Below are 72089 nucleotides of genomic sequence, written 5' to 3' on the forward strand. Positions count from 1 at the left end.
GACTCAGAGATCGACTCACATGAGTGGGAATTTAATTCTATATATCTCAATACTTTAGATGAGGAAGATGCATCACCACCTCCACCTCGCAAAGAAATCCCTATTTACGGAGAAGTACAAATTAAAACCTCTTGGGTTCCTGAACAAGAAACACCTTCCACAGACCCTACGTCACATCCTACACCTGATTCTGATAGGGAGAGTACCATCAACGACCTTCACCACAATGTCTTAACCCTCACTGACACATCTTATGAACTTAACCTGATTGATGAGGTAATGCCCATTATCCAACCTGAACTCATCAAATGGAACCAATCTAATCCCCCATGCCTTGACCAATTCCAAAACGATGAGGCAATCATTGAATTTTTGGAACTACGGGATAACATACCAAGTGGGGATCACAAAGTTGGATTCACCATCAAACTTAATAGCGCCACATACTTTGGGACAAATGCCAAAGCTTTCAGCTACAAAAATATCACAATAAAACATGGATCTTCCAGTGAAAACCACACTGTGGCACTGTTTGATCCCAAAAAAGTAAAAAGAAAGAGTGCATCCAATGGTGAAAACCTCTTTGAGGCATCTACGGATGAAAGGTTTGACATCCTCCCCTCTAGTGCAAATCGGGAATGATCAACAATCCTCATCAAGGAAACAAAAGAATTCAATGTGGGGACCCTTGAGACTCCTCACCACATACATCTGGCATCTCTTTTAACTCCAGAGGAACAACCTAAGTTTGTCGAATTCTTCCAGAAGTGTCATATCAACTTTGCATGGTCATATGGAGACATGCTTGGTCTGGATCCTGATTTAGTCATGCATCACCTCACCGTAGCAGAAGGAGCTAAACCAGTAAAATAGAAGCTTCACAAGATGCACCCCCAGATTACGGTGCTAGTCAAAGCAGAACTTAAGAAACTCCTGGATGTTGGTTTTATTAGACCAATTTATTATGCAAATTGGATCTCCAACATTGTACCTATTGGCAAACCAAATGGGGGCATCCGTATCTGTATTGACTTCAGAGATCTAAACAAGGCATGTCCTAAAGATGACTTCCCCCTACCAAACATTGACATGATCATGAACCTAACAACAGGACATGCCATGCTTTCTCTTATGGATGGCTTTTCAGGGAACAACTAGATAAAGATCATACCAGAGGATCAACATAAGATGACCTTCACATGTCCATGAGGAACATCATGTTGGAATGTAATTCCTTTTGGTCTAAAAAATGCAGGGGTGACCTATCAAAGAGCCATGAAAACCATCTTTCATGATATGATGCATACCATAATGTAGGATTATGTTGATGACTTACTGGAAAAATCATTAACAAGAGAAGGTCATCTTGCAATATTAGAGAAAATCTTTGACAGACTAGAACACTATCATGTTCGACTCAATCCAAAAAAATGTGTCTTTGGAGTAACCTCAGGGAAGCTTCTAAGATACATTGTCTCAAGCAAAGGCATTGAGGTCGACCCAACAAAGGTCAAAGCAATAATGAACATGCCACCTCCAAGGAACATCAGTCAGCTAAGGACACTATAAGGGCGACTACAATCCATCTGAAGATTCATTGCACAACTAGCATATAAGTGTCATCCCTTTACACATCTATTACACAAAAACATCATCTTTCAATGGGATGCCAGATGCCAACAAGCATTCCAGATGCTTAAGGACTATCTCATGAATACACCATTGTTGATCCCACCAGATCCAAGTAGACCTCTATTGCTCTATATTTCAGCAACTAATACAACATTGGGAGTACTACTAGCACAACATAATGCAAAAGGGAAAGAGTGTGTTGTATACTAAATCTCTCTCACACTCATCGTCTATGAACTCAATTACACACCTATTGAGCGAGCTTGCCTAGCAGTAATCTTGGCAGCCACTAAACTGAGGCACTACCTATTAACACATAAAGTACAACTCATTGCTAAGATCGATCCACTAAAGTACCTACTCAACAAAGCAACATTGACAGGCCGCTTGGCCAAATGGGTGATGATTCTGAGTGAATTTGACATTGAGTATGTCGACCGTAAAGCTATCAAGGGCCAAGTTATTGCAGATCAGTTGGCTGATGCACACCTCATAAGTGATCATCCTCTTGTTTCCAATTTTCCAGATGAAGAAATCTTCATGATCACAACAACATAACCATGGAAACTATACTTTGACGGTTCATATACTAGGCATGGCTCAGGGGTAGGCATTTTGTTTATCACACCTCAAGGTGACAACATCCCGAAGTCTTATAGGCTAACTTTTCCATGTACAAACAACATAGCAGAATATGAGGCCCTGATCAGCGGACTCAGACTAGTCATACAATTTAAACTGAAAGAGCTACAGATATATGGCGACTCCCAACTAGTCATCCAACAAGTTATAGACGAATATCAGACCAAGGATGATAAACTCATGCCGTACAAGAAAATGGTGGACAATTTAAAGCATCATTTACGACTATCACCTTTGAACAGATACCTAGAGATTAGAATCAAGCTACTGATGCCATGGCTACCATTACATCTCTCCTAGATCTTCCATAGAATTCAACACACTACTATTTCTTGGCAGGACATCTTTGGATTCCCTCTTATGATATCCCTGAATCTGAAATGATATGTTGCCTTGCCATTTTTGAATCCCTATGGTACGGTGAGTTCTACACCTACTTCCACGATCACACACTTCCTCCTAGCCAATCAAATAACCAACGCAAAACCTTCATTCGCCAAACTGCTCGATACACCATCATTGTTGAAACCCTATACCGACGCAGTCTTGATGGTACTCTCCTTCGATGTCTAGAACAAGATGAGACAACAAAGGCCTTGGAAGAGGTACATGAAGGAATTTATGGGACTCACTCAAGTGGTCCTTCCTTAGCAAAGAAGATCATGCACGCTGGATACTATTGGCCATCCATGGAAAAAGACTCCTACTATTTTGTTAGAAAATGCAAGAAATGCCAAGTTCATGGAGACCTGATACATCCACCAGCACAAGAATTGCAACCAATCACAACACCATGGCCCTTTTGTCAATAGGGACTTGACCTTGTGGGTAAAATTCATCCATCTTCATCCAACGACCACAAATTCATTATTACCACCATCAAATACTTCACAAAGTGGATCAAAGTTGTTCCACTTACCCAAGTCATCGGCAAGTAGATCGCCTCATTCATCCTTAATTACATCATATGCCGGTATGGTGTACCCATGTCCATCATCATAGATAACATGCTTCCTTTCAAAAATCAGGATGTCCGTGAGCTCTGTGAGAAGTTTCACATCCAACACCGCTTTTCGACTCCCTATTACCCACAAGGAAATGGTCAGGCCGAAGCATCGAACAAGAACATATTGAGAATCCTCAAGAAGACATTCAATGATGTCGGCCATGATTGGCATGTTCAATTAAATCCAACACTATGGGCATATCAAACTAGCATTCGAACAACTACAGGCGCAACTCCCTACTCACTGGTCTATGGTGCAAAAGCCATCCTTCCTATCAAGGTTAAGATACCATCTCTACGGGTTTCCTTTCATAATTTGATAGATGATGAAGCATACCGAGTCTCCTATCTTGAAGACTTGGAACTACTTGATGAAAGGCAACAAGCTGCATACAACTACCTCAAAGCCTATCAACAACGCATGAGAAAAAGCTATAATCACCGGGTTAGACCTCGTACATTTGAGGTAGGTGATCTTGTTCTCAGAGAGAATCCTCGTAACCAACCAAACAAAGAACATATTGGAAAGTTTGAATCAAACTGGTTGGGTCCATATATTATCACTGCTATATTTGGGTTCGGGGCATATCAGTTGGCTACTTCAGAAGGAGAACCGCTAGCAGATCCGATCAACAACATGCACCTCAAATAGTTTCATACATAAGTTGTATAGAGCATCAGGCTCCAATACATATTAGAAAGAAAACCGAAAACATTTAGATAAATGTCTTGAAGAAAATACAAAAAAATCAAAATAGTAAAGAAAAATCATGCATCCAAACGGTGAACAACCACTCCGGTGGCACCTTGGGTAAGTACGATGGTGAAAACCTGGCAAACAAGCACCACTCATAAAGGCTATGGCTCCATTGTCTTTCAGACTTTTTTTGATCACATTCATTGCATCCACTCATCCATCAGTCAAACCATGGCTTTTTATTGATCTACAATCAAGGATAATACTTCATGCGTCTTGCATCTTGCTTTTTCATAGTCATATCTAAACTGGGGGCAATGCTCTTAACCTATTGATGGAAGTGGATTCTCCATTACTTGTGATTCATTAAATTCTTCATTCAAAAACAACTCACAAAATCCAAAAACATCCAAAACACCTCATAAAATCCAAAAACATCCAAAATTGTCTCACAAAATTAAAAAACATTCAAAAACAACGCAGAAAATCCAAAAACATCATAAAACATAAAAAATCAATCAACAACATGGCAACACATAAAAATACTTTGTACATACACATCACCACAGACATTAAACAAACATTTTGATCTACTCAAACGATGATCACTTATCAAATCAACCAAACAATCAACACAGGTACACAACTGTCTTAACAAGGATGCATCCTTCCTTACCAAAACAAAGACATGATAACATTTTCTTTGACAATAAAATTTTGTTTAAGCTATCAAGTACTTGGTCAGTTTGATAAAGTTATTTATTCATTTATATCAGGTTCCTATGCTAGTATGGGATATCTACAAGTGATTAGAGTAGCCATGATGGTTCCTAAGTATCGTTTTGTTTATTGTCTATGAATTGTTCCAATGAAGTTAGGGGACATGTACTAATGGAGTCTACGTGGGAAGTTCACTAAGCTATGTGATCCTATGCAAAAATATAGTGATGGATCACTATGGCTTGTTGACTACAGCGTATACCTCGACCGTCTGCACATGAACCAGAATGGAGGGTCCATATTCTTTATCTATGCTGCTTGCTTACAGGAACAATGCTCCAAACTTGGTTCCTACTGCCTAGTCTAAGATTGATACTACCATTTCTCAATGATGAACAAAATAAAGCACTATGGATCATCATTTCATCTCATCTGTTTATATTGTATTTCGTTTCATATCACCCATCCATTTGATCATTCATTATTCATATTTATGGTTTTGTATGCAAGTGTGAACAAGTTAAAATACGAGAAATTATTTAATATGAATTGGTCTTGGATACAAATCATGATGGAGTTCTTTGATACATCATCAGTGCATCATACAATTTCTCACCAACTTGCATTCATCTATCATGAACGCATGACATCATCATTCCATTGCATTTTAGCTACATTTAAATTCATCTAGTTCATTATCTTTTACTTACATGTAGGTTCATTACATCCATTTTAGATATTCATTTAAGTGCATTTAATATCATTTAGTCGCATTCATTATCATTTACTTACATTAGCATCCTTACATCATTTCATTGTTGCAAATAAAGGCATTTAGATTCATTTGTATAAATTTCCCATCATTTCATTTACTACCATTATTAGCCATTACCATACATTCATTTGGTCATCTAGGTACAATTAGATGTCTTTTAAATAATTCAAAATCATTCATCATCATTTAAGTTTGTTTACAATACATTCACCTAGATTCATTTAGTTGCATTCATTTGTATTTATCTATCTATTAGTTAAGTAAATTCATCTATCTATCCAGTATATTCTTATACTCATTCAGTTCATTCTCATCTTTAAAAGTTTCATCTGGATTCATTAAGATGCATTCATTATCCTTTTAATTGCATTAAGGTGTAGTTATTCATTATCCCTTAGTTGCATTATCATTTCACTTTCCTTTGTCACTTAGTCATATTTTAAGTCATTTAGAATCATAACATAAACATTTGTCTCAACATTTGTTTATTTCATTTTAAAGTGCATTCATTTAGAAGATCATCACATAAACATTTGAATCACCATTTGCTTATCCATTTTGCATTCATTTTTAATCATGTATAAGCATTTACATAAACCATTCGATTCATTACATTTCATCATATCAAACACAAGATGCATCTCATCATATCATCAACATAAACACAAAGTAATATCTATCTCATAGTCAACATCATTCATTCATCATTTTGCATACATCATCATCATGGCATTACATACATAAAGCATTACAACAACACATCATGCAAATATTAACCTACATCCACATGTTAGCATCACATTCATAAACATGCATATAGACATCATAAAATCATCATCACATGCATATAGAAATCATCTCATCAACATAAACATCTAGCAAGTAAAAAATCCATCTAAGTATAAATCATAATCATCATCCTGCATAAACCCATACATATCGTCAACATGCATATCATCACAAAATATGGGATCTCCTCATATATCACATCATATATCATCTTGCAAAAACATACATGTATCAGAGTACAGTGATGTCAAAAATATTGGCTACCAAGAGCCATCCAAGTCACAATCCAAAATGACAATGTAATAAAATACATAAATCTCTCTCAAATGGCACTCTGGCCAGATGCTGCACCCCCATCACTGCCTACTCCACCACTACTCGCTGCACCACCTACACTATCTCACCGTGGAGAACCCATAACACCACCACTGCTCTGCATCCTCTGAGACCGCTCTGATCTCGCCTGACATATCTATGAATAGCTTAGTGCTCCCTGACTGGATGACACCTCATGCTCATATAAACCTTGCCAATAATCTATCTCCGCCTAAGCCCGCCGCATCTCCCTCAACACCTCCCCAGTAGGACCCTATGCTCCTACCACAACTCATCCTCTATCCTGCAGCTCCCTCAATCTCTCCACTGCATCATATCTATCTCGCAGCACTATAGTCAACTCTGACTCCCATGCAAATAGCTGAACATCTCTAGCTGCAATCTCTGCCTCACAATCCTCCACTCGTGCCTCGACGGATGTAAGTCGAGTCTGCATATATACTAGCATATGCTTCCACAAATCTACTCCTCCCATCCCCATAGGATCCTCTCCTCCACCAGTAGCTCCCTCTCCCATATCCATAGGTGCCTCTCCCTCCCCCATATCCCTGCCACCTAATTTGACTCCTCCCTAAGTCAAAGGACCCTGTGACAGTCGCAATGGCTGCCCACCTCTCCCTCTCCGTTGCAACCGTCCTCATCCACCACCTCCACCTCCAAATCCACCCCCACCTCCAAATCCACCACCACCTCCCCCATCTCCCACACCACCTCCTCCTCCGTCACCTCTACCTCCTCCTCTTACTCCTTTGCCTCCTCTCCTCTGTCATTATGTCCTATCATCCTCAAATGATGGTACCAACTCAGCTGGATATGAAATGCATGGAATCAGATGTGCGGTACGATACTGCGTGTACTCCTCTGTCACTCCTGCATCCACAATCCCCGACCTCATATGCCATGGTCTCGCCTGTAAAGTCCAGAACTCGGCTAAGGCCTAATCATACGATAACACTGGCCCCCACTGGAATCTCTCCTGTACCTCCCGTGCATACTCCCTTGATCCACTCGGCCATCCCTGCCTCCGACTGAACTGCCTCATCACTCTGTCGGGTACCTATCTCTGAACATAGTAGGATGTCCTACCAATCAAATACCATGTTATAAATACATAAGGAAAAGCCTCTACATCATCATCCCAAGGCTCACACTCAATGTATGGCCTCCATATCACTGCATCCAAATCATCTAATGCCCACCGCCACCACTCCAACTTCCCCAAGTGGGGTTGACTCATCATACCTCCGTATATGTACATGTAGGGCTGGTCTACTGCCCTGAATCTCAGGCACCTCGGTCATGTCATTGACAGGTGCTCCCATGCCCAGATATTTAGCAAAGTAATGCCAACTCCCAACAATCTCATCTATTGGTAAACCACCTCATGAAGCTCCCTGTATAGGTGTGATAGCACAGATGGCCCCCATACATAGCGGGTCCCATCTGTCACCATGTGCTCAATCACCTGGCCTCAACCCATGACCAGTCCATGCAATTGTCGATTGGGGCATAACAAACCCCTGACGATGCCGGATAAAACCGGTGGTAATGGCTCATATAATGCCGCTATCTCCTCTTACACGATTGAGCCATCATGAATATCGACATCCTCATCAAATATTCATTATACCGCTACTATACCCAATCCTCAGTCATACATAACCAGATCCCCTCGGATAGGAATGTGCAAAATCCTCCACACATCCTCCAGTGTAATGGTCATCTCTCCCATCGATAAATGGAATATGCAGGTATCACTGTGCCACCGCTCCACTAATGCAGTCACTAGTCCATGATTCATCCGAATCACGGGCATGTACATCATGTCATATAGTCCAATAGACACTACACAATCAATCTCTGTCTCCATTAGCTGATCTTGCAGCTGCTGTGTAGCCGGATGCTGCTCCTGCATCTGAAGCACGGGAAGATCCTCCTACACACACATCAACATCATCATCAGTTGTTTTGTTTAAAACTTTCTTAAGTTTAAACCTAGACTATCAACAAATACTTTGATCAAGTATCTTCGTGTCTCAACAGGTAAGCGATCATGGCAAACCTAGACTACAACAAACATTTATCATAATGACTTGGTCTCAATGGGACTGCTATGATTCAAAACAACTTATCCATCCATCCACCCAACATTGACACTAGGAGAATTTTTTTTAACATTGGGGCATCAATTTTTTAGACAATAGCGCTATTTTACTAACAATTGTGCTAAAACAACTACACAATAACGCTAACAACCAATAGCGCTAAAACCACTGCACAACAACGTCATTCCAGGCCAACAACACTACAACATTGACTCAATCATGCTAAAAACTACACTAGCGCTAATACTACTACACGACTGCGGTAAACCTGATGATAGAGCTAAAACCACTATGCAATAGCGCTATAGTAGCACAAAGGCGCTATTTTAGGTGACAATAGCGCTAAAATGCTATTGTCTTGACTCAACTTGGAAGCTTGAAAAAACACATAAAAAATGCATGAAACACAAAAATTCAAATTGGTGTACTGTTGGTCCGTAGTCATCTGGCCGCTGGAATCGGCGAACCTACTCTAGCCGATGATTTGCTATCGGTACCGACATGCTGACTGCTACTCTCTCTTTCACAAAAGTCACTATCAAAGCTCTGAATTGCTGTGGAGATGGATGCAAATGACCTTGTTTTTACCCCTTCACCCCCATATATACCCTCAACCCTTCACCTAATTTTACCCCGCTCACCGCTGTGGTCCTCGTGAACTTCCAGCGCCTCCCATTTCTCTGTTTTATCTCCAATTTCTTCTATTCTTTCACCGTTATTACTATTTTCTTCTCTTCTACCTCCCCGCCCAATCTTGTTCTTTTTCAAGAGATCGCCTGATTTTTTGAAATTTTCCGGCCCATCTCTCGAAGGGGCATACCACCCATTAAATTAACATTTATGGGGCATATTTCTTCACACCTATTTTTCTTTCTTTGAAATGACGCGATAAGCCGCACCGTCTCAAAGAGGGGCAAATGTAGTCACATAAATATGTCCATTTAATTAAATGATTATTTACTATTTATTTGATTAATAAACCCACTAGCCAACAGTTAATTAAATTAACATTTAATTAATTCCTCCTCAACCATTCTCCTATTAATTAAATAAATTATTCAAGTTATTTGAATTAATTCATTAAACCAAATTCACAATCAATTAAATGAATAAATCCTATTTATTTAATTTAATTCCCTTTCCTCTTTTAAATAAATAAATAAAACATTTATTTAAATCATTAAAAATCCCCCCCACTTGCATTCTCCTACAAATGCAAGTTGCAACCACAATTGAAATAAACTAGTTTTATTTTAATTTAAATCCTATTTTCCCTCACCCACCAAACCCACTTGCAATCTTAAATCCCCTTCTAACCACTTTCTAATCATTCCTAATTAGCCTAATCCATCCCCTAAATATTGTTACATTCCTAAGCAACTTGGAGTCACTTCTCAAAGCCTTCAAAGTCTTTGAAAAGCATTTAATGCTTTACGTGTTCAACAAGCTAACCTCTAAAGTCTTCCAAACCACTAATGGCTCTTACATGACCATTAATGGCTCTTAAATAACCATTTATGGTTAAATCCACTTGCCCCCATGGTTAGAGACTTTCCCTCTAACTCAACCCTCATTTAACCCATGGGTCTCTTCAAGCATTTATTGCTTTGACCATGGTTATCCTCACTAACTCTTGCACAAGAGTTTATCCATTGGATAAAGACACTATTTATTGGATAATGGCTTTATTCTTTCAACTCAACATTAACCTTACCTCCCAAGTTAACCCTCAAGTCATGTCAAGCATTTAATGTTTATTCCCTCCCCTCTCAACCCATCTCTTATTGACATTTCTCATCCTGGAATTGGATTGAAAGCCCTCACATAGATCATAAAATCATCAATCTTGACCCTTGATTGAGATTACTCAATCTCAGCCCTCCATTGCTCCATTTTACCTATAAATAGAGCTCATTTCTTCATAATCTAGATCCTGAAATCTTGTATGCATCTAATTTATAGTGAATTTTAGAGAGCATTTAGCATAATCATCTATATTTGTCATTTTGGGCTAAAATTAATATTAGATAATTAGATAATATATCATTTTAGCTTGTTCACATTTGCATTCTCATAATCATCCATTCTATAATCTTGAACCTCCATAAGACATCCAAAATAGTGCAAAATGCTACTGAGAGCTACACTCATTTTGGAACTTGGAGAGGAGAGGAACAAGGGAGGAGAAGCTACAAGCATGGTGGAGGGCATTTGGAGATGTCTTGTTGCATTTCTTAGTTTCATTAAGCTTTCTATTTTGTGTGTAGTGTCTCTCTTGATATGCTTGCTTAAGATAGTGTTTGATTTGTGATTTTTAACACTAACACTTGTTTGTTGCTTGTTTGTTTGTGTTGTCTTGACAATATCCTAACCATTCCTTTTTGCAGAGCATCATTTTATAAGCAAACATGATGAAACATGGATGGAAGTTGTTACTCCTCAAACTTTTGGGATAACAGAGATGGGATATGAAGTTGATCTGAATATTCTTGAAGCATATGCTAAGACACTTCTTGATGCACCTAAGGAACCATCTGAAGAAATTTTTGGAAATGCTGAGACTATTGAAAGTGTTGTTTCGATGCAAAAGCAAAGAAAAAGGAGAGAAAAATTCATCAGAGATGCATCCAAGATGGCTAAGGAAGTAAAAGAAAATGTGATGAACATAAGCGGTATTTCAGCCAGTGAACTGGAAGGATTGGAACCAGTAGCCCATGTTTCACCGGTAGCCTAAGAAAAAAGCTAACTCCAAAGAAGAAACAAACTAAGGCACCAGATACCCTTACACTAGAGGAATTAATGAATGAAATAACACAAGAAGGTAATCTTAGTAATGTAAATAAATATTATCATTCCTTCAAGGATTTTGACAAGGAGACTATAGAGGCTAGTATTATTTTGCATCTTGATATCTACAAGAAAGTTTTGATTGAGGTTGTAGATGATATGCCTAATGACTTGTATATAAGATTAGAGGCTAAAAGGATGTCGGTTATGGAACTATAAAAAGTTAAAGGTTGAAGCATTGTTGGTTGTTCACCTCGTTAATTCTAGGGAAGAAATTGATGAACTAATTGTTGAAGCCAACCAGACAGTTTTTGTGAGTGGTCACTGACAGGTTAGTCTAATGGCTGGAAGAGTGAAATAGATAGCTGATGAAACTGCAGACATTTGGGATATATTTTTTGTTGAAAAAGAAAAGAAAATTGAAAGGAGTAGATAGAAATTGGATAGGACTTTTGCAAAGGTATATCAAAAGGACAAAGGTAAAGGTAAAATTGGTAGTATACTTGTTATAAAGGTCATAGATAACCCTCCTCCACCAGCACAGGTTACTCCACCAATAACTTCAAATACACCGGTACATACAGACAGTCAACTGAATAAGGAGACTGAAGAAATAACACATGATGACATTAATCCAGATTTTGAAATTCTTTTCACTATGAATGTTGATACATAAGATTTTAATATTGTTGTGGATAAGGATACCTCAAAAGTTAAGACAGTCAATGCTAATAACATTGAGATATGTGAGTCACAGACTAACACTGCTGACTCTCAAAACATTGAAATACCGGCAGAAGGTAAGAAACTGGAGGCTGAAAAACCGGCAGATGCAAAGGTACTTACACAGACTGAAAAAATCAATAGAAGCATAAGTAATAACACAGAGTGAGAAACTGATAGAAACTATAAATAAAGAGGAAACAATTGATGGAAACAAGGAGGAAATTGTTAAGGCAATTGATCAAAAATTAGTTGAAAGGAAAGTTATTACTGAACCAAGCACATCTACTACTAATTTCTGACCTACAAATGTGACTAATGTTCTTTTAGATTCTATAAGGAGGATAACTGATTGCAACACCTTGGCATTCAAGGTTATTGATGATACACTGCCTATTTTGTAGATGATTGCACCGACCTGTAAGATAGATCATATTGAGGATTCTTTAGGTAAACTAGACGCATTGTCCAAATTTATTGCTTCAAATGTTCTAACTGTAGATAAGGTGAATGAGGAAATTGTTAAGGAAAGAATGAATAAATAAAAAGGAGAATTCTTTGAGAAGACCATCAAAGACTGTAATGAGCACATTGATTCCTTATTACCGGTACTAAATTCAACAATTTTGGAGTATAAGGATTTGTATAAAGAAGCTTGCAAGCCTCACCACCCGACTGAAGACATTGATGAGGAAATGAAGAGAACATAGAAGGAAATAGATGACATAGTAGATAATATGATAGGTTCCTCAAAAATTACCTCTGTTTTTTAACAAGAAATGATAGTTTGAGGAAAAGATTGAAAATTTGGAAAAAGAAAAAGCAAGGATATGGTTGAAGGCCCAGGAGCTAAAAAATAAGCTTGGTACTAGATTGGACAATCTTATAACTTAGCAGGTTGAGCTATCAAAGGCAACAATTCAAGGAGAACGGTCACCAGAGCAAAAGATGTATTATCTGACCGACTTGATCGAGTAGATAGAAACCATTATTTCCAACAATAACAAATTCATGCAGAGCCTGAATCTAATTTTGGCGGATATTTTTGAACTTGTACATAACCAGTTACGGGCTATGAGGTAGAATTTTTGTATTCTTTGATTCTTTTTGACATCCTTTGTCATTGATGTCAAAGGGGGAGTAGTATGGAGAAAAATGTATGGAAGAAAATGCATAGAAGAAATCACTTGCTTAGGGGGAGCACACTTTTTTTGGGATCAGTTTTTGGATTTTTCTCATGAGTGTTGCCATCAATGCCAAAGGGGGAGATTGTTGGCATTCTACACTCAATGAGAATGGTTGATGTTATCATTGATGGTAACCAACCAATAACAGGTTGTATAGTTTCACCGACAACACAAACATCATACACCGGTAGGCACATTCACCGACATCTAGTTTACATTGGCAATGAAGTATACCAGCATCCAGAGCAACATGAGACAAGTTCTGTTTATATGAATTGTATTGTAAATGTAATTAATTATTTGTAAGTCGACATGATGCATTGTAAAGACTCATATATGTATGAGATCTTATAGGTCAATTTTTGATATGTAGCATAGGATAGAACAATATTATGTAGAAGATAGCGAAAGGATTTTTGTAATAAGGCAGATAGGTTATGTGAGTGAATTTTATTCACCGACAAGGTTTTTGGTTAAGGTTTGTGATAGAGCTTAAACCGGTACTGAATCAAGCATTGCAAATGCTAATTTGAGCAGTACATTATCTTGGATTTAATTATCCATCTTGTAGTCAGTGAGACTCTTCTATTGAGCAGTGAGCTCTAGGCTGTTGGCCTTCTTGCATGTGCAGGCCCCTATTGTAAGTAATATTTATTCATATTGGCCAGTGAGTAAATATTGTGGGTCACAAATCCCACTGAGGTTTGTCCCTTACTGGGTTTCTCACCAAAATATCTTGTGTTATGGTGTGCATTTATGTTATCTGTGTTATTTCTCTTTACTGCACTATTTCTTGTTTATCGGTACATTAATTTAAGTTACAAAAATGTAAATAAGTTCAAATATTCCATTAACCAGTTAGACACTGATTCACCCCCCCGTCTCAGTGTCTTTGGGACTATCATTGCATCTAACAGTCTAGTCAAATTTGGTCAAGGCTTATGTGGACTATCGAGTTGCATGATGGCATACTCTTGCAAACACATTGGGTTGACTATAAACAACTATGCCGATCTAATTTGTCAATTGAAATCATCTTTCTTCATGTTCATTGCCTTAGCAATCCCAAAGTTTCATTGCTCACTTGCTATCAGCATAGTTTTAACTATTGGGATGACAATTTGCCTCTACTCCACCTTCACTAGCTATCCCAGTGACCACTTGATGCCTGTGATTCCTTTCATCATCATTAGTTACTCTGATGAAGTTCTCACCTTTGATTTTGGCTATCACCATAGGCTATCTCGATGCACAATCTCCATGTTGACTAACCTTATCGACATAGGTTACCTTGAACTGAAGGACTTCAATCCAAACACCCACTCATCAGAATAGTTACAACTATCAATATAGGTAAAAACATGTTAGATCAACATGATATATTGTCGAATCACCCTTTATCGACATAGTTATCCTGAGAACGCATCTCCACAGTGACATACTTCATTGGCATAAGGTATCCCGAAACTCAAACCCACGGTGACAAACTTCATCAATATTGGTTATCCCGAAATACATACCCATCGAAACATCTAACACTATTGGATTAGCTTTTGGATGTTATACCATTTGTACAAACTTGTTCCAATGACCCAAAATGAACAATCATCGGTGTGGCTATTTCAAAATCAAACTTTAAGGACCTTCTCCATATCGACATCTGTTATTCCAATTTACTTACCAAGGGGTCTTCTCAACATTTTCTTCTGTCGGAATAGCTTACACTATTGGTATAGCTGAAATTTGTCATTCCATCCTCAATAGCTACTTTGATACACATTCTTGATCTTCTAGTCAGCATAGCTATTCTGACATAGTGATTGCCAGAGTAATTAACACTATCAGTATAACACAAAATCGTAATGCCACCTTTGTCAGGTAACCTGATAAGTGTCTCTTACATTGTAATCGGTATTGCTATCCCGATATGATAACTTGCACAACACTTGATCGGTATTGCCATCCCGATATGTTTGCATGATAACTCTACAACCTCTTACACAACACTTGATCGGTATTGCTCTCCCAATATGTCTTCACGATAACTCTGCAACCTACAACACTTGTTGTTTCTCTGCATCCTCAAGTCATCCCTGCAACACATGTTGACATCAATGTCAATAATGCCAACAATATCCCCCTTTGGTATTGATGTGAACACACACATGCAACTCATTCTCCCCCTTTGACAACAATGACAAAACTTGCACACCACCTACCATAAAACTTGTAAACTTCCTCTCCCCTTGTAGATGTCCAACCTAGAAAATGCCTATCAATTGATATTTTCTATAGATTCCACTAGATGAACCATTATTACAATATAAAAGGCATCTTTGATGTTGCTCACAAAAATTTTAGAAACTCCCCCTGAGACAAACATGAGGTTCAAGGATGAAAAGTAGTAAAAATAGTAAGCTCCTCCTGAACCACATACCTCATAAATATGTTTAAGTGCTAAAGGAAGGTGGGACAACAACCAACTTATATCTCAGATACTCAAATGTATCCTTTGGAAGAGGCTTTGTGAAAATATCAGCAACTTGCTCACTTGTGGGAACATATTCAACCTTTACCTCCTTCATTGCAACCTTCTCCTTGAGAAAACAATACTTAATTGCTATGTGTTTTGTCCTTGAGTGCGTAACAGGGTTCTTTGATATGTTGATTGCAATTGAATTATCACATTTGATGGAGATTGGATCTGCATACTCTACCTGGATGTCCTTGAGTGTCTGCTTCATCAAGAGAACTTGTGAACAACATGTGGTAGCAACTATATACTCTGCTTCAGATGTGGATAGAGAGATAGAATCTTGCTTCTTGTTGTGCCAGGAAACTAGTCTGTCTCCAAGGTAGAAAGCTCCACCACTGGTGCTCTTTTTGTCATCTATGAAACCTTCCCAATCAACATCAGTAAAGGCTTGTAAAGTGAAATTTCCTTTCTTTGGATACCACAAGCCATAACTAAGTGTTCCCTGCAGATATTTAAATATTCTTCTAACAAAATTTACATGCGATTGCTTTGGAGCAGCTTGGAATCTAGCTACCAAACACACTGCTTGCACAATATCATACCTTGAAGCTATGAGATAGAATATACTGCCAATCATGGATCTATACAAGGTCTGATCTACACTAGGTAACTCATCATACATGCTTAATTTGCATCCTATGACTGTGGGAGTATGAACCGATTTGTTGTCCTCCAACTTTTTCAACATGTCCTTTGCATACTTGGTTTGTGAGATAAAAATTACTTTATCTAACTGAGAAATCTGCAAACCAAGGAAATATGACAGCTCTCCAAGCATTGACATCTCAAACTCGGATTGCATTTGGTCAGCAAACTCTTTGCATAAGTTGTCCTTGTTACCTCCAAAGATGATGTGATCTACATACACCACAACTATGATCATGGGGTCTCCATCCACCTTAATGTATAGGTTGTTGTTAGCATTTCCCTTTCTGAAACCTTGTTGATGGAGGTGCTTATCCAACCTAGAATACTATGCTCTAGGTGCCTGCTTCATACCATAAAATTATTTTCTCAATCTACACAAAAAATTTGTCATCTTCATGTAGCTAAAATCCTTCAGGTTGCTCAATATAGACCTCTTCTTCAATATTTCCATTCAAGAATGTAGATTTGACATCCATTTGATATACTTTATATCCTTTATGGGCTGAGAATGCAAAGAACATCCTTATAGATTCAATCCTTGCAACTGGTGCAAATGTTTCTTCAAAATCTATGCCCTCTACCTGAGCATACCCCTTAAACACAAGTCTTGCTTTGTTCCTTATTAATTTCCCTTCTTCATTCATCTTGTTCTTGTAGACCCATTTAGTCTCAATGACATTCTTGTCTATTGGCCTTGGAACCAAATCCCATGTTTTGTTCTTTTTAATCTACAACATCTCTTTTTCCATAGTCTTCATCCACTTCTCACTTTTTCTATCTTCATCATATGTTTTGGGTTCCATCTCAGTCACAAGGCAAAAATTTACTTGTTCATTATTTCTTGAAAGTCTTCTTCTAGTTTGTACCCCCTCATTTTTTTTGCCTATGATCTGCTCTTCAGGGTGATTCTTTTGCACATATCTATTTGGAGTCTTGGTGGGTACTTCTTCTTGTTCACTTCTAGATTGCTCTTCATCCTCACTATATGATTCTTCAATCCAATTTATTATGCTTTGTTTCCCTTTATGTAGATCTTCATCCACTCTTACATGTACACTCTCAATCACCTTCTTTAGCCTCTTGTTGAAACATTTGTAGGCCTTGCTGTGAGTTGAATATCCCAAGAAGATACCTTCATCACTTCTTGAACCAAAGCTTCATAATCCATCTTCATCTCTTTTGATGAAGCATTTGCTACCAAACACCTTGAAATACTTGATAGAGGGTCTCCTATCATACCATAGTTCATAAGGCGTCATATTTTTATTCACCCTTAATTGCACTCTGATGGTGTATATACAACAATGTGAACTGCCTCTTTCCAATAAACATCAGGCATATTTGCTTCATTCAACATTGTCCTTGCCATTTATTTGACTGTTCTTTTTTTCCTCTCCACAATACCATTTTGTTGTGGTGTCCTAGAAGCTGAATATTGTCTTATGATTCCATGCCTTTCAAAGTATTCTTCAAATTTCTTTTATGTGAATTCACTTCCACGGTCTAATCTTAAACACTTCAGCTTGTATCTATTGGCAAAATGGTCAGCGCTCCCCTTGGGATTTGTGACAAAGGACTAACCACCTCCCATGCGATCCATATCTCTATAGTCTGTATCGGGCGTTGACAGATCAGTCTTTTGATGCAACGACAAACTGGGCTAGCAATTGGTATTAGAGTCTGGTACCTCAGAAGAAGTTTAACAACTTGAGGAAGATCCTTAAACTAGAATCTTTAAACATGGCTATGGAGAAGCAACTTGAGATGGTTCTTGAGGATTATGATGCTGAAAGGATGAAGAACTTGAAATTGCAAGAAGAATTGAATTCTACAAATGAATTCATTCTTATCCTACAAGAAAGGTTATCATCTTCTCAAGCCAAGAGAAAAGAAATTTTGCAACAACTAGATGATGAGGAGAAAAATTCTCTTAAGGAACAATGTCAGAAACTAAGTCAAGCAAACATGCTCATGAAGAATGAAATGCAAGATCTGACTATGAGGCTATCAAAAGATATTGAGGATAGAAATAAGAAGGAAGATAATCTTGTTATATCTTTGAAGAATAAATTTGATGAATGTGGCAGATTGACTCATGAGAATAACTTATTGAGAACTGATTTGGCACACTCCCAGAACAATGAACAAGAATTTGAAAGACAAGTAACCACTCTGAGAGATGATCTGACTATTGCAAGTGAGTATAAAGAAAAGTTTAGGATCAGTGTTGCATAGTTGGATGACTTATTGAAAAGACAAAGAAAGATTGATGATTCTAGAGGACTTGGATTTGTATAGGGTGAAAGCTCCAGTACTGCAAATGAAGATCAGACAACCAGTATGCAGAACTCATCAAAACAAAGGAAACCAGTAAGTCAATCTAATGCTTATAAATTCAATGGTAGATGTTTTGTTTTCAATAAATTTGGGATATGGCTAAACAATGTAGATATAAGGCAAATCAAAACTACAATTTTGTTCTCGGTCAATGCACAAACTGCAAGAAATATGGTCATAGATCAGAAGATTGTAGAATGAATGTTAAATGTCATGCATGTGGAAATTTTGGACATTTTTCTAATTGTTGTAGGTCAGAAATGATACCAGATATGTCAAAGAAATTTAGAAGAACAATGTTACATGTTATGCATGCAACAAAATAGGTCATATTGCTAAGTATTGCAAAATCAAGACTCAACCGGTTAATAATGATTAAGATAATGAGAAAGGAAAGAAGAAGGTAGATGAAATACAACAAACTCACACCAAGAGAAGGCTTAGAAAATTTGAAGAATCAAATGGAGATGGATCTATACCAGGAACTCCACTGGTAGAATAGAGTATTCCACCACCAACAAGAAATTCCACCGGTAACTGAGGCATAAGAATTAGGAGTTGGTAAAGTTATTTCTAAATTTTGCATACTACCCTGGAAGAGATCTAAGAAGATCTAGAAAGAGATCTAGAGAATTGTGTTCATCATTGATGAAGGTTCACCCAACACATAACTGTGAGACCGACATTTGTAGGGTTTTTGGTGAAGCATTTATTACAAAAAATTAAGGTTTCTATTCGCTGATAAAAGAGGGTAAGTGAATTTATTTCACTCACTAGGCATTCAAACATTCAAAGCGAAGTAAAGGCGAGTCAAGAGCGAGCAGAAGCATTGTGAAAAGATTTCGAGAAGTTATCAATCTTTCACCGACACTTACTTTTAGGTATTTTTTCGACATGGCATCTAGATCTTCAGCTCCTACTTTTATTGTAAATCCCACCATTGTCGAAGTCAAGGATAGGTTAAGGCTAGTATTTAAGGAGGTTCCCAAAATTGCTAAAAAGGAAGACTCTGTAGGAGCATTTTCTAGGGTTCTTGACGGTGTAATGTATATTGAAGATGTGAGGGCATGCATTCACTACACCCTTAAGGATTTGGTCACTGAAGATATCAAAATCATGTATCAATCCGTGATACTAAGAGACTCTGGAACCATCAAACCAAAATTCAAAGCAATCGAGGATATAGGGTTAATTGGTATTCTGTACCTATCGAAATTCAAGGATGAGGTGATCATATACGTTTTGAGCAAGGTTCACAATGAATTTATTTGGCTAGATATGCCTTACATGATCACGAAGGAGGCAATTCAAGCTGTCACCAGCTTACCTAGGGTCGAACAAGAACCTAGCAAGAAAATTTCCAATATAGAGGTCAAAAAACTCATCGGTGCTACACTTGATAGCATATCAATGAGGATAAGCACAATCACCGACACAGATATAATGTTTGCAAGCATGATCATAGGTTACAAGGTTTCTCAATCCAACCGATTGAATTTTTTTGCTAGTTCATGCATTCATGCCGCATATCAAATGCTGAGGAATAATGTGAAATATGATTTATGTGAGTGGATGAGGAGTGAGTTGATGTTAAACCTTGGAAAGATAAAAGGAATCAAGAAAGGCACCTTTAGATATGGAAACGTGATTGTATGTTTAATGCTTTACTTCCTAAATGAGCTACCCAGTATAGGGAAGAAGCTTTGGGCTCATGACATACCGGTAGGTATGCAGATCAAGGAAGCTATCACCGGTCTTGGTACCAACAGAGATGAGAAACTTTGGGGGTATTTTAAGACTTTTCAAGAAAACATGAGGAAAAGGGAGAGAATTTCAAAGAACATTGTGGAGAAGTATTCCACTGATATCTTTTTCATGGTAAAAACTAATGAAACTCTTATGGAAGCAGTTAAACCTAGGCAAATTTGGGTTACTGAACTTGGATATGAGGTGGATGATAGCATTTTTGAACTCTATGCAAAGATGTCATTAGATGCCCCATTAGATGATAAGACAGAACATTTTGGTATAGCAGGAGAGAAGGCTCTTGAAGTAAAAACTGGTTTTAATAAGAAAAAAAGAGAGAAGAAAATAGAAAAGATGTCTACATATGTACAAGATGTGCTTTATAAGATAGACACTCAACTGGGCTCTAAATCAAAACAAGCTGCTAAACTACCAGAGGTTGGTACTGTTGGCATATGTGCAGAATATGATGACATGATGATATTGTATGTTGTCATTGATGTCAATATGTTGAAGAGTGAACTGGTATATTGAAGTAAGCACTTGCAAGACAATCGATATATGTGAAAAAGTGAAGCGATATGTTTGTCCAAGTGAACCGGTATGTTGGAATGTGAACCGGTATATGGAATGTTTTGTATCAAGGTTTCATATGGTATGACTACTGGTTGGGAGTCTTAGCTTCAGGGTTTCCGGTTGAAGTGTTCCAAGCCTGCGTGATTCAACTGATGACATCGTGTGATGAGTTAGCATTGTAATGAAGAATAGATTGTGTTGCCACACTAGCCTTGTGTGCGTGAAGGATCTTGCATGAAGGAGATTGATCCTATCTACCTCGGGAATGTGTGAAGTCTCTGTAAATGGTGGAGAATGCGTGATGGGTTATCAGCCTCCAAGAAGTGGTGAAGAACGAACGTTGGAGAAAATCTTGAGATCTGTTCAAGACTATTGTAATCAATGCAATATGTTCAATGGTTAGGATTGAATCGACTGAATTGCTTAACCTAAATGTTTAGGGTTTAGGGTTTATGCTATCGACCTATCAGTTTCCTATAAGGTCGATGTTGTTTTTCATGTTGAGGTTGTTGGCAAATGTTGTGTGTGTATCTAAGTGCAGAGATACATGATTCTTGCCAGACCAGATAAGAGAATATATACCTGCAGAGTGTGATTGCAGAAGGAAGGAACCAAAGCGGATCTGCATTGGCATTGAAGTGTTGTTACCAGATCATTGTAATATCTGTTGACCTCTAACCACTTCAATAGTTGGAAAATCCCTTAACAGGGTAGCTTTAACTGACTTGCTATAAATCCTTTAACAAGGTGACTCAAAATATTTGAGTTCTTAAAATCCTCTAACAAGGTAACCTTTAACAGGGTTTAACCCTTAACTGGGTATTTTAGCCATCCCTTAACTGGGTGATCCCTAGCAGGATCGGTTCCTAACATAACCTATTGTAAAGTCTTTAACTAGACTAGGCTTCTAACAGAGCGGACTTCAAAAGGGTTCAAAGAACAGCTTGTGGGTATTCATCCCCACCATGGTTTTTCCCAATTGGGTTTCCACATGAAAAAATATGTGTTTTATGTGTGATGCTTTTCATGTGATGCTTTTTTATTTTGTGTCAAGTGGTAAAGCATGTTGAACCAGTAAGTCTTTACATTTCTGTTGATGTATTACTAGTGTATGCATATTGGTGAAGTGGAAATAAGATGGTAGATTGTGTGGAAAGCTAAGAGTTACCGATTTATGTCTTTCACGTTCTTACTATGTTTAACTGACAGTAATCTGGTTTAGACCGGTGTTATTGCTTGTCAGTCAAGTGCAGTGTTTTTCAGTCAAATCGGTTCAAGGAAAAGTGCTTTTGTCTGTACTGATTCACCCCCCCCTCTCAGTACCGGTTTGGTACTAACTATTCATCATTGATTCATCAATTGGTATCAAAGCATCTTCCAGGTCCTCTGTGTTGTAAGCTTAACTGCTTGAGGTAAAGATCCTACTCTAATGATGAAGAGGGAAGGTCCAAAGTTCAACAGAGACAACTTTAAAATATGGAAGGACAAAATGAAGATATACATCAGAAGCATGGGTGCTCAACACTGGAGCTATGTTGAGAATGCTTATGTTATCCCTACCGGTACTCTCACCGATGATCAAAAGAGAGAGATTCAGGAGAATGGGCAAGGCATGGAAGCCCTAATCAGCAGTTTATCTGACATTGAGTTTATTGATGTTCAGGATAAAGAGAATCCCAAAGAAGTATGGGATGCTCTTGAGAATATCTATGGCGGTAATGAGAATGTGAAACAAGTTAAGGAAGAAAGCCTTAGGGGAAAGTTTGAAGACATGCGGATGGTTGAAGGAGAGACCATTCAACAATATGGAATAAGAATAAAAATTGTTGTTGGAGATATCAAGAGTGCAGGTGGTAAAATGGAAGATTCCACTGTTGTTAGCAAAGTTTTGTGATCCTTATTACCGGTCTACACAATAAGGGTCACTGCTATTTAGGAGTTGAGGTTTGTAGACAAGACAAAGGTATCCCTAGATTCCATCATTGAAAAGTTAACAACTTATGAGCTAAATAATTATGATGATAGTATTCAGAAGACTGAATCAGCCTTCAAAGCATCTGCTGCACCATCTAGAAAAGGCAAAGAAGCTAGTACAAGTGGTGAACTAAGACAAAGTAGAGAAATGGATGATGAGGATATCCTGATGGAATTTGAAGCTCTTCTTGCCAAGAGACTTCCCAAGGGAATCGGTAAATATAGAGGTAAGCTTCCTTTGAAATGCTTTTCTTGTAACCAGATAGGACACATTGTTGTAAACTGCCCTAATGGTGATAACAAGGAAAAACCGGAGAGGTTCAACAAGTTCAAAGGAGGAAACCAGAGAAACTGTTTTGTAGCAGTTAATGAAGGTGTCACTGATGAGGAATCATAAGATGAAGAAAGTGAAGATATTGTGTTTGTAGCAGTCAAGGAAGATGTGTCAGACAAGAAGGCTCTTGTCTCCTGCTTTGATAATTCCAATGAGTGAATTATTAACAGTGGTTGTTCTCACCATATGACTAGTGACCGGACTAAGTTTCCAACTCTGGAAGAGTATTATGGTGATGTGGTTCATTTTGGTAATGATGCACAATGTATGGTAAAATGTAGAGGTTCCATCTCTCTGAATGGAAGAAGCAGTGCTGACAATGTGTATTTGGTAGAAGGTCTCAGACACAACCTTTTGAGTGTTGCTCAACTGAATGATAATGGACTCACTCTGGAATTCAAAAATGGAGTGTGCAAAATCAAAGGAAAGAATGGTGCATTGATGGCTACCGATATGCAGACCAATGGTAACCTATTTCAGCTAAATGCTAATGTCAGTACATGTCTAATGCCTAAGTTTGAGGATAGCTAGATATGGCATAGGAGACTCTGCCATGTAAACTTTGATAATATTGTGAAGGCCAGTAAGATCAAGGTAGTTAGAGGATTGCATATGCTGAGCAAACCGGAGAATCCTTTGTGCAGAGAGTGTCAACTGGGGAAAATGTCTTCCTCAACCTTCAAAGGTAAACCTTTCACTGCAGACAATTTACTTGATCTTGTGCATACTAATTTGTGTGGTCCTATGAAAACTAGGAGTGTGCAGGGAGATAGGTATTTTATGATTCTTACTGATGATTTCTCAAGAATGATGTGGGTCACATTCTTGAAGGACAAGTCTGAAGCCTTTGGAAAGTTCAAAGCCTTCAGAGCACTGGTTGAAAAAGAAAGTGGTAAGAGGATTAAGTGCCTGAGAACTGATCAAGGAGGATAATTCACTTTTGGTGAGTTCAACAAGTAATATGAAGAGAACGACATCAAGAGGTGACTGTCTACCCCCCGGATTCCATAGCAGAATGGCCTAGCATAGAGAAACAATTGGACTATAGTTGAAGTAGCCAGAACAATGTTGATACAAGGAAAAGTTGCTCACACTTTTTGGAGATAAGCGGTGAGTACTGCAGTCTACATAATGAACCGGGTACTCATCAAAAAGGGTAAGTATTAAACACCTTATGAGTATTGGATAGGTAAGACACCAATGGTAAGGTACTTTAGAGTGTTTGGTAGCAAATGTTATATCAAGAGGAGTGAACATCAAAGCAAGTTTGATGCCAAATATGATGAGGGAATATTCCTAGGGTATTCCACAAAGAGCAAAGCTCTCAAATGTTTCAACAATAGGACTCAAATAATTGTTGAAAGCATCAATGTTAGAGTTGATGAAACCTCTGAGAAATCTGAGGAAACTGACAGTGAGCAAGTAGGAGATGAACCAGTAGTAACCTTCTGGGAATCGGTTGCAAAACAGCCTAGCACCAGTAATAGTGCTCCTACACTGGTAGATGATGATGCTGATGAAGATGAGGATGAAGAAGAAAAGCAAGAGGAAACAACTAAGATCATTCCTAGGTATGTAAAGCTGAATCATGATCCAAAGCAGATCATAGGAGACAAGGATGTAGGAATTCTTACAAGAAGAAAGGTCAGAGAAAACTCTTGCATGATCTTTGAATTTGAGCCTAAAACATTCAGAGAGGCATATAAAGATGAAGACTAGATCAAGGCAATGAAAGAGGAACTTGACTAGATAGAAAAGAATGGTACATGGTCTTTGGTACCCAGACCTAAGCATAAAAATGTCATAGGCACCAAATGGGTTTTCAGAAATAAGCTGAATGAAGATGGCATAGTGGTAAGAAACAAATCCAAACTGGTGTGCAAAGGATATGCTCAAGAAGAAGGAGAAGACTATGGAGAAGCCTTTGCTCCAGTAGCCAGATTGGAAGGAGTTCGTATGCTTCTTGCATATGTAGTATTCAAGGGATTCAAAGTATATCAAATGGATGTAAAATCTGCATTCCTAAATGGAATACTAGAAGAGGAGGTGTATATAGAGAAACTAGATGGGTTTGCCCTATCAGAAGACAGTGACATGGTGTGTAGACTACATAAAGCCTTGTATGGACTAAAGCAGGCACCTAGAGCATGGTATGAATGCTTGCATTCCCATCTTGTGAAGATTGGATTTGAGAGAACAAGTGAGGATAGTAATATCTACTTGAAGTCAGAAGGAGATCAGATTCTAATCTATGAGGTATTTGTTGATGACATAATTTTTGGAGGAGATGACAAGATGAGTCATGATTTTGTAGATGAGATGAAAAAGGAATTTGAGATGTCACTTATAGGGGAGATTAAGTTCTTCATTGGACTATAGATTCAAAAAATGAAAGATGGAATCTTTATCACTCAGTCCAAGTATGTCAAAGAGGTGTTGAACACTTTTGGCATGGAAGACAGCAAACCGGTTGGTACACCGATGGTGACCGGTTGTAAATTATCAAAAGAGGATGACTCAGGGTTGGTAAATGAGAAGGAATACCAATCAATTATTGGTAAATTGCACTATGTAGTACATAGCAAACCAAACATTGCACATGCAGTAGGCATTACCCCATGATTCTAGAAAAGCCCAAGAGAATCCCACTTGGTAGCAGTCAAGCAGATTCTGAGATATCTGAAGGGAACTATTGACTATGGATTATGGTATCCATACATTAATGATTTCAACCTGAAAGTGTTTACAGATGCTGACTGGTTTGGTAATGTGGATGACCGGAAGACCACAACCAGTGGTGCATTCTTTCTTGGTGGTAGACTAGTCTCATGGATGAGTAAGAAGCATAGCTGTATCTCTCAGTCTACAATAGAAGCAAAGTATGTTGCAGCATTTATGAACTGCACCCAGACAATTTGGATGAAGCATGTATTAAATGGCTTCAAAGTTCCTGTATCTGAACCGATAAGTATATTTTATGACAACACAAGTGCAATTAACATCTCCAAGAATCCGGTTTTACATGCTAGAACCAAGCACTTTGAGCTCAAGTATCATTTCTTGAGGGAGAAGGTTCAAAACAAAGAAGTTGTCTTGGAACATGTTTCCAGTAAGGAGCAGTTAGCAGACATATTCACCAAGCCTCTACTGAAGGCTACCATTACCTATTTGAGAGGCAAATTAGGGGTGCTTCCCCTTCAAGAGGTGAACTAAAGGTGTGTGCTCCATTTCAGTTGGGACTTACATTGGTATATCTTTTTCAGGATTGGTGTGTTGAAGGATGCTACTCCTTAGGGGGAGCAACACAGTAGAACATAGATGTATATGCCTCCACTTTGGCATTGTTGTCAAAGGGGGAGAACATGTGAAGCAGAGAAGATATCTGCAGTATTGGGGGAGAAGATGTGAAGCAGAGAGATATCTTTGTATATTGCCATCAATGCCAAAGGGGGAGATTGTTGGCATATGTGCAGAGTATGATGACATGATGATATTGTATGTTGTCATTGATGTCAATATGCTGAAGAGTGAACCAGTATATTGAAGTAAGCACTTTCAAGACAATGGATATATGTGAAAAAGTGAAGCGGTATGTTTGTCCAAGTGAACCGGTATGTTGGAATGTGAACCGGTATATGGAATGTTTTGTATCAAGGTTTCATATGGTATGACTACCGGTTGGTAGTCTTAGCTTCAGGGTTTCTGGTTGAAGTGTTCTAAGCCTATGTGATTCAACCAATGACATCGTGTGATGAGTTAGCATTGTAATGAAGAACAGATTGTGTTGCCATGTCAGCCTTGTGCACGTGAAGGATCTTGCATGAAGGAGATTCATCCTATATACCTCGGGAATGTGCGAAGTCTCTATAAACCCTGTAAACAGTGAAGAACGCGTGATGGGTTATCAGCCTACAAGAAGCGGTGAAGAACTAATGTTGGAGAACGTCTTGAGATCTGTTTAAGACTATTGTAATCAATGCAATATGTTCAATGGATAAGATTGAACCGACTGAATTGCTTAACCTAAATGTTTAGGGTTTAGGGTTTATGCTACCGACCTATCTGTTTCCTATAAGGTCGATGTTGTTTTTCATGTTGAGGTTGTTGGAAAATGTTGTGTGTGTATCTAAGTGCAAAGATACGTGATTGTAGAAGGAAGGAACTAAAGCAGATCTGCATTGGCATTGAAGTGTTGTTACCAGATCATTGTAATACCTGTTGACCTCTAACCACTTCAACAGTTGGAAAATCCCTTAACATGGTAGCTTTAACCGACTTGCTGTAAATACTTTAACAGGGTGACTCAAAATCTTTGAGTTCTTAAAATCCTCTAACAAGGTAATCTTTAACAGGGTTTAACCCTTAACCAGGTATTTTAGCCATCCCTTAACCGGGTGATCCCTAGCAGGATCGGTTCCTAACAGAACCTATTGTAAAGTCTTTAACCAGACTAGGCTCATAATAGAGTGGACTTCAAAAGGGTTCAAATAACAACTTGTGGGTATTCATCCCCACCGTGGTTTTTCCCAGTTGGGTTTCCACGTGAAAAAATATGTGTGTTATGTGTGATTCTTTTCATGTGATGCTTTGTTATTTTCTGTCAAGCGGTAAAGCATGTTGAACTAGTAAGTCTTTACATTTCTGTTGTTGTATTACTAGTGTATGCATATGGGTGAAGTGGAAATAAGATGGTAGATTGTGTGGAAAGCTAAGAGTTACCAGTTTATGCCTTTCACATCCTTACTGTGTTTAACTGGTAGTAATCTGGTTTAGACCGATGTTATTGCTTGACAGTCAAGTGCAATGTTTTCAGTCAAACTGGTTCAAGGAAAAGTGCTTTTGTTTGTACTGATTTACCCCCCCCTCTTAGTACGAGTTTGGTACTAACTGTTCATCATTGATTCATCAAGTACTATAGAAGTGAAGAAGCCACAACTTCACATTTCCCCTATCACTTTTGACTCTGATCCTGAGGATAATGAACCTCTGGCTTTCAAAAGGGTACAAAGGAAGAATGTCGTAAAACCACTGGTAGAGCAGAAGAAGGCAGAGCCTAGGAGGAGACTTGTTAGAAAGGTAACTAAGCCTACTGCACCTCCACCACCGACAAGGAAGCCTATGTAGAAGAGGAAACCAATCACACCAACAACCACAAGCAAAAAGAAGAAGGGTGATGACACTAGAACTGGTAAGACCACAATGACCTGTGCTGAGCTTATTGAAGAAATTACAAAAGATGGAATATTGAAAAATATATCTGTATTATCAAGATTTAGAAGAGAATGAGCAAAGTGAATTAGGAGAGGCTATTTGGTTGTATATAGACATCTATAAGAAAGCCTTAATTGAAATTTTGAAGGAGACACCTTTATCCTTGTATAATAAACTTGAAGTTAGGATACTTGACGTTGTCAAGAGAGATAGGGAAATCAAAGAAGTAGCACTTTTGGAATTGTGTGGTACTGTAAATAATGAGGAAATAAAAAGATGTTTTGACACTGCAAATAGAAAAATCTTCAGTAGTAAATCCCGACAGATAAGCCTTATGATGGGGAGAGTAAATGAGGTGGTAAATGAGACAAGTAAGGGATGGACCAAATTCTTTCATAAAAACCCATACTTTCTCACATCTCAAGAAGAATTTGCAAGGGCAACATCTTCTACCATTCTTGACAAATCAAAAGGGAAAGGTATTTTGGGCAGTTCAACTCCAGTTTTGACACAACCGGTAGTAACTATAGATACTCAAACACAATTGGCAGCTAAGGAGAGTGTATAGTTTGTACCGACATAGACCATTTTTTAGCAAGGGTATGTACAAGACACTGGAAATTCTGTGGACAATAATTCATTGGCAGTAACCGACATTGCACCAAGTGGTGAAGCCACCGGTGTAATAGAGGTTGAGATGGACAAGGTAAAAGCCATTGAGTCCATATCGGTAGGTAAAACTGATTCCCTGACAAAGATTTTGGCAATTGACACTTCTCAGATTGAGAAGAAATCAATCTCTTGAGTTGAGTCCAACTAAATTAATGATGATGGCTACTCAAAAATTATTGAAGGAAGGTAGAGCAGATAAATGATTAATTGATCAATCAGTCTTTGTATTACATAGATTATTACCTGATTGTCAAATTGAAGATGGAGCAATCCCTTCCGGTAAGCTCAAGACTCTAACAGAGCACATATCCAACAATTTTCAATCTCTCAGGCAGATAGTAGACCGACATGCTTTGGACAATTTCACAGCAGCAAAAAGAACAACTTTTGATCAACTTATAGAAACAAGGAAGAAGAAAATTGAGGACAAACTTATCCCTATTAAGGTTTGTTTAAAACAATGTACAAATATCTATAGAGCATGTTGTAACATAGAAAGTCTTACAGCTAATGTAGATAGCAGATTGAAGGAGTTATATGATAAAATGGCTAAAATTGCTTACTCTTTTGATGGATTGACTACACTAACCACATTTGTTGATGGAAAAATTTTGTCCTTGGAGAACCAAATTTTTTCTTTTGAGAAGGAGAGAGACAAAATCATGAGGAGAGTAAGAAATCTAAGAGGATTGGTAAGTCCTAGACTAGATTCATTGGGTGTTCACAAGAAAGAGTGCATGGATATGATAGCTAAAACCACACTGGAAGATATCCAAGAGAAAGAAACACTTTCCCACTTACTAAGTGGACTTGCATCTATTTTTGATACCTTTAAATCTGGTTGGGATACATATCTTCAGTTATTGCAAAAGGCATACCCGGAAATCCTGAAGATGACTAAGCTCCAGTGAAACTAACAGTATTCTTTTATTTATTTTATTCTTTCACTGGTCTTTGGCATTAATGTCAAAGGGGGAGTATGTTCATATGTGAAAAATATCAAGGAAACACATTTCAGATGGAGTATATAGCTGAGGGGGAGCATATTGGCAGGGAATCCATTTTTCACATGAGTGTTGCCATTAATGCCAAAGGGGGAGATTGTTGGCAATTGACACTCATTGGATTCATTTTGTTGTCATTGATGGCAACAAGATATGATGGAAGTCATAAACCAGCACTAGGAAGCATATACCGATGGATACTGGCTTTGGAGCATTCGAGGCTACACCGACACCGACACTTGCACCAACATCAATACTTCTTTGGAAGTCGACATCAAGGAGGATTTACTTAAATAATTTTGTAATTAATATTGTCAAGGTTGGCATTTTTGTAAATGTATTGTAAGCCGACATAAGGCATTTCATTTGTAATAGGTATATAGGTCAGTCTGCTAGGTTATTTTTGCAAGGTAATGAGACATATGATATGTGTGGATATAGGAGAATATAGAAGAATTGTATGATGCAAAACATATGTATGGAGATCATTTTGTAAGTGAATTCTATATCATGAAATAATCTGTAGATAGCTTGGAAAGCATTCTTGGAGGAGAAGAGATACCGGTAGCAGTTCAGAGTTTATGAACCGGTACAAAGCAGAACCATAACCGGTACTCTATTTGGCATAGCAGATGCATTATTGAGTTCATTTTTAGTAATTTACTTTGGCAAAAATCTTGTAGTCAGTGAGGCTCTTTAGTGATGAGAAGTATGCTCTAGGCAGTGTACCTTCCTGCAAGTGTAGGCCCCTATTATATGTAATATATTTTCATATGGCCAGTGAACTGATATTGTGGGTCACAAATCCCACCATGGTTTTTCCTCATTGAGGCTTTCCACGTATAAATTTTGTGTGTTATGGTGTTCATTTATGTGGATGGTTTACTTGCTTCTTATTATATGTTTATTTGTTTACCGGTATATATATGCATGGTCTAGAAAGTTAAAAACTATTCATTCTGGCAAAACACTGATTCACCCCCCCTCTCAGCGTTCTTGGATCCCAACAAATGGTATCAGAGCGTTGGGCCACGGGTTTGAATCCCCTCGGGTAATGCTGAGGGGGAGATTGTTGGCAAAATGGTCAACACTCCCCTTGAGATTCATGACAAGGGACTAATCACCTCCCATGTGATCCATATCTCTGCAGTTTGTATCGGGTGTTGATAGATCAATCTTTTGACGCAACGACAAACTGGGCCAACAATATCCACTTTCTTTTCAACCATCTTCTTGAAGATTTTGAATATTTCAAAGGCTTGTGATTTGTCTTGTAGGAAGGTGACCCATGTCATCCTTGAGAAATCATGTATGAGCAGCATGAAGTATCTTTCTCCATTTAGATCTCTTGTCATTGTAGGTCCACCCAAATTAGTATGTACAAGTTGTAAAGGCCTTGTGGTAGAATATGCTTTTGTTTTAAAGTTGACCTTGGTTTGTTTTCCTCTTTGACACTCATCACAAAAGGTGCTTGCTGGCTTAATGATTTGATGTATGTGTCTTGCATACCCTTTCTTGGTTACCCTGACAAGGTTATCAAAATTGATGTGGCCCAGTCTTCTATGACACAACCAACTTTCATCAACATGTCCCATCATACATTGAGACTCAAAGCATTCCTTAAGATTATATATATTGTCATCTATCCTTTTGCCTTTAGCAACAAGTTGTACATTGCTTTCCTTTCTAATCTCATATCCTTTGGAGTCAAAAGTAAATCTATATCCCTTGTCACACATTTGACTCGCACTCAACAAATTATGCTTTAGATCTTCCACAGAGTATACATCATGAGATTTTAATTTTCCATCTATTCTAAGAGTACCTTTTCCTTTGATTTTGATTGATGTGTTGTCTCCAAGTCTGACTGAGCCACCATTCCAATCTTCCAATTTAATGAATTTCTTCTTATCTCCAGTCATGTGATTGGAGTAGCCACTGTCTACTACCCATAAGTTTTTCCTTTCAGTATGCAAGGCAGTTTGAACAATCAAACTTGACTAAGCTTTTTCCTTTTCCTTTTCTACCCATACTTGATTTGATTCTTGCTTCTTCTTTATTGTCACATTCTGATCTGATTTTGTCTTTGGTTCCAAATGTGACCTTTTCTTCTTTTGTTTGGTATGTCTAAGCTTACAATGTTTTGCAATGTGGCCCATTTTTTGACATAGATAACATTTTACATTCACAAAGAGTGATGAATTTGGAAAACTATTGTAGGGCTGAGATATGTTTCTCCTACATTCATAACTCCTATGACCATATTCATTAAAATGATAACAAGTGACATTCATATTCCTAAGTGCTGCAAATGAATTTTTGCTTTCAAAAACAGGAGGAGACCTGTGCATCAATCTGCAATCAACAATTCTATGACCATATGTATTGCATTTGTAACAGTAGTCATGGAATCTAGGTACACACCACTCATTATTGAAGTTATTTTCATTTGTCTCCTCAGGGCAGCATAGTTCGGTCTTATTGAGTTATTTCTTCTTGTGTCCTTGACCTTTGTGAAGCCTCCATTATCAAACTTATCTTTTCCTTTAGGATCAACATGCAAGTTCTTCGACTGATTTATTGAAGCAGTCATAGATGAGGAGGGACCTCAAAGAGATCAATCTGGACCGATCAACAAGAGTAAAAACAACGAAAACACACAGATATGATGGAGACAATGCAGAACAGATAGTTTTATTGCATGAAATTTGATTACATCCAATCGGTAACAATCAGGTTAGAACATACCAGCACACAAGCCTGGTAGAATAGGTCACAATCGGGACCTTGAATCAAAAGATCTAGCTTCTAGGCACAATCTATCTATCCGATACTCTGATTGATTCTAATTGATTACGTTATAAAGTATGATTATATATATATATATATCCAAAGAATCCATTTGGCCCAAAATAGATCAAAAACTCTAAGAATAAGACCTAACTTGCAAAATGAACAAGGTTGGCCTCTTCCAAGAGATTCCTCTAGAAAATCCAAAGGAGGAAATGTAGATTGTGGGAAAAGGTCGGCCACACACCAAGGAAAATCAAAATCAATGCTCAAGGCTCCACAAGCTTCAAAATAGATTTCAGTAGATCACCAAAACAAGTCTCAGGCAACCAATAACAAAGGAACAACCGGTAACAAGAAACTGTCATGAAAACCGGTAGTGATATCTTGTCGGTAAGTAATCCAAATGCATACGATCTTAAAGAAATAAATATGATCAAGTCTGCAAGTAGAATTCAACTCCATAGGATCCGGTGATCCAAAACTGGGACACATAGAAAGGAAAACTGAAACTCCAAACAAAATAGAAAGGAAAATATTTTTGGTTGATGCAAGATTGTTGTGAACCGAGGATTCTCCTGTATCAGACATCCAAGGTTAATGAAAAAGTGAGCCTCTCACTTTTCTAGGGTAAAAGGGAAACCAAGGCGGTCTACCTCTACCTAAGAAATCCAAGATGAATCTTCAACTGGTCTACTCTTCCACTTCACAAGATATTCTTTGTACTAACTGTTTCGGGTACTACGCCCAATCCTACTGTCCAAAATATTTTCAATCTGATCTGGTTGCTTCTGGGGCAATTGTTTCTCAAGGTCCGCAACACTATGCTCACTGAATTTGGGTTCATGGTACTCATGGAGATCTGCAATGTTGAATATGCATTTCTGGAACTGATCTTCCTCAAAATCTTACAGGTTCCAAACTTCTTCATCTGCAACTTATTATAAGTTCCAACCCGGAATCTCTCTTTTCTCAAATATACCATCACTTCATTGCCAAATTCAAATTCCTTATGTCTCCTCTTCTCATCTTCCTTCTCCTTATATTTGTTGTTCATGTCTTCAAAATGTTGTTTAACTTGAATGTGCAATGCTTCCATGTGATCTACAAAATCTTCTGCTTCTGAACTCTTTCGGTCTTCACTGCTAATGTCTCTCAATTCTGCTATTCCTCTAGGATGCACTCTGGTAACAATATCAAAAGGTGTTTTTTTGGTACTTCTATTCATTGAATTGTTGTAGGCAAACTCTTCTCATGCAAGGATCAAATCCCAACTTCCGGTTTTATCTCCCACTAAACATCTCAACAAGTTTCCCAAACTCTGATTAACAACTTCTGTCTGTCCATCAGTTTGTGGATGAAAAGTAGAACTGAACTTCAAATCTATCTTCATCTTCTTCCAAAGTGTTCTCCAAAAATAGACAACAAACTTAGTATTTCTGTCTGAAACTATGCTCTTAGGTAATCCATGCAATCTCACCACTTCCTTGAAAATAGGTCTTCTACGTGTAATGCATCTAATGTCTTCTTACAAGGTATGAAATGAGCTATCTTTGAATATCTATTCACTACCACAAATATAGAATCATTCCCTCTCAGTGTCTTAGGCAATCCAAGTACAAAATCCATGCTTATATCCTCCCAAGGTCTTACCAGTACTGTCAAAGGCTTATACAATCCCACATTCTGACTACTACCTTTTGCAACTTGACAAAATCTACAACTCTGCACATATCTCTTAACATCCTTATGAATTTGGGGCCAAAAGTACTGCTCACTCAGCAATGCAACTATTTTGTCAATGCCAAAATGTCTAGCTAAACCTCCATTATGTTTCTCTTTTATTAGGTTCTCTCTCATGGAACTCTTAGGTATGCACAACTGAACTCCCTTGAATAACATCCCATCCTGAATGAAATAATCCAACCATTTGCTCCTATCAACAATAACTGATTCTCTACATGCTTTCCAAGGTTTTGCAAAATCCGAGTCTTCATCATACAAGGTCTTCAAGTCTTCAAAACCTAATATTGTCACTCTCATATTTGTTAGCAAATTCCTTCTCCTACTCAATGCATCAAAAAATTTGTTAGATTTCCCACTTCTATGCTTCAACACAAAGGTGTAACTTTGCAAGAATTCTATCCATCTCATATGTCTCTGATTCAACTTACTATGACTATTCAAATACTGCAAATCTTGATGATTTGTATACATCACAAACTCCTTAGGAAACAAGTAGTGTCTCCATTTCTTCAAGGTTTGAATTATGGCATAAAATTCCTGATCATACATTGAATATCTCTTCTAAGCATCATTCAATTTCTCATTGAAATATGCTATTGCTCTCCCTTCTTGACTCAAGACTGCTCCTATTGTTGTTCCACTTGCATCACAATCCACTTGAAATACCTTATTGAAATCTGGTAAAGCTAACATAGGTTGCTCAGTCACTTTCTACTTCAATAATTCAAAAATTTTGTTTGCTCCAGTGGTCCACTTGAATTCCTTCTGATCTCCTCTCATGGTATTAGTCATAGGGTTACAAACTGAACTGAAATTTCTGATAAACTTCCGGTAAAAACTAGCCAATCCATGAAATGATCTTACCTCCCTAATGCTTTTCGGTGTAGGCCACTCAACAATAGCTTTTACTTTCTCAGGGTCCATCTTCAAACCATCCTTAGATATCACAAATCCTAAATAGAATAACTCATCCTTCATGAAAGTAGACTTCTTGATATTGGTCAACAACTTTTCTTCTCTCAACCTCTGTAAAACTTGTCTTAACTCCAACAAATGCTCCTCTTTTGTTTTAATGAAAACCAAAATGTCATCCAAATACACAATAACAAACTTACCCAATAATTTCTTCAATACCTCATTCATCAGCCTCATGAAAGTACTCGGTGCATTAGTCAACCCAAAAGTCATCACCAACCATTTATATAGTACTTTATTTGTCTTAAATGTTGTCTTCCACTCATCACCTTCTTTGATCCCGAATCCTTGATTTGATGATATCCACTCTTCAAATCTATCTTTGTAAAGTATTTTGATCCACTCAAATAGTCCATTATGTCATCCATCCTAGGCAAAGGAAACTATTATTTCACTGTGATCTTGTTCATTTCTCTTGAATCAGTACACATCCTCCATTCTCCATTCTTCTTAGGTGCTAATACTACTGATACTGCACAAGGGCTCAGACTCTCCTTGATCAAACCTTTCTTCAATAGCTCCTGCACTTGTCTATTCAGTTCTTCATTCTCTGTCGGTGTCAATTGGTGTGCATCTTTGTTAGGCAAACTAGCTCCGGGAATCAAGTCCATGCAATGACTAATACTTCTAACCGGTGGCAATCCATCAGGTACATTATATGAGATGATATCCTCATATTCTATCAGTAAATATCTTATCTCTTCTAGTTGTTCTTCTTCCGGTTCTGGTCTCTCAATCTTCTTAAGAATTAAGGAAAAACACAAATTCTCATGTCTCGGTCCATCCACGAATTTCCTTCAGTCTACTAAACAAATTCTGGCATTTGTACATACTTCATTCTTCAAAGGTTCCTCCAAAGCTAACAAGGTTTGCTTCATCCCATTAGCCACAATAGTGTATGTATTCTTCCTCCCATCATGTATTGCATGTTTATTAAATTGCCAAGGTCTTCCCAACAAAAGATGACAAATATCCATAGGCGTAATATCACACAAAACTTCATCATGATAATTCCGAATTTTCAATTTTACCAAACACTGTTCACTTACTAAGAACTTATGTTCATCCTGAATCCATGCTATCTAATAAGGCTTAGGGTGTTTCAATCTCTCCAATTTCAACTTATTCACCATCTCTTCTAAAACAAGATTATCTGAACTACTACTATCAATAACAACTTTACGAAATGTATCGGATACCTTACATCTAGTCTTGAACAGATTCTTCCTCTGCAAGGGTTCCTCAGCTCCTTCAACATGAAACAAAGCTCTCCTCATCATCACCAGTTCTCCATCTTTTGGTTTATTGTCTGATTCAGTGGGGTTTTATTCCACCACTGTTGCTCTTCCGGTAGCCTCTATCTTCTTACATTCGAATGCATGGTGTCCTCTTCCACATTTAAAGCAAGTTCCTCTAAATATTCTATTATCTTGTCTTCCAAAGTTCTCATTCTGGTAACCATCCGGTTCTCTCCCCCGGTAGAAATTTCTATCATCCTTCCGGTATGAATTACCTTCTTATCTCACTTCCTTGTCCTTATTCTGATCTGTATTGGTTCCTCTTCCTTTGGTATATTCTCTTCCTCCTTGAAATATTCCTTCGGTAAACCTTCCACCTCTACCTCTCTGTCTTTGCTCATGTCTTTTATTCAATTTCTCTTCAAATTTTAGTGCATACTGGTAAGCCTCTTCAACAATCTCCAATATGATCATACTGAGTTCATCTTATATAATCATCCACAATCCGTTCAAATATCTTGCAATTTGTTCAACTTTATTATCAACATGTCTAGATCCGATTTTCAACTTGTAAAATGCTTCAATGTACTCCTTCACACTAGATTCCTTTTGTCTCAGGTTCTGCAACTTCTGGAACTAATCCACTTGATAATTCATCGGGACAAACTTTGATTTCAACTTAGCAATCATCCGATCCCATGTCTTAATATTTTCTTTACCTCTTCTTTGTCTATCAACTTGCAAATGCTCCCACCAAAGAGATGTATGACATTTCAACCAGGTACATGCATATTTCACCTTCCTCTCTTCTACAGTATTTTCAAAATCAAAATACTTTTCCATCTCTGAGATCCAATCCATCAATTCATCTGAATCTAACTTCCCATCATATCCTAGTGGGGTAAAACGAGGTTTAGTGTTCGCCCTACTTAAAACCCTTAAAAACCTTTCTTCATCTGAATCAACTATCGGTAGGTTCACTTGTTCTGTCGGGGCCTCTTCTCCTTCATCTTCACTTACATCTTCAATATGCCAGCCTCTTCTCTAGTTTATCTCCACGACTTATAATCGGGCTGCTATTCCTCGTAACATCTCCATCACAATAGGGTCTTCATTCCCATGCGCTCCACCATTTCTAGTTCCTCTTCGTGCCATCGATTCATGCTAGTCCTCTGCAATTGTAGGTCGGATCCGCAATCTTCCACCCTACAACAAAATTTAAGACATGCAACTTTCAGAATGAAACTTCACTCTGATACCACTTGAAGCGGTCATCGGTGAGGAGGGACCTCAAAGAGATCAATCTGAACCGGTCAGCAAGAGTAAACACAATGAAAACACACAGATATGATGGAGGCAATGCAGAACATATAGTTTTATTTCATGAAATTTGATTACATCCAACCGGTAACAACTGGGTTACAACATACCGGCACATAGGCCTGGTAGAATAGGTCACAACCGGGACGTTGAATCGAAAGATCTAGCTTCTAGCCACAGTCTATCTATCTGATACTCTAATTGATTCTAAATGATTACATTATAAAGCATGATTACAAATATATATATATATATATATATATATATATATATATATCGATCCAAAGAATCTAGTCAGCCCAAAAGGGATCAAAACCCCGAAGAACAAGACCTAACGTGCAAAATGAACAAGGTCGGCCTCTGCCAAGAGATTGCTCCAGAAAATACAAAGGAGGAAACATAGATTGCAGGAAAAGGTCAGCCACATGCCAAGGAACATCGAAATCAATACTCAAGGCTCCGGAAGCTTCAGAATGGGTTCCAGTAGATCACCAAAATAAGTCTCAGGGAACCGGTAACAAAGGAACAACCAGTAACAAGAAACTGTCATGAAAACCAACAGCGATATCTTGTTGGTAAGTGGTCTAGATGCGATGCGGTCTAAAAGAAAGAAAGATGATCAAGTCTTCAAGTAGAATCCAACTCCATAGGATCCGGTGAGCCAAAACCGGGACAAATAGAAAGGAAAACTAAAACTGCAAACAAAACAAAAAGGAAAATGTTTTTGGTTGATGCAAGATTGTTGTGAATCGGGGATCTAAAAGATCCCCAACTAAAGTTTGATTTGCATTTGCTGATAGTTTCAAATCTTAATCTTTGACCAGCGATGAGGATGATTGGATTTTTGTTTTGTTTTTGAATTGTTTCTAATTTTTTTGTGTTTTTTAATGCCTTGTATGGAGATGTATGCAAGAAGCACAATGAAAGAATTGACTAAAATAGAATTGAATATTCTAAAAACTTTTAACAACAACTACAAAAACAAAATTTGGAAGCTTTATTATCTAGAGAGAACAAAGTTGCATACCAGGTGATCCCACGCCTATCTTGGAATAAGGGTTTTATTGACAATTTGTAAAATAATAGCTTCCAATGCAATTCAACTCCTCCAATGAGGTTATTCACCTTAGTAATAACTATCTAAATAATTTGATGATCAGACAGGAGATTTGAAGCTTATTCCAAAAACTTACCAGGAGACTTCATCCAAATTGCTTCCAAATCCCTCATAATTTGCTGATTGCTTCCAAATGTGTTGAGATTTGTCCAAATTGATTGCCAAATTATCTTAGCTATGCCCTGACGATGATTTTACCAACAATTACTGCTTCAAAAACCCTCCCAACTATTTATTTGAATCTCCAGGCAACTAAGGATGGTATGGCTGCCCTAGGGAGAGATACGGCTGCCCAAAAATGTTTCCCATCTGCTGGAAAGTGCCAATAAACTACCCAGATTTGAGCCTCAACCTCTTAAATTGCAGAAAGATCACACAAACCCTATGAAAATGGTCCTCTAGACTTGATTTGAAGGTTTCGTTGAGTGCTGACTTGATAGAAATAGTTGGGGTTTCGTCCAACCTGCCCAAAATTGAAGGATTTCGTCTCCAATTTGGTCTCCAAACCTGTTGTACTTGCTATGGAAGCAAATTGCAAAGCAAAATAATAAAAATATCCAAAAACATAATGCCAAATAATTCCACATACAAGTCCTTATGTCTCCCAATTGCCCTAATTTGAACCCTCATAGCATCTTTTGAGATCCCAATGGTGCTCTACTATCACCAAGTGCCAAATCCATGAATGTCATAGCATCGTAACCATATAGTGCATGAAAAGGAGTCATATCAATAGACATATGATGTGTCATGTTGTAGCAAAACTCTCCCAGATATAACCAACAAACCCATGAACGCTGTTGTCCTGACACATAGTTGCGTAAATACCCCTCAAGCTACTTGTTCACAATCTCAGTCTGTCCATCAGTTTGAGGGTGATAGCTGGTGCTAGGTGTCAACTCAGTGCCAATAATTCTAAACAACTCTTGCCAAAAAGAACTCAAGAATCAGTTGTCATGGTCACTGACAATGGTCTTTAGAAGACCATGGAGCCTAAAAACTTCTCTGAAAAACAGATCAACAACCTGTGAAGCCATATGAGTTGCTACTATGGGAAAGAAATGAGCATATTTTGTCAATCTGTCCACTACTACATACATGCAATCTTTCCCTTGCACCTTGGGAAGACCCGTGATAAAATCTATTGAAATTCTGGTCCATTTTTGCTCCATAATGGGTAAAGGCTGCAACAAACTAGCAGGATGTGTATTTTCAGTTTCATTTTGTTGGCAAGTAATGCATTCCCTTACATGCTATAAGACGTCATCTTTGAGGCCTTTCCAAGAGAACCTCTCTCTAATCTTCCTGTAAGTCTTACCATACCCTTGATGTCCCGCTACAGGAGTGTCATGAAAAGCATGTAAAATCTGATTTTTCAGTTTGGATTCTGGAACTAAATAAATTCTTCCCTTGTAGTAAATCACATCATCTACAATTGTGTACTTGTCATCTTGGACGATCCCATCCATAATTTCACATGCATGCTGATTTTTGGAATACTCTACTAAAAGTTGACATTTCCAATCAGCTGAAATCTCACTCAAAGAACAAAGGGCAGCAATGGATGGCTTTCTAGATAGTGCATCAGCGGCTACATTATTTTTCCCCTTGACATATTTAAGGTCAAAATCATATGCTTGGATCTTACTGACCCATTTTTGCTGCCTCTCATTAAGATCTTTTTGTCTTAAAAAGTATTTAAGACTGTTATGATCAGTTCTAACAATGAATTTCCTCCCCACTAAGTACTGTCTGAATTTTGAGAGAGCATGCATAATAGTCAACATTTCTTTATCATAGGTAGAGTATAATTTCTCATTGTCTTTCAGTTTTCTACTCTCATACACAATAAGATGATGATTTTGCATAAGTACTGAACCCACACCTTCTCCTCAAGCATCACATTCAAGCACAAAAGGTTGGGTGAAATCAGGAAGTGCCAACACAGGACGCGTGCTCATCACCTATTTAAGTCTATCAAATACCTCATATGCTTCTTGAGTCTATCTAAAAGCCCCTTTCCAGGTGAGATTTGTCAAAGGTTCTTAAAGATGAGAATAACCCCTTACAAAACTCCTGTAATAAGCACATAAACCAAGGAAACCACACAACTCTGAAATATTCCAAGGAGATGGCCAATCAATAATAGCTTGGATCTTTTCCTGATGGACTTTGACTCCCTCAACTCCTATGACATGACCCAAGTATAAAATCTCAGTGAGACCAAATTCACATTTAGACATCTTAGCATACAAGGAATGAGATTCCATAATGCTCAACACCTCATCTAAGTGCCTCAGATGTTCCTCCCATGATCTATTGTAAATCAATATATCATCAAAGAATACCAATACAAACTCATGCAAATGCTTATTAAATATGTGGTTCATACACGACTGAAATGTAGCAAGGGTGTTGGTGAGACTGAAAGGCATCACTAAGAACTCATAATGATAATAATGGCATCTGAAGGTTGTTTTGTGAATATTAGACTCCCGCACCTTAATCTAGTGATACCCTGATCGAAGATCAATCTTCAAAAAATAAACTGAGTCATGAAGCTCATCCAACAACTCATCTATGCATGGAATGGGATATCGATTCTTAATGGTTTTCTTATTAAGTGCATGGTAGTCAATACACATGCATAGTGTCCCATCTTTCTTCTTCACCAGTACAACTGAAGAAGCAAAGGGACTAGAACTCGGTCTAATGAATCCCATGTCTAGAAGCTCCCTGATGGTCTTCTCAATCTCATCTCTGTAGGCCTTAGGATGGTGGTAAGGAGTGGTCATGACTAGTTTTGCTCCATCCTCTAATTCAATCACATGTTCAAAGCCTCTATTTGGTGGTACTCTAGGTGGTATATCACCAAACACCACCCTGTGTTTATCTAAAATCTGTTGTATATCAATGTGATATGAATTGCCATCTTGAGATGAATGTGCTTTAGATGAAACAAAGCACTCTGTAGCCCAAAGGATATCTCTGTGCCTAATAATAGTCTCTATCCTGTGAGAGGAAACCTCCTTAGGGCCTCCATCTGATAATGCCCTTAGTATTCTCTTCTTACCATCAGCTAAGAACTCCAGCTGCATTCTGCGGTGATCAATGACATATCTGCCAATCCCTTGCAACCACTGCATACCTATAATTGTATCATAATCCTCTAAGGGTAAAACATAAAAGACATCTATCAAAGTGTAGTCCCCCATCTGAATACTGAGCTGAGGAATCCTCCTGGTACATCCAAACACTGCACCATCTGCAACCTTCACACCAAATCCTAAAAATTCCTCTGTCTGTAACCCATGTCTCTCTTGTTAGGGTTTCAAGTAGATCCAAAGAAAATATGAACTAACAATTATATGCAGATCTAAATACAAAAGATAAAGGAATAAAACAAGATACAGATAACATAGAGATTTAACGTGGTTCACCTAGAATGGGTTATGTCCACCATACACAGTCGCCCAATCTTTCTTATTATCCAGCAAAATAGTACATAAACCTCTCAATGCCTTAAGAATTCCAGTCGCTTATAACATGCGTTTTTAGGGCAACAAACAAAGTCGGCCTTTTTAGGGTTTTATTATAATGTCGGTTTTCATCAACAAAAAACGTCCAAATTTTTTTTTTGTCAGGGGCTGCCGCCCCTGAACCCCCACAATGGGCTACTGCTCGCATTCCTGGGGCCTGACCCTGGACCCTAGCAAGAATACGTGCTGAGTGTATAGTACTTTGTTGATCAGTCGTCACATATCAACAATCTCCCACTTGGAGACTGATCAGGCTCCACACCAAACAATCTCCCACTTGGAGACTGATACTCGACGACACCACTATACTTGCAACATCCGTTGGATAAAATACTGGGACTCGATTGGTATAAATTCCACAATTGTCAATCAATAAGACCAATAGAAACTGATGAAGAAATCAACTTCTCATGTGGAACTGCCTTCATGAACATATCGGTAGGATTCTCACTTGTGTGAATCTTCTCAAGCCGTAACTGGCCCTCCTCCAAAACAGTCTGGATGAAGTGGTACCTGAGTTGAATGTGCTTTTTCCTTGAATGAAAAGCAGAGTTCTTCACAAGATGAATGGCACTCTGGCTATCAGTATACAATGGGAGATCCTCCTATGTCTGACCCAATTCCTCCATAAAATATTGTAACCAAATCATTTCCTTGCTGGCTTCCGTAGCAGCAACATACTCAGCTTCATTGGTTGAAAGTGCAATAACCTTTTGCAGCCTAGAAATCCAATTGACCGCAGTTCCCCCTATAGTAAAAACATACCCTATAGTACTCCTCCATGAATCAATATCACCTGCCAAATCAGAGTCAACAAATCCACTCAGAGCAGCATTAGATCCTTTGAAACATAATGCCTTCGTAGTGGTTCCTTTCAAATACCGAAGAATCCATTTCACAACATTCCAATGTTCCATACCCAGATTACTCATAAACCTTCTCACAACTCCCACTGCATGTGCAATGTTGGCATTTTTGATGATGATGTTGTGATTGTCATTGATGGACACACACTTGCTTTGAGATCACTTTTTGTATGTATGAGTTATGCTCAACTGGTATTTGTTCCAAACCGGTATTATGTATTATAGTCTTTAGACTATTGGTGTTTTGTAGAAAGTGTTTACCGATCCCAAGTGGTATGAAGACCTCAAGCAGTTTGAGGATCTCAAGCGGTATGAAGGAACTGAAGCGATAGTTATCATTTTCCTAGTCTTCATTTTTGTCAACTGGTAATCAGTTTAATGTTTGAACTGGTATTACTCTGTGATGAGTTACCAACCGGTATTCGGTAAAATTGTATGAACCGGTATTACACTGTGATGAGTTACCAACTGGTATTTGGTAAAGTTGTATGAACCAGTATTACACTGTGATGAGTTACCAACCGGTATTCGGTAAAGTTGTATGAACCGGTAATACTCTGTGATGAGTTACCAATCGGTATTTTTGTGACAAGTTACCATCCATTAACACTTTGACGGTGATTCTATGTTGTGTTACCAAATGTGTCCAGATGCACTGAACCTAGGAACTTGCAATGTAATCCTATTGGACCGACATGAAATCAGATTCCTTTATAAGGACATCATGTCTAGGGTTTTAGAGAGGTGGTTAGGGTCTTGTGTGGTTGATGAAGTTTTTGCATGTGCGATCATAGAAGAAGATTAGGTTTGTGTGAAGAAACAAAGTGTGAAGATATTGAAGACTGAAGTAATGCTGAAATGCATTAACAATGAGCTATCAAGGATCTAACCAAGCATATTGTGCTAGTATTTAGATCACTCACTTGTTTATTACTCACATCTTCGACAAGTTTGTAACCCTTAACCGGGTAGGCCTGGCAAAGCCTTTGTAAATCCTCTAACAAGGTGGTTCACAACTGTGGATCTAAAATCCTCTCACAAGGTAGTCTTTAACCGGACTTATCTCCTAATAGAGATTGAGATTCCTAACAGGATCTGTTTTGGTAAAGAACATTGTATAACCTTAACCAGTCTGGTTACTATTATGTAGATAGTTACTTGTGAGTTTCATCTCACCATGGTTTTTCCCATTAGGGTTTCCACGTCAAAATCTATTGTGTTATGGTGATTGTGCTTCTATGGGTGAATGCCTTATTTGTTGTTTGGTTTGCATTTGTGTTAACCAATTTGTTAGTAAAACTGTTATACCAGTTTACTGCTAAACTGTTTAAGTTCAGTATTTTTTGGTATACTAATTCACCCCCGCTCTTAGTATTCATCATGCAATATCTAGCCTTGTGCAAACCATTGCATACATCAGATTGCCAACAACTGATGAATACAGGATGTTAGACATTTTGTTTACCTCTTCCTGTGCCTTTGGGCACATCTCCTTAGTTAATTTGAAATGACTAGCCAAAGGTGTACTAACTGCTTTTGCATCCTACATGTTAAATATTTTCAACACCTTCTTTATATACTCACTTTGGGATAAATTCAAGGTTATATTTTTCCTGTCCCGTGTAATCCTCGTACCGAGAATTTTCTTAGCTACACCCAAATCCTTCATAGCAAATGACCTGACTAATTTCTGCTTAAGATCATTTATATGTTGCATGTTAGACCCAGCAACAAGCATGTCATCAACATAAAGCAACAAGATAATATAACTGCCATTATCCAATCTCTTAAAATATACACAATAATCAGAATGACATCTATGATAACCGTGTTCAGCCATGAAACTATCAAATTTTAAATACCATTGTCGGGGTGCTTGCTTTAGGCCATACAAACTTTTCTTCAACCTACACACCAAGTTCTCCTTACCTTTGACCTCGTATCCCTGTGGTTGCAACATGTAAATTTCCTCCTCCAAATCTCCATGGAGAAAATCTATTTTGACATCTAATTGTTCAATATGTAAATCATCTGCAGCCACAAGACTAAGTACAGTTCTAATTGAAGTCATTTTTACAACTGGAGAAAATATTTCATCATAATCTATACCCTTTTTCTGTGCAAAACCTTTTACCACAAGTCTGGCCTTATATCTTTTCTGACCTCCTTCCTCCTGCTTCAGCCAATAAACCCATTTGTTAGTCAAGGCTCTTTTTTCTACAGGTAAAGGGACTAAGTCTCAAGTCTTATTTTTCATCAAGGAGTCCATCTCCTCTTTCATGCCTAGCTCCCATTGTTGTTTGGCATCCACCTACATTGCTTCTTCATATTCTTCTGGTTCACCAGAATCAGTTAATTAAATAGAATACAAAGAAGAAGAAAATCTTTCAGGGTTTCTACTTGACCTCGTAGAATGTCTAAAACTTGCAGGAGTTTGTGGGACAATCTGTTCTTGCTGAGCATCAGGTACCTATGGCATTTCATTTTCAGGAATCTCATCCAACACCAAATATTCTTGTTTGTCCTGTTCATGCTTCTTTTCTTATTTTCAAAATCCTATAACCGATAGCCATATTCATCTATCCCATATCCAATGAAGGTACATTTTTGAGATTTAGCATCAAGCTTGGTTCTGTTTTCTTTATCAACATGGACAAAAGCTTCACAACCAAAGGTTTTTAGAAAAGAATAACTTACCTTTTTACTAGTCCATGCCTCCTCTAGAATACCACCATCCAAAGGGGTTGAAGGTCCTCTATTTATCAAATAGACAGCAATATGTACAACATCTGCCCAAAAATGTAAGGGCAATCCAACATGCAATCTCATGCTCCTCACGCGTTCCATGATAGTCCTATTCATTCTCTCTGACACACCATTTTCCTATGGAGTTCCTAGAACTGTCTTCTGCTTTCAAATCCCATTTAAGGAGCAGTAACCTTCAAATGCTTTGCTGCAATACTCACCTTCATTATCCGATCTAAGACACTTCATCTTTTTTTCTGTCTCATTCTCAATAAAAGCTTTCCATTTCTTAAAAGTTTCAAAAACATCTGATTTTTGTTTTAGGAAATATACCCATGTTTTTCTGGTTGATTCATCAATAAAAATAACATAAAAACAAGAGCCACCAAGAGATGATACCTGAGTCGGTCCCCATACATCTGAATGCACAAGCTCTAACTTCTCACTCTTCTTCTCTTTCCCAACCTTGAGAAATATGACTCTTTTGTGTTTACCATAAACACAATTTTCACAGAACTCTAAATCAATCTTCTTTAGTCCCGGCAATAGATTTTTGGAGTGAAATATTTTCATCCCTTTCTCACTCATGTGCCCAAGCCTATGGTGCCACATTATCGAATCTGTTCTTGCAGCATCTATTGTTGTTGTCCCTACAATAACTTTGTCTGTAGCAGCTAGGGTAGAGTAAGTGTTACCAGTACACAGATATAATGTGCCTACCTTTGCATCTTTAGCTACTACTAATGATCCTTTAGTGACCTTCCAGATACTGTCTGAGAAGGTAACTATGCAACCTTCACTACCTAGTTGCCCTGCAGAAATTAAATTTCTTCTTAAATTAGGAACATGTCTTACCTCCTGCAGAAACTAGTCATTTCCATTCTGCAACTTGATCTTTATCTTTCCTTTTCCAACAATTTCACAGGGCTCATCATCACCCAAATATACCTATCCAAAATCACCTTGAACATAATCTAGAAAATATTTTCTATGGGGTGTAGCATGAAATGAAGCCCCAGAATCTATTACCCAGGACATTATCCAAACATAAGATTAAAGCATCTTGTAAAGTATTACTTGCAATATTAGCTTCCTTACTATCATTTTCATTTTTGTCTCCTTCTTTGTTTTTTCGAGACCAACAGTCTTTCTTTAGATGACTAGGCTTTTTGCAATACCAACAATCTTTCTTTCCTCTAGATTGAGAGCGTCCTTTTTTTGACTTCCCTCATGACTTCTCATTCCCAGGGCCTTTTCCTCTTTCCTTTGATCTTCCTCTGTTCTCCACATTCAAAACACTACTTGATGATGTTGGAATCTCACCTGTGCTTTTCCTTCACATTTCATCGCTTAGGATAACACCAACAATATCATCAAATATCAAATTATTTTTACCTGAGACAAAGTTACTTATAGCCATAACCAAGTTATTCCATCTTTCTGGCAAAGAACATAAAATAAAGAGAGCCCTAACCTCTTCTGCAAAAGTAATTTTTACCGAAGACAATTGATCGGTAATTGTATTAGATTCATTTAAATGCTCCGCTATAGATCCTCCCTCACTCATTTTCATATTAAACAAACACTTCATAAGAAATACCTTATTCGAAGCCGAGGGTTTCTCATACAACTTAGCCAATGTCATCATCAAATCTACAGTCATTTTTGCTTCTGTTATATTGAAAGCTATAGACGGTGCAAGGCAAAATCAAATGGATCCCAGTGCCTTTCTATCTAAAATGTCCCACTCTTCATCTGACATTGTGGTCACTTTCTTTGCCTTTCCTTCCAATGGCTGCCACAAATCCTTTTGATACAAGTAATCCTCCATTTTCATTTTCCATAACTGATAATTCTGGCCGTTAACTTTTCAACCTTGAATTTGGAATCCTCCATTGCTCCCACTCAAATCTAAAAGTCCTACCAATTTACAGAAAGCCTCACTCTGATACCAATTATTAGGGTTTCAAGTAGATTTGAAGAAAATATGAACTAACAATTATATGTAGATCTAAATAAAAAAGATAAAGGAATAAAAAATGACACAGAGATTTAACGTGGTTCACCCAGAATGTCTTACGTCCACCATACATAGTCGTCCAATCTTTCTTATTATCAATACATGTTGAGTGTACAGAACTTTGCTAATCAGTCGCCACATATCAACATCTCTACCATATGCTAATCAATAAAGTTATGGGTCGGTCCAGTATCTACTAAACACACTACATGCTGCCCCTGAATAGTTCCCTTCAATCGAAACGCGTGGAACTTAGGATAAACAAAAATAGTGGCCATGGTAACATTGGTCGTAACCTGTGCATCCATAGAGCCAAGCTCAATCTGGGGAGACTCAATATGCTCGCCCTCATCATCAGTGTCTTGTATGTGCTCATCCTCCACATCTGAGCTCACTTCAATGAGATGAGCTTTGTCTTTGCCAAGGCATCTGTGACCTGGTTCCCAAGGTTCCTTACAAGTAAAACATAGTTTCTTTCTGCTTAATTCATTTCTAGTCTCTTGATTAGTCCTAGGAGAAGATGTGTTACCCTTTTGTGGATTGAAAGGCTTTTGGAAGGGTTTGGAGTTCCTTGGAAAGTTTTTGTTTTGTTGAAAAGTGGAGGATGGAGGAGTGGTGTCCAAGTCTAACGTGAGCTGAATAGCCTCCTGTAAAGTCTTAGACTTCAAAGCCTTGACCAAACCACGATATCTCTCATGAAGTCCCTATATGAAAAGCATAACTACCCTCCTAATAGGCATCTCTAGTACCATCACTGCGATACATTGAAATTCATTAATATATGCATCCACATGGCCCGACTGTTTCAGGAGAGCTAAATCCTTGTAATAAAGTTCCACATCTTTCCTGTCAAACCTAGAAATCGGCCTCTCTGTAAATTCTGCATATGAATGAATGAGAGCGTGATTTTGTGTGACCAATCCATGGTTCCACCAATCATATGTGACACCCTCCAAATGTAGGACAACAACCTGAATGGCCTTGTTTTCAGCCATGGGTTTCAAGGAGAGGTATATATCTAGCTTGTGAACCCACGCTCGTGCACTAGTAGAATCGTTGCCATCAAAGGTGGATAAAATCAGCTTATATGTAGCCTTCTTCAGATCATTATTCCACCACTATCTGGGACCCCTATCATTCGGTCCCCTCATGCAATCGCGATGCTGCATACAATATTGATGCAATGGGAATGCATCTCTAACATTTGCTGGTAGGCGTGCCCACTCATCGTTGGCAGCCATAACTGTGTCCTAGAAGGTGATTCCATTATGAGGATTAGCCAATAGTGGTACATCTCTAGGAGTGAACCGTGGGAGCATAGGCCTATCTGTTGTCCTAGTATGGGTCTTGTCCCTCTGTGGTGAGATGTATGCATTACTCAAGGAAGATGGAATTCTACTGCTGCCCCTACTTCCTGCAGTAGATACTGTCCTACTACAGCTCCTGTGTCTTCCCCTATTATTTCCCAAATCCATTATGTCAAGTGTGTCCTATAACCTATTGATTTCTTCAACAATTCTTGGTTGTGCTTCAGCCAAGCTCCTCATAATCTCATCAGGATTGAGTGGAATTTGTCTCTCTTGTCTGGGTGGGCTCCTCTATCCTTTAGGTATATCACCCATATTAGTCTCAAAGGGTGGTTTTGTGACAAAATTTAAATCCACTCTAGGTCACCTGCATGTGTAATATCTATAGGTACCAAATCTGCCCCGCTGCATAGAATTACTCTGATGACCCCCAGACTGGCAGGATCATCGCTCTGATACCACTAAAAATCCCCAACTAAAGTTTGATCTGAATTTGCTGATAGTTTCAAATCTTAATCTTTGACCAACGATGAGGATAATTGGATTTTTGTTTTGTTTTTGAATTGTTTCTAATTTTTTTGTGTTTTTTAATGCCTTGTATGGAGATGTATGCAAGAAATGCAATGAAAGAATTGACTGAAATAGAATTGAATATTCTGAAATTTTTTAACAACAACAAAAACAAATTTTGGAAGCTTTATTATCTAGAGAGAACAAAGTTGCATACCAGGTGATCCCATGCCTATCCTGGAATAAGGGCTTTATTGAAAATTTGCAAAATAATGGCTTCCAATGCAATTCAACTCCTCCAATGAGGTTTATTCACCTTAGTAATAATTATCTAAAATAATTTGATGATCAGACAGGAGATCTGAAGCTTATTCCAAAAAATTGCCAGGAGACTTCATCCAAATTGCTTCCAAATCCCTCATAATTTGCTGATTGCTTCCAAATGTGCTGAGATTTGTCCAAATTGATTGCCAAATTATCTTAGCTATGCCCTGACGATGATTTTACCAACAATTACTACTTCAAAAACCCTCCCAATTATTTATTTGAATCTTTAGGCAGTTAAGGATGGTATGGTTGCCCTAGGGAGAGATACAACTATCCAAAAATGTTTCCTATCTACTGGAAAGTGCAAATAAATTGCCCAGATCTGAGCCTCAACCTCTGAAATTGCAGAAAGATCATACAAACCCTCTGAAAATGGTCCTTTAGACCTGATTTGAAGGTTTCCTTGAGTGTTGACTTGATAGAAATAGCTGGGGTTTCATCCAACCTGCCCAAAATTGAAGGATTTCGTCTCCAAACCTATTGTACCTGCTATGGCAGAAAATTGCAGAGCAAAATAATAAAAATCTCCTAAAACATAATGCCAAAGAATTCCACGTACAAGTCCTTATGTCTCCCAATTGCCCTAATTTGAACCCTCATAGCATCTTTTGAGATCCCAATGGAATCTTTAATTCCTCCAAGGGTTCATACAACATGAGGGGTCCATTAAATATTAAAGTGGGCCACTTTTTAAAATATAATTCACTTAGGAAAGTGTGCCAAGGGAGTAATATAAAGTTATTTATTTTAAATAACTTATAACTTTTTTCTATGTTAAGAGAAAGTAACTTTTATAACTTTAAATTATAAAGGTACTTTATTAACTTACCAAAGTCATAAAAATGACTAAGTATAAGATTCCTTTGGCAAGTAGACCATCCCCAAACACTAGAATTCACCTATGGAGATGAGTGTCAGGTGAATTTCCTTTCCTGATAAGTTACTCAGGGAGTGGGGACATTACAGGATTTTCCTGCATCATTTCTTGTAGAAGCAACATATGTTTTCTTTTCAGTGAGCTTGCTGATAGTGAAGGTCTGTTCACTTTCATTCTTACTTGAAGAGACAAATAGTATTTTGTTATTTGATGAATCTTTACTGGAAGAGAATTGACCCCCATCAAACCCAATGCCTTTTGTATCCTTTGAGTGCTTTTTCTTGCTCAGTATTTTGTCCAGTGCATCAGTGCTGCCCTCATATTAGATTCTCACTTTGAGTTCATCTTTGCACTTTTCAAGTTCTTTTCTGAGACTCACAATTTCTTACTCCAACTTTTGATGCTCTTTCTCCTTGGCTTCTAAATCTGATTTTATCACATCGCATATTCTTTTTTATCCTTCCAGTTGGATCTTGAAATAAGAAATTATTGTCTTTGACTCCACAAAAGATTTGTTTAACAACTTTTGTTCTTCGGCATCAACATACTTGAACTTCTTGAAATCTTTTCTTACTTTTCTCAGTTCTTCCAGAGCCCTTATAAGTTCACCTTCTAGGTTAACTACGACTTCGACTTCTTCCTCTTCATCACTACCAGCTTGAACATTATTTAGTACTCCTTGTGCCATAAAAAAGGTTAATCTCTCTTTCTTCTTCACTACAATCATCATCAGAGACACTCTCTTCATCTGTAGCATCATCTTCAAAGGTGTAGAGACTGTTCTTTTTCCTAAAACCTTTTCTCCTTGGTATGTAGGATTTCTTCATCTTTTCTTTACCAAAAGGTTTACTGTTCTTCTTCTCATCTCTATCTTTCTCACCATAGGGACATTTAGAAGTGAAATATCCTATTTTACCACAGCTAAAAAACTTGAAAGTCAACTTACCTTCATACTTACCTGATCCCTTTTTTATTTGTCTCACAAAGTTAGCTATAGCAGTATCCAAGTCTTCTTCAACTTCTTCATGAGTAGCATCTTACTTACCCTTTTTGGTAGTATTAAAGGCAACCTCTCTCTTTGACACTTCACTACCTACAGTCCTCATTTCATAAGCTGACAGAGAGCCAAACAGTTCATCCATGGAGAAGATTTTTAGATCTTTAGCTTCTTCTATTGCAGAAACCTTTGTGTCATATATTGAGGTCAATGATCTCAAGACCTTTTTGGAAAATTACTTCCTCTTTGACTTCTTTTCTGAGTCCTCTTATGGTGTTTACAATTTTATCTACTCTCTGAATGTATTCAACTATTTTAACTCCTTCCTTCATTTTCAGTCCTTCAAACTGTCCTCTAAGAGTTTGCAATTTGGCCTCCTTTACCTTGACATCCCCTTCATAAACTCTTTGCAACTTATCCCATGTTTCTTTTGGAGATGTGTAGTGCATCACTTTGACAAAATTTGTATAAGATAAACCACTAAGAATGGCATTCTTGGATTTAGCATTGTTTTTATATTCTCTTTTAGCATCAGGGCCAATAGGGCTTACTTGAGGAACAATATAACCATTTTTCACTGACATCCAGACATAAAAGCCTAGGGAAGACAAGTAGGTTTTCATTCTTCTACTCTAGAAAGCATAGTTGGTGGCATCAAAGATAGGTGCTTTAGAGGATGAGGAACCTAGAATCTACCCGAGATGGAGTAAGATTTTACTACAGAGGGAACCTAGGCTTTGATACCAATTGTTGAACACAAATAAACACTGAGAAGGGGGGTGAATCAGTGCATTTTAAAACTTTAAGTTCAGTGTGCAAAATTTAGAAATAATACAAACACATACACAAGAGAACATCACATAACACCAGATATATGAAGAAAAACCAATGTGGGAAAAACCTTGGTGAGAATAGCTGGTGGAGTCTACTCCTCCAATCCAACCTCACAAGAAATCACTGATTACAATATGTTTTAGGGCACCAACCCAAGGAGCACCAACCCCTAGTATTCTGAGCACCAACTCAAGGAGCACCAACCCCTAGTTTTATGAGCTACAACTCAAAGGAGTACCTACCCCTGCTCTGAGCACCCACTTAGAGATTACAAAGAGTATAGTAATAAATACAAGTTAGATACCTCATTGCAAATGAGTTTTGCAACACCTTACTAGTTACTCTTTTGTCTTTCTTCTCTCTGCTTTCTGCACTTTGCTCTACTTTGCTCTCCTTCTACTACTCTTTCTTCCTTTTCTCAACTTCTTGCTGCCTCTTCTATTATTTTTCTTCTGCACTTTGTTTGTTGATATTTCCTACTCCCTGTCTCTAATTCTGCAACAACTCTTAGCTTACACACTCTGTTCTCTCTCATACTCCCACACTCCATCATTCTTAATCTCTTCTTTTCTTGGCGGTTACGCTCACTATCTAATCAGCAACAACTACTAGCCATCAATACCCTCTCTACAATACTTCATGTCTATCTCAGTCTCTTCAGTAACAACTACCTTTGTTAAGTCAAATTTACTGATCTGCTTTATCAGTTCTTCACCAGAGAATGTTTTTCCCTCCAAATTAGCATTTTTTAAAAATGATTCATTATCTGTCTAAGGATCTGGTTAGTAGCAAATTGGATTTTCTCTCCTGAATAGACCATCTACATTAAATGACTCTTCTTTGGTTTCCTCGACAATCTCTATACTAGATTGATATTTTTTAATAATCTAAATCTGCCTCATAGATTTGATTTTGCCATTTTTGATCAGCTCGAGCCCTACAAAATCTCATGTAACAGGTCCACCATTAATGCCCCTCAATACTCTGTCAACCTACCCTAAAGAAATCGACATCAATCTCCATTGTCACTGACCTCAACATATCTAATTTGTCCTTCATCCTCTGGAAGTCACATGTCCTCATTAACATCATCCAAGTCACTATGTCAGTCCTAATCAACATCCATGTGGACCTCTGAGTCAATCGGCTTGCACACATGGTCGTAGAGTCGATTACAAACTTCAATTTTGTCAGCAAACAAACTATTCATCTTTTCAATAGGTGTCATCTGATTCACTCCATACATGCTACGTCGTCTAGTTAGATTTGGTCAAGGCTTATGTGGACTACTGGGTTGCATAGTGGCATGCTCTTGAAAACACATTAGGTTGACTATAAACACCTATGCCAATATACTTTGTCATTTTAAATTATCTTTCCTCATGTTCATCACCTTAGCAATCCCGAAGTCGCATTACTCACTTGCTATTAGAATAGTTTTAACTATCGGGATGACCGTTTGCCTCTAATTCGCTTTCACTAGCTATCCAGATGACCACTTGATGCCTTTGACTCCTTTCATTGGTATTGGTTACTCCAATGAAGTTCTCACCTTTGATTTCTTCTATCACCATAGGCTATCCTGACGCACAATCTCCATGTTGACTAACCTTATCGGTATAGGTTACCCTGAACTGAATGGCTTCAAGCCAAACACCCACTCATCAAAATAGTTACAACTATCGACATAGGGAAAAACATGTTAGATCAACATAATAAGTTAAACTGATGATATACTGTTGACTCACCCTTTATCGGCATAGTTATCCCGAGAATGAATCTCCACAGTGACATACTTCATCAACATAAGGTATCCCAAAACTCAAACTCCACGGTGACAAACTTCATCGGTATTGGTTATCCTGAAATATGTACCCATCGAAACAAATAACACTATCAGATTAGCTTTTGGATGTTATACCGTCTGTACAAAGTTGTTTTGATGACCCAACATGAGCAATCATCGACATGGCTATTCTGAAATCAAACTCCAAGGACCTTCTCCATATCGGCATTTGTTATTTCAATTTACTCACTAGAGGGTCTTCTCAACATTTTCTTCTGTCAAAATAGCTTACACTATCGGTACAACAGAAATTTGCCATTTTGCCCTTAATAGCTACTTTGATACGCATTATTGATCTTTGGGTCGGCATAGCTATTCTGACATAATGATTGTCGGAGTAGTTAACACTATCGGTATAACACAAAATCATTATGCTTCCTTTGTCAGCTAACTCGATAAGTGTCTCTTACATTGTGATCGATATTGCTATCCTGATATGATAACTTGCACAACACTTGATCGATATTGCTATCCTGATATGTCTGCATGATAACTCTGCAACCTGCAACACTGGTTGTTTCTCTACATCCTCAAGTCATTCCTGCAACACTTGTTGACATCAATGACAATAATGCCAACATATTCATGAAAAATACATCAAAATGGAAGTGTTTCGTAATCGAGCGGTTGAATCCAGGAAGAGGATCCTTGAGGCATATTTCCACAAAATCAGGCAATACGTTATTTAAATCAATATCAACACAAATTCAAGCATAAGAGAAGACCTTCCTAGCTTGAGTTTGAATCACAAATCCAATAGGTTTTCCAAGTAGGAGAGTGATCAAGTGTAGATTATTACTCCACCAGAACTCAAGTGGGAGCCTATGAAGATGAACCCATATAGGTAGTCTCAAGGGGATATCCTCAACAGAATTGAACCCTACATGTTAGGAGTTGATGAAGAGTTAAATCCGATTGTAAAAATAAGGGCCCCTTCAAAGGCCTTATTTCTATCCACCGTGCACTATTTGTAACCATTATTAGTTCCATATTGCCTTTTGGGTTTCATAATTGCCACATGTAACTCCAAAATAGGCATAGAAATTTGAAGCCCCATAAATTTACAAATAAGAGCATGATTGCATAAATAGGCAACATCCTTCGAAACCATTTTTGGTTGAATTACTGAAACAAGATGACCTTGGCATCTCTCCAAACAACCATTCACTTTTTTTTTACTCTTGAAAACCCCTTTGTTGAGGAAGGACCATCACAAAATAAAATCTTGTTCATTTACATAGAAAGAATAATTTGGTTTTACAGATTCCATACTATAGTAAGCTAATAAACTTGGAGAAACTCCATTCTCTACGATGGACAAACCAGACTAGAAGGTCACAACAAACCCTAATCAAAGGGAGGAGAGACCAAGAAAAAAAAACCCCATTTCACACATATTGACCAAAGCAAGGATGAATAGAAGAAAGGATCACAAACCAAGGACGACCCACAACCCTCACTACAAACCCAAAGGAGAAGCCAAGAAAAAAAACACACATAAAATTGCAACACATGGCCCCCCTACACCTCATGTAGCTATATCATATTATGACCTCATCACTTGAAAACCAACACAACACTAGCTCCCATGCCAACCCAAATGATGTAGGAGCATCCCCGGTTCTTGGAAATCTTGAATCAACCAAAAAATATTTCTTTCTTGCTTGTTTTCTATTGTGCAGTTTGAGTATTTCATTCTGCATTTTCTTGCATTGGCTCATTGGATCTTGTGGAGTTGGATTTTACTTGAGGACATCATCATATTCCTTATTCCTAAACCACGAAGCATTTGGATCATTTTCTGACAAGTTATCGATTTCAGATTCTGAGACAATTTTCTAGCACCGAAACCATTTGGACCTATTTGCATTAGTGAATCTACCAGATCCCTTCCATAGCTTACAGAGCCCTTTGCATTTATTCCGATGTTCTTTGGCATGTGGTCGACTTTCCCTTCGATCCACACTTCATCCTTTGGATTTTCTGGAGGAATCTCTTTGGCAGAGGCCGACCTATTGGTTTTACACGTTTGATCTTGTTCTTCGATATTTGATCCCTTTTTGGGCCGACCGGATCCCCTTGGATCGTATAAATAATTTTAATTAAGAATTAGAAGTAAAAAAAGAACATAAGAAAGTGAGAAGAAATTAGATAGAATATAGTAGATAGATCTTAGGTTTGGAGGTCTGGGAGTGACTTGTTCTATAATTAAGCATGTTTGTAGCAAGCTAGTGAGTTGAATCTTGTAACCCAAATGTTATCGGTTATCTGTAATCAGTTTTCATGATCTAATATACTCAATTATGCATTGTCTCAATCATAGTTTCTTGTTTCCGTTGTGTTTACTCTTGCTGCCCGGTCCGGATTGATCTCTTTGAGGTCCCTCCTAACCTATGACTACACCAGGTGGTATCAGAGTAGATTTCATTCTAGAGATTGCATTGTCCTTAGAATTTTGTTGTAGGGTGGTGGATTGTGGATCCGATTTGCAGCTGCAGAGGATTGGTGTGAATATGGCGCGGAGAGGAAATAGGAATGCTGGAGCACGTGGGAATGCAAACCCTATTGTGATGGAAATGTTGCGAGGAATTGTAGCCTGGTTGGAATTCGTTGAGACAGCCCAAAGAAGAGGCTGACATATTGAATATGTGAGTGAAGATGAGGAAGAGGAGGCCCTGACAGAACAAGTAGAAAATCCATCGGCGATTGATCCAAGTGAAGAAAGGTTCTTGAGGGTTTTGAGTAGGGCGAACACTAAACCACATTTTACCCCCACCAGAGTATGATGGAAAGTTGGATTCAGATGAGTTGATGGATTGGATCTCGAAGATGGAGAAATATTTTTATTTTGAGAACATCGCAAATGAAAGAAAGGTGAAGTATGCCTATACCCAGTTGAAAGGTCATGCATCTCTTTGGTGGGAGCATTTGCAGGTTGATAGACAGAGAAGAGGTAAAGATAAGGTCAAATCATGGGAGCGGATGGTTGCTAAGTTAAAATTGAAGTTTATACCAGTTGATTATCAAGTGAACCTGTTCCAGAAGTTGCAAAACTTGAAGCAAAAGGAATCTAGTGTGAAGGAGTACACCAAAGCATTCTACAAGTTGAATATCATTTTTGAAAATGTCAATGATGAGGTTGAACAAGTTGTGAGATATTTGAATGGAATACGAATGTCTATACTAGACGAACTCAGTTTGATCAAGTTGTAGAGTGTTGAAGAAGCATACCAGTATGCCTTGAAAGCAAAAGAGAATCTTAACAAAAGACATGAGCATAGACAGCGAGGTAGAGGTGGAAGGTCTTCCGGAGGAAGATTTCAAGTAGGAAGAGGATATTCCAGAGGAAGAGCAATCTGTATGGATTAGAACAAGGACAAGGAAGTAAGCAAAGAAGGTAATTCATACTGGAAGGATGATGGAAATTTCTACTGAAGGAGAGAACCTGATGGCTACTGGAATGAAAATTTTGGAGAGGATGACAAAAGACAAGATAAGAGAATGTTTAGAGGAACTTGCTATAAGTGTGGAGGAGAAGGACATGGTGCTTTCAAATATAAGAAGACAGAGAATACTGGGAGAACAACATTGGTAGAAGAAAGCCCCACCAGATTAGCTAACACACCGGAAGATGGAGAACTGGTGATGATGAGAAGAGCTTTGTGTCATACCAGAGAAGATGAGGAGCCCTTGCAGAGGATAAATTTATTCAAGACCAGATGTAAGGTATCCGGTAAGTGTTGTAAATTTGTTATTGATAGTGGTAGTTTGGATAATCTTATTTCAAATGAAATGGTGAATAAGTTGAAGTTGGAAAGATTGAAACACCCGAAGCCTTATCAGATAGCATGGATTTAGTAAGATCATAAGTTGTTAGTAAGTGAGAAATGTTTGGTGAAATTGAAAATTGGAAATTATCATCATAAAGTCTTGTGATATTATGTCTATGCATATTTGTCACCTTTTGTTGGGTAGACCTTGGCAGTTTGATAGACAGGTGATACATGATGCGAGAGAGAACAAATACACTATTGTAGTAAATGGGATGAAACAAACCTTGTTACCCTTGGAGGAACCCTTGAAGAGTGAAGTTTGTACGAATGCTAGAATCTATTTGGTGGATGGAAGGAAATTCTTGAATGGAATGAGACATGAGAATGTGTGTTTTGCCTTAGTTCCTAAGAAGACTGAGCATCTAAAACATGAAGAATAACAACCAAAAGAGATAAAGCAGTTACTGACAGAGTATTAAGACAATATTTTAGATAATGTGCCTTATGGATTACCACCTGTGAGAGGTATCAGTCATTGCATGGACCTGGTTCCTGAAGCTAGTTTGCCTAACAAAGCTGCACACCGGTTGACACTGACAAAAAATGAAGAGTTGAATAGACAAGTGCAGGAATTGTTGAATAAAGGTTTGATCAAAGAAAGTCTGAGTCCTTGTGCAGTACCAACAGTATTAACACCTAATAAAAATGGAGAATGGAGAATGTGTACCGATTCCAAAGAAATAAACAAGATCAAAGTGAAATGTTGTTTTCCTTTACCTAGGATGGACGACATAATGGACTATTTGAGTGGAGCCAAATAATACACAAAGATGGACTTGAAGAGTGGATATCATCATATCATAATCAGAGAAGGAGATGAGTGGAAGACAATGTTCAAGACAAATGAAGGATTGTATGAATGGTTGGTGATGCCTTTTGGGTTGACTAATGCACTGAGTACTTTCATGAGGTTGATAAATGAGGTATTAAAGAAATTCTTGGGTAAGTTTATTATTGTACATTTGGATGACATTCTGATTTTCAATAAGACAAAAGAGAAGCATTTGTTGCATTTAAAACATGTTTTACAGAGGTTGAGGGAAGAAAAGTTGTTGATAAACCTTAAGAAGTGTAGTTTCATGAAGGAAGATCTAGTCTATTTGGGATTTGTGATATCTATGGATGGTTTGAAGATGAACACCTTGAGAAAGTAAAATCAATTGTTGAATGGCCTACACCGGAAAGCATTGGAGAGGTAAGATCATTTCATGGATTGGCTAGTTTCTACTGGAAGTTTATCAAAAATTTCAGTTCAGTTTGTAACCCTATGACCAAGACAATGAGGGGAGATAAGAAGGAATTCAAGTGGATAACCGAAGAAAACAAAAGTTTTGAATTGTTGAAGCAGAAAGTGGCTACGCAGCCTGTGTTAGCTTTACCAGATTTCAACAAAGTATTTCAAGTAGATTGTGATGCAAGTGGAACTGCAATTGGAGCCATATTGAGTCAAGAAGGGAGAGCAATAGCTTATTTCAGTGAGAAGTTGAATGATGACCAGAGGAGATATTCAGTGTATGATCAAGAAATTTATGCCATAGTTCAGGACTTGAAGAAATGGAGACATTAACTATTGCCTAAGGAATTTGTGTTATACACCAATCATCAAGCCTTACAATATTTGAATAATCAGAGTAAGTTGAATCAGAGACATATGAGATGGGTAGAATTTTTGCAGAATTACACCTTTGTGTTGAAGCATAGAAGTGTGAAATCTAAAAAAAGTTGTTGATGCATAAAGTAGAAGGAGAAATTTGTTGACAAAGATTAGAGTGACAATATTAGGATTTGAGCAGTTGAAGACCTTGTATGATGATGACCCGGATTTTGCAGAACCTTGGAAAGCATGTAGAGAACCATTTATGGTAGATAGAAGCAAGTGGTTGGATTACTTCATTCGGGATGGAATGTTATTCAGAGGAGTTCAGTTGTGTATACCTAATATTTCTATGAGGGAGAATCTGATAAAGGAGAAACATAGTGGAGGCTTAGTCGGACACTTTGGTGTTGATAAGACAATAGCATTGGTGAGTGAGCGTTATTTTAGCCTCAGATTCTTAAGGATGTTAGAAAATTTGTGTAGAGTTATAGAATTTGTCAAGTTACAAAAGGCAGTAGTCAAAATGTAGGATTGTATAAGCCTTTGATAGTACCAGAGAGACCTTGGGAGAATGTAAGCATGGATTTCATACTTGGATTTCCTAAGACACAAAGAGGGAATGATTCTATATTTGTGGTAGTGGATAAATTCTCAAAGATGGCTCATTTCATACCTTGTACAAAAATATCAGATGTAGTGCATATAGCTAACCTATTTTTAAAGGAAGTGGTGAGATGGCATGGATTACTAAGACCATAGTTTCAAATAGAGATACTAAGTTTGTTGGTTATTTTTGGAGAACACTTTGGAAAAAGATGAAGACAAATTTGTGATTTAGTTCTACTTTTTACCCACAGACCGATGGATAGACAAAAGTAGTAAACCAAAGCTTGGGAAATTTGCTGAGATGCTTGGTTGGAGAAAAGACCGGAAGTTGGGGTTTGATTCTTGCACAAGCATAGTTTTCCTACAATAATTCAGTGAACAAGAGTAGCGAAAGAACACCTTTTGAGATTATTACCAGAGCACACCCTAGAGGTATATCAGAATTAAGAGATGTTAGCAATGAAGACAAGCAGAGTGCAGAGGCAGAAGAATTTGCAGATCACATGAGGGCCTTGCATATTCAAGTTAAGTAACATTTTGAGGACATGAACAATAAGTATAAGGAGAAAGAGGATGAGAAGAGAAGACATAAGGAATTTGAAGTTGGCAATGAAGTAATGGTGTATCTAAGAAAAGAAATATTCTCAGTTGGAACCTATAACAAGTTGCAGATGAGGAAGTTTGAACCTTGTAAGATATTGAGGATGTTCAGTTCCGCAAATGCATATGAAGTGGAGTTACTAGATAGTTTGAGTATTACTCCTATATTTAAAATTACAGATATACATCAATATCACGAACCAAAATATAGTGAGGACAGTATTGTGGGATTGAAGAAACAGTTGCCCCAAAAGGAGCCAGATTAGATTGAAGAAATTTTGGATAGTAGGATTGGGTGTAGCACCTAGAGCAGTCAGTATAAGGAGTATCTTGTGAAATGGAAGGACAGACCAATTGAAGATTCATCCTGGATTTCCTAGGTAGAGCTAGGCCACCTTGGTTTTCCTCTAACCCTGAAAAAGTGAGAGACTCACTTTTTCAACAATCCCATATGTCTGATGCAAGAGCATCCCCGGTTCTTGGTAATCTTGCATCAACCAAAACATATTTCTTTCCTGTTTGTTTTCTGTTTTGCAGTTTCAAAATTTTGTTCTGAATTTTCTTGCATTTTCTCTTCAGATCTTGTGGAATTGGATTTTATTGAGGACATGATCATATTCCTTATTCCTAAACCGCAGAGCATTTGGATCATTTTCTAACAAGTTATCGATTCTGGATTCTGAGACAGTTTTTTGGCACCGGAACTGTTTGGACCTATTTGCATTAGTGAATCTACCAGATCCCTTCCGTAGCTTGCGGAGCCCTGTGCATTGATTCTGATTTTATTTGGCATGTGGCCGACCTTGCCTTCGATCCACACTTCATCCTTTGGATTTTCCAAAGGAATATCTTTGGCTTAGGAGAACCTATTGGTTTGACACGTTTGATCTTGTTCTTCTGTATTTGATCCCTTTTTGGGTCGACCAGATCCCCTTGGATCGTATAAATTATTGTAACAGAGCATTAGAAATAAAAAAAGAAAAAAATAAAGTAAGAAGAAATCAAATATAATATAGTAGATAGATTCTTAGGTTTGGAGGTCGAGGAGTGACCTGTTTTGTAATTAAGCATGTTTGTAGCGGGCTAGTGAGATGAATCTTGTAACCCAGATGTTACTGATTATCTGTAATTAGTTCTCATGATCTAATATACTCAGTTATGTATTGCCTCCATCATAGTTTCTTGTTTCCGTTGTGTTCACTCTTGTTGTCCGATCCAGATTGATCTCTTTGAGGTCCCTCCTAATCGGTGAATGCACCACCCAACCTCAACCTGCATGAACACGGAAGTAGAGCTTGCAACATTGTTTCATCCATCGACCTCTATCAATTCATACTTGTTTGAATTAATCTTTGTAAATTATTACACATATATCCCAAACATATTAATAGATGAAAAAATAGACTTATTTTCTTTACATTATTTTACTTTTTAATTTGATTTTTAATTAGGCTTTTGGAAAAGTTGTCATTCATTATATTGGTAATATGTTTGTTTTGTTTTACTTGAAAAATGTAGTAAATATTATGTATTTGAATGTCATTTTTTGTAGTTTCATTTTTAGATATTAATATAGATATATTTTTAAATTGTGATGTCTTTATAGTTTAAAAATAGACATCAACATTAAATGTTTTTTTTTTTTTTTAAATAGTTAGACCCATACACTCCTCTCTTGCTACTATTGTAGGTCATGCCTCTCAAGGTAATTAAGAAAGTAAACATGAAAGATATGGTCACTTAGCTCTTTTTCTAAATAATTAAGGATATCTAATAATGTGTTGAATTTTAAACTCAACTTGAGAATGCAACATCTTTGTTTGTGTAATGTCTTGAATCATACATTGATCTTGTGTTGTTTGGGGTCAATTTTGCATATTTGGGTCTTTTCTATGTTTAGATTCATCCTACTGTGAATTTGATTTGTGTTTCCACAATCTACTTTTTACTTTGCCAATATTTCCCTTTTGTACCTTGCTATTTGGGTTGACAATATTTTTAAATATCTTCAAAGCACTTTTTGATGTATAGTAAGTGGACATATTCTCTTATGGCATATTAAAGTAATTTTGCAATATTTAGTTTATAATGATTTATTGATTCTTTAGGATAGACTTTAGGATTTTTTTATTATTATTTGCTTTATTCGTCGTCGCTCTTATCTTTTAGGGATGAAGTTTTTGTAACTCTTATTTAAGGAGACTTTCACTGTTCATTTTACTATCACATATCTTGGTAATCATTTTGTGTTCTATTTTTCATAAATATGGTATCAAATCCCAAATTGAGTTTCAAGATTGACAACACATGGAGTTGTATGGACTAATACAATGACTAATCACATATATGTGACACAAAAGAACCAAAAGGATGTTTTGCAAAATAGTCTGAATATGTGCAAAGTTTTTCCTTCTTAAAATCATAGATATTTTTTGAAGAAGTTTTTGGGTAGATTTTTTTTTAAATGTGTTAGGTTATGCTTAAAATCACATTAATGCTTTAGTCAAATTGTGTCTAGGGAACCTGGTCCCAACAATTCATCTTGAATTTTTAGCTACAGGTTCTGATTCACTTCCTCTTCTCAGATCTCTATTTGTGGCTCTATCTAACATTTGGAACATCTTTTTATTACTATTTTAGTCCAATTCTCTATTGCCTTACCTTAGAAATTTACAATTCAAATCCAATTTTGACTCCAAAAGGGGGAAGAAAAAAAACAAATAAATTTAATTAGTATCTCAACCCTTTTCCTAATTGAACTATGGCTAGATCCATTGGATTTAACCTCCCTTTTTAATGTATGGTTGGTTTGGTAACATTACTACTTTTATTATCTTAATTGGTGAAACCTTAATTTCCAAAACACACCATCACATTTGGGTGAACCTGACATGCCTCATTCTTATTTTTGTTTTTTATTCTTAGATCTGGTTTGTATGCACTTGTGTATGAGTTTTGTTACGCTTAGTCCTACATCCAATATTCCAGTGAGAAGAAGTTATAGACTTAGGGCTTCCCAAGGTTTAAATACTAAGGACATGGAGCCCCAATTGACTAACCTATTTCATGTGAATTTAGGTGCTTCTTCTAATCCAACAAATGACATACCTAATATCATATATCCCCATTCACCTCATACTTCTTATTATGACGATATATCACTAACTAGGGTTACTATTGACCAATTGGAGAAGATTGATAATGAGTTTGAAAATCTTCAGCAATGGAAGGATCAAAAATACCCAGATAGTGGGGCAATCACCTTGATTGAAAGATTGAAAATATTGTTTCAAAGTGATATGGTAATGTGGATGTGGTTTGTGGCATTTCTCATATTGTTGATAATATTACATATGCTAATAAAAAGTTGTGCTTTCAAGTTCTTGGTTACTCTCAACCTAGTAGCCAAGTTAGCCATTCTATTCATATACCTACATCCTTGCCTAGTGTTTCTATATTTACATCTTAGATTCTCATGACTACTTCCACAAACAATGTTAATCCTACACATGTTATTCATGGGGGCAATCCTATTAATCAATATTCTTACATACCTCCTTCCACGAGTCTTCCATTTGTTTCATAACCATCTCCCATACCAACATAACACAATGTTCCCCCTCCTTATTCTCAAGTTGCACCTACTTAAAAAAATATTACTCTTTCATCACAATCCAATATGTCCAATTCCAATCCATCCATTGAATCTGTTGGCTTGATGATGATTGTAATGAATGTATTCATATGTTGTCATTGATGGAACATGTACACACACATATGTTCACATTGTCTACCGGTATTACTTCTAAAGTTACTTGTATTACAATCGGTATTGGAAGTTTAGTTTATGATGGTTTAGAGAGTGTCAACTAGTACATGTAGACAACCAGTAAATGCAAGAATGACTTGACACTAGCTTGAAGATTCAGCGAAGACCATTAAAGAAGAAAATGGAGGACAAACGGTTTACATGTTCAAGTGGTTAACTCTAACCGGTATCGGTGTTCCAGCTAGCATTCGTTGATTGTGTGATGAGTTATTACTGGTCGTGATGAGTTACCCCTAACCGAAAAATTTTGGTGGTAATTTGTGATGAGTTATGTTTGATTGTCTAGATACACTGCACCTAGGAAATTGTGATATAATTTATAAGCCGACATGAAATGTAAATGTCTATATAATGACATTATAATGATCTATTTCATAGGAGATGATTTGATGCAAAGATAGTAGTGTTAAGTTGTTGAAGGCATTGCATAATATGTTGGTGATGCATTTTTTAGTGCGTAGAAGAGGATCTATTCAAGCAAGTTGTGCTACTTCTAGATCACACCACCTGTTGTTTTCTAATCACTACAATAGTCAAATCCCCTAACTGGGTAGGCTCTAACAAGATTCATTGTACAAATCCTTTAACAAGGTGATCCATTAGTTTGGATTCTGAAATCCTCTACTGAGGTTACTCCTAACAGGGTACTACCTTTAATAGGGTATAGCTCCTAACAAAGCTTTGGGATCTTTAATAGGATTCGCTCCTAGCGGAGCACTTTTATAGACCTTAACTGGTCAATTACCTATTACTGCAGATAGTTAACTTGTGAGTCCCATCTCACTGTGGTTTTTCCCATTTGGGTTTTCCAAATATAAACACTTGTGTTATCGTGGATGCTTTAATATATTTTTGGATTGCATGCATAGTGTTTAGTAAACTTATTCAGTATATCTACCAGTCAGTGTTTGTAGTAGTATTGTTTTTGCTGTCACTGATTCACCCCCCACTCTAAGTGCTTTATAAGTCTATCAATTGGTATCAGAGCCTAACTTCCTTAAGGCTTAATCGCTTGGAAGGAATCCCTAAAGCCACCATGGGGGATATGAACTACTTTGAGATGGATGGAGTGCTTGAAGCTACCAAGGAAGAGCTTGAAACCCTAAGGGTCAGATTTAAAGTTTCACAAGTCAAAAGGAGAGAGTTAACTGAACAACTATTGGAAATATCTGATAATAGTTCTTTAGATGAAGCTAACATTGATGCATTAGCTGAAGAGGTTGAAAAACTGAATGGTGAGAAGTTAAATCTGAGAAGAGAGTTAGCAGCCCTAACTATTTGCATGAGTCAATAGCTGGAAGCTAGGAGGGCAGTTGAAGACCTTGTCAAAGAAAGAGATCATGAGATTGCTAAGATCAAATAAGAGAATGCAACCCTACATGAACATTGGCATGTAGAAAAAGAAGAAAAAGAGGCTTTGCAGCAAGATCTTGAAATGGTATCATCCCTAAGAGAGACTCTTACAAAACACAATGAAGATTTTACTAGAGAGCTCACTGAGGCTAATGGAAAGCTAAAAAAGTTCAATAAAAGTACTTCTATGCTGGATGAGCAGATCTAATCACAGAGGATGAAAGGTGATGCATCTGGACTAGGCTTTAACACATATGAGAAAGGAGAGTCTTCTGGAACAAAGAGAAACATTCACAAGGACAAAACTGCTCCTAAGGCTAACAAGTCTACCGATAAGAGAGTTTTTAAACCTGTTTGCTTTGTCTATCATAAACCTAGACATACTGCAAATGTGTGTAGAAACAAACCCAATGGGAATGCAGGCTACAATGCAAATACTAGGTATGTATCTAAGAGATTTGAAGTTTATTGTTTTACATGCAACATGTATGGACATAGATTAGTTGAATGCAAATATGGAGAAAATAATCCAGTACCTCACATGAATCCAAGACCTAAAGGTAACTGGAGGAGAACCTATGAAAATCGAGTAACATGAACTGGTAGAAACCCTATGTCAACTGATTTAGTCCATTTGAGATGGAAAAGGTAACTAATGCATGACCTTGGAGATCACCTGGAATGGCCTTCTATCATTGTCATAAACCAGGACACATGGCGAAGTTCTATAGAACCATAAAGAACAAACCAATAAATCATTTTGTAGATCAGAAAGGTAAACAAAAGGAAAATATTGAGGAAACCAGAGAAGAAATGAACCGAATCTGGAAAAAGAAGAGTGATGATATACCTGTAGAAGAACCTAATCCTTCACCTAGTGTGGAGAATCCTACACCGGTGAATTGAGCCTTTCAATAGGGCTAAGGGGAGCATAGCGGTTAATCCACTTCCAGACCCCTTGAAAGATGAGTGGTAAGAGAGTTTGCATTTTGAGTTATTATGTGTGAAATCTTGATATCTTTTGTCAGTTGATTTTTCGAGAGTTTATCAATTGGTTTTACACTTGTCAATATTGAATGTATCATCAAGCAGTGTATTAAGGTTTGTAACCCTAGCGGTCAAGAAATTAATGTAGTAGATAAAAAGGATAAAAGCGAGTTTTACTATGTTATCTTAACCCTAAATGCATTCGAAAGAGAATTCTTGAGCACTTGCAGAGCGAAGAGAGAATTGCTAGCTGGTCTTAGATGAATTTGTGTTGTGAACTGCGAGATTGAAGCTAATTAGTGAAGGTGGAACTGGTGTGCATTTGAGTAATCAACCGGTAACCAAGGCAACCCACGAAAATTAAGGTATTTCTTTGTAAATCCCTTTTCGAATCAAGTTTATCTGAATGGCTTTGTCATCTAAGCAAGTAGAGAGACTAATGATCACATCATAACCTATGGAGGTTATGGAATTGAAACGAATAATATCTTACAATGCTTTATCTCAAGTTCCTAACGGTGTCACTGTAAAAGGTGATTTTTCTAGCTATATTGATTGTAAAATCAAAGATTTAGGATCACTATCAATTTATTCTTAATTGAAATCCCTTTGCGATAAGAGCAGAAAGATTCAACCTGAGTATATTAGGGTTTATGAGAAGGGTTTTCATAATGCAGCTTATTTTCTTGAGGTTTTTGAAGAGGAACACATCAGAATCATTCTAAGTCATGTTCATGGCGAAAACATGTATCTGGAAAGGACACACACTATAACCAAGGAAGCTATCCATGTTGTGACTAGTTTTTGGACAACCGGTGAAGTTCCCAAGCTAAGGCAAATTTCTAAAAAGACTGTAACCACTTTAACCTCGTCTACCTCTGATGGGCGTGCATTTTTTGTTAATAAGATTAAGGTCCCAGTGGTTAAATTGGCTACTATGGTTATAGTGTATAGGATATTCTATTCTAGTAGATTGAACAATGTGTCAGTTGCAGTAGTGCATACAGCCTATAAAATGATTGTCAAGAATGCAGATTACGACCTATGTGAGGCCATAATAAGTCAATTGATGTTGAATCTATAGTCAATTAAGAAGGACAATAGTCAAAAGTTCAAATTTGGTTAGTTATTGATTGGCTTATTCTTTTACTTTCAGAATTTCCTACTAGGAATTGGTGATATTGAATGGTCTAAAGACCTATTGGTAACTGCTCAGATCAAGAACATCAATAAGGTTGTTAAGAACACTTTCTCTGCAATAATGAACAAGTATTTCAATGAATTTTAGAAGAAAATGAGTATGAGGGTAAGGCTACCTGAAGATGTGGTGAAAAACTTTGCTAAGGACATCACTTTCACAGTCACCACTGATTTTTGTCTGATGGAAGCTATTGAACCAAGAGAATACGAAATGGAAGACATGAGTTATGAAGTCAATTATGACTTATTGATTGGTTATGCCAATAACCTGTTGGCATCTCCAGTGGACAAGAAGAAGAAAAGATTGGATATTGTTGAGGAGCAAACTATAAAAGATGAAACAAGTAGTGCTCCACCTAGTAGTGGTAAAGGGAAAAAGAAAAAAAGATTGAGCAAGCGCCTCTGGTGTCAACAAGTACTAGAGTGACACAAAGTGTCCAAGTCAAAAAGGAACCGGCACGTAAGGTATACATAAAGAAGCAGACTGCAACAAAGAAGAGAGGTCGACAACTGATTCTTCAAGCAGAATCTGATGATACTAACACTGAGGAGGAGCCAAAGAAGGTAAAGACAACTGGCAAGAAGGCCAAACTAGTTGAAGCCACCTCTCAGCAGAGTATTCCCATTAAAGCTTTGTCTTACAAGCCTATGAGTGATTTTGAGAGAATGGTAAAGACATTGGGAAGGAATAGATTTGATAATGTTAAAGAATGTTTTGATTCATTCAATGAAGATCATAAGGAACAAATTGTTCAATAGGTAATCAACTATTTGTGTCATTACAATCGATTACCTCATGATCTTAAGAAGGATATTTTTGATTCTTTATATTCTATTCTTTTGAATAAATGGGAAGAAGTTGTGAAGAAAGAAAAAGAAATTATTGATAATGTGTTTATTCAATATTTTCCTGATTTGTCTAAAGATGAGTTAATTGCATTGCTTGATAAACAAAAAACACAATTTGCTTTTAAGTCAAGGAGATTAAAGCTAATAAGTGGAAAGATGCAATCTGTTGAAGTTGAGACTCTTCAGATAGCAAGGGACATTCAGACCATGCGTAAGAAGATAAAGTCCCAACAAGATAATGAGAAAGATACTGATGAAAGACTGGAAATAGACAAGGAAGAAATATTACAAGATGATATTGTATATCCTATCAAGAAGAAGGATGACACTGCTTCCCAACTGGTAATTTTTGTTGATGACATAGAGGATACCATTGATCTATCTGGGAATATCATTGAACCTAATAAGAAGCCACCTATTATTACTGATTCATAGGTTAATGCAGTGGATTTACTGACAACTCAACCAAGTGTGGATATTCCACCCCCAACGGTAAAAGATAAACTAGTGAAATCACAACTCCTACCAGTTTCACAGGCTACCCAGCAGAAACTTGCAGAAAAAGTTGCACAAAAGTCCTCTGAACATGAAAAGGAGAAAGAACAAGAGGAAGAGAAAACTGAGAAGGAGAAATCTACTGAACCAGAAAAGGCATTAGTCAAGCAGCAAAATGATGATGATGATGACTCATTTGGCATCAAAGGGCCTATAGATGTTGACAATATGAGTGCATCAGAATTATTGGAGATTGCAACTATGTTGCAATCCAGAGCACATAAGAAGAGGCTTAAGGAACAAAGGAAGGAAGTTGAAACCATCCAAACTATTGTAGAAATTCTATCAAGTCTTCTACCAGAGACTGCTATAGGGAACTTGTCAACTCCTATTGGCAAGCTTGGCCAGTTGGTTGTTTATGCTTCTGACCAAATCAAGTCCCTTGAGGAAACAACTCAAACTATGGCTGAGTAAAACTACAGGAAGAAAAGAGGAGAACAAATAATGAAAGATATTGATACAAGGAAGATTTCTTTATCCCTGAACAAAGATCTTTTGAGAAAACCTATTGAGACAGGAGGCGGAATTCTAGCCTACACATCTAATGTTTCATTTTTCTATGATGATTTAGTTAAGAAGTGGACAAAGACAAAACTAGAACTGGAAAAGATATGTAATGCCTACATACCTTTACAGGATTCAATCTTAGCTTTTGGCAAATCTGTGGATGATTTGCAAAATCAGTTAGATGTTTATGATTATGAATAGGCCAAGAGACTTCCATCCTTGAAAGAACTAAAGAAATAGTTAAGACCTAAAGTGGACATCTTATAACAAGTATACAAGGATGAAGAAGCGGTTTTGGCGACTCCATAGATGTGTACAATTGATGCAATGGAAGAATTTTCTGCATAGATTATGACAACCATTGAGATCACTGAAACTTTACTGGAAACATGGGAAAATGATTTTTCTCAAATGAAGATTACTTTCAGTGACATTTTCTTGCAAATTGAAGTGAACACTCCTTAATACAAACTTTTCAGTTTTTGTATATGTAAACATTTGATGCAAATTTTGCTATATATACTTTAGTTTTCAATCTGGCATTGTTGTCAAAGGGGGAGTAGAAATATGTATGTGTTGTGAAAAATTTGTATGTATTATTAAGGGGGAGTAGAGATATGTTTGTACAATTTTTGTAAGCACACTTAGTTGTAACGTTGTAAAATTTTCTAAGTGTTTCCAT

At 37.5% G+C, this 72089-nt stretch overlaps 1 protein-coding gene across 1 annotated transcript; it reads right to left on the reverse strand.

Annotated features, from left to right (window-relative positions):
- Window positions 1–6868: 6868 nt before the first annotated feature.
- Window positions 6869–41491, reverse strand: LOC131874383 (uncharacterized). Its single transcript, XM_059217729.1, has 6 exons — window positions 40942–41491; window positions 40722–40807; window positions 8261–8533; window positions 7979–8062; window positions 7545–7679; window positions 6869–7027 (listed from the first exon to the last, which is right to left on the reverse strand). Exons 1-6 carry the CDS (start codon window positions 41489–41491, stop codon window positions 6869–6871), a joined length of 1287 nt encoding a protein of 428 aa, XP_059073712.1.
- Window positions 41492–72089: the final 30598 nt, after the last annotated feature.

This window comes from Cryptomeria japonica, chromosome 3, assembly GCF_030272615.1.
Source record: "Cryptomeria japonica chromosome 3, Sugi_1.0, whole genome shotgun sequence".
Classification (NCBI taxonomy): domain Eukaryota; kingdom Viridiplantae; phylum Streptophyta; class Pinopsida; order Cupressales; family Cupressaceae; genus Cryptomeria; species Cryptomeria japonica.

What these genes read in the sequence shown, in the direction of transcription:
- LOC131874383 (XM_059217729.1), bottom strand. Translation starts at nt 41,491, where the DNA reads ATGCAAAATCATCATCTTATTGTGTATGAGAGTAGAAAACTGAAAGAC. An exon ending in TATACAGGGAGCTTCATGAG is followed by an intron (nt 7,680 to 7,978) that starts GTGGTTTACCAA and finishes TTTGATTGGTAG; the next exon opens with GACATCCTACTATGTTCAGA. An exon ending in CAGTGGGGGCCAGTGTTATC is followed by an intron (nt 7,028 to 7,544) that starts GTATGATTAGGC and finishes GTATATATGCAG; the next exon opens with ACTCGACTTACATCCGTCGA.